This window comes from Mchenga conophoros, linkage group LG16 (genome assembly GCF_057382185.1).
Source record: "Mchenga conophoros isolate Kocher_MC1m ecotype Shallow Benthic linkage group LG16, M_conophoros_male_GT1.1, whole genome shotgun sequence".
Classification (NCBI taxonomy): Eukaryota; Metazoa; Chordata; class Actinopteri; order Cichliformes; family Cichlidae; genus Mchenga; species Mchenga conophoros.
Window position 1 is genome coordinate 18028219 of NC_140541.1, and position 61810 is coordinate 18090028.

Here is a 61810-nt window from a genome sequence, read left to right on the forward strand (position 1 = left end):
ACACCTCAAGATAGAAGTGGTATTGTCAGTTAGTCTAGAGAGAAATCTGTGACATTGCATGATGAACTTTCTTCTCGTTTATATCATGAGGACTAACCCTAACTGCCCTAACCCAGAACTGCAAACATTTATGTTAACTGGCAAGTCTGGCGAGTCTTTCAAATTGTTGTGGAAGAATTTTGCCCCACTCTTCTTTACAGAATTTGCAAATTGCATTGCAGTTTTCAAGCATAAATGGCTTGTTTAACTTCATGCCAAAACATGTCAATTGGACTCAGTTCAGACTTTTTTCACTCCAAAACCTACCGTTTGTTTTGTGAGCCATTCAGAGATGGACTTGCCTGTATGTTTCGGATCATTGTCCCACTGCATAAACCAAGTGAGCTTGAGCTTTAGGACACAAACTGGTGGAAATCCTCTTTTAGGATTTTCTGGTAGAAAACAGAACATTCATCAATTACGGCAAATTGTCCAGGTCCTGAAGTGGCAAAGCAGCCTCTGACCATCACACTATCACCAACATGTTTGATTGTTGCTTTAATGCTCTTTCTATGAAATGCTGTGTTAGTTTTATGTAAAATGTAACAGAACTTAAACTTTCCAAAAAGTCCAACTTTAGTCTTGTAGTCCACAGAATTTTTACCTAAAAGACTCTGTGTGTTTTTTTTGGTCAGGAGTGGTTTTCGCCAAGTCTCCAATGGATGCCATTTTTGCCCAGTTGCTTTCTTATTGTTGAATCATGAACTCCGACTTTAACTGAAATAAGTGAGGCCTGCAGTTCTTTTGATGTTTTTCTGGTTTCTTTTGTGGCCTCCTGGATGACTTGTGAGTGTACTTCTGGAGTGATTTTGGCAAGCTGGCCACTCTTGGGAAGGTTCACCACTGTTCCAAATTGTCTCTATTAGTGAATAATGGCTCTCACTGTGATTCACTGGAGTCCCAAAGCCTGGGAAATGGTTTTTAACCATTTCCAGACTGGTAGATGACTTTGTTTCTCATCTGTTCTTGAGTTGCTATGTGTGTGGCCAAATACAAAGTTCTACAGGCAGGATGGAGATGCAGCCCAGTGACTGCGTAGAGCTAGCGCCAACTTGTGGGTGGAGCATTTTGGTGAAGTTTTGATGAACTGTGACATACTATATTGCTGAAAATATTCACTCACCCATTGAAGTCAAGTCATTGAATTCAATCACTTCCATGGCTATGTGTGCAACTTGTCTGCTAGCTAGCTAATGTCCAGCTAACTTCACTCAGAGATGGAGAAAGAAAGACAGGTCAGGACAGGAATACCTAGTTAAAGGTAAGGACTGCTCAGTGGTATTTAATAAACTGGAAATATATGCAAGTTCTCAATTGTTAAATCAGATTTTGGATATGTATTTGATGTGAATTTATGTTATTCTAAATTGAGAGACATCCTGTAAAACAAACTACAGTGTGCTAACTCTACGGGAGGGGATTAGGGCCACTGGGGGGGAAAAAGGATTCTGAGATTGATGTCAGAATTCTAACTAGTCAGAATTCTAACTAGTTAGAATTCTGACTAGTTAGAATTCTGAGAGAAAAGTCAAAATTCTGAGATTAAAATAAGCATTCTGACATTTTCTCAGAATTCTGAGTCAGATTTCTAAACATTTTTTCAGAATTCTCTTTCTCAGAATTCTGACTTTTTTCTCAGAATTCTGAATCATAATTCTAACTTTAATCTCAGAATTCTGAGTCGGAATTCTGAGAAAATGTCAGAATGCTTATTTTAATCTCAGAATTCTGAATCAGAATTCTAACTTTAATTTCTGAGAAAAAAGTCAGAATGCTTATTTTAATCTCAGAATTCTGAGTGTGAATTCTAATTTTAATCTCAGAATTCTGAGTCAGAATTCTGACTTTTTTTTTCTTCAGAATTCTAACTTTAATCTCGGAATTTTGAGTCAGAATTCTGACTTTTTCTCAGAATTCTGGCTATAATCTCAGAATTCTAACTTTAATCTCGGAATTCTGAGTTAGAATTATAACTTTAATCTCAGAAATCTGAGTCAGAATGCTGACTTTAATCTCAGGATTCTGAGAAAAATGTCAGAATTCTTACTATAATCTCAGAATTCTGAGAAAAACGTGAGCATTCTGACTTTAATCTCAGAATTCTGACTCTGGATTCTGACTTCTTTTTTTTTTTTTTTTTTTTGTAGAATTCTGAGTTGGAATTCTGGCCTTAATATCAGAATCCTGAGTGAGAATTCTAACTTTAATCTCAGAATTCTGAGTCAGAAGTCTGAGTGTAATTTCAGAATTCTGAGTGAGAAATCTAACTCAGGATTCTGAGAAAAATGTCAGAATTCTTACTATAATCTCAGAACTCTGAGAAAAACGTGAGAATTCTGACTTTAGTCTCAGAATTCTGACTCTGGATTCTGACTTGTTTTTTTTTTTTTAGAATTCTGAGTCGGAATTCTGACCTTAATCTCAGAATTCTGAGTCAGAAGTCTGAGTGAGAAATCTAACTTTAATCTCAGAATTCTGAGTGAGAATTCTGACTTTTTTCTCAGAAATCTGACTATAATCTCAGAATTCTAATTTTAATCTCAGAATTCTGAGTCAGAATTCTGACTTTTTTTTTCTTCAGAATTATAACTTTAATCTGAGAATACTGAGTCTGAATTCTAACTTTAATCTCAGAATTTTGAGTCAGAATTCTGACTTTTTTCTCAATTCTGGCTATAATCTCAGAATTCTAACTTTAATCTCGGAATTCTGAGTTAGAATTATAACTTTTTTCTCAATTCTGGCTATAATCTCAGAATTCTAACTTTAATCTCGGAATTCTGAGTTAGAATTATAACTTTAATCTCAGAATTCTGAGTCAGAATGCTGACTTTAATCCCAGAATCCTGAGAAAAAAGTCAGAATTCTGACTAAAATCTCAGAATTCTGTGAAAAAAGTCAGAATTCTGACATTTTTCTCAGGATTCCGACTTTATTCTCAGAATACTGGATTCTGAGATACGATAGGGCCACTGGGGGGAAAAAAAGAATTCTGAGATTAAATTCAGAATTCTTACTAGTTAGTTTGTTAGTTTGCTGAAGTGTGATGGACAGTGTGCTGGGTGGAGCTGGGTTACATAAAGGATAGCAGAGATAAAAATGAATTTAGCTGAGTGGCATTCACTGAAATTAACCTTCATAGCTACTTTATACCATCTAGTATAAACAAAATATTGTCAGTGTATAAGATGGAAATCAGCCAAGACCATTCATGAAACATCTGCTTACATCTAGTTGAATTCAGTCGTGCAAATCCACACAGAGCAGTAAACCTAATAGTAGCAGCAGTAGGCCAGATCGGCTGATCACAGCCTATACACTAAGAAACCCCACTGGATCTCACAATAAAAATTTTCAGCTGTGATTCTTTACCCAATGCTGTGCTACTACGACCAATTTTAGGGTTCCCCCACCTGCCAAGTTTCACTTTAACACTCCCCTTTTTTCCATAACTGATTCAAGCAGTGTAGATTCATAAGGACTCATTAGACTGAAATAAAGTTTGCATTCCCATTTGTATTCCCACACTATGTTAATGTGATTTTAATTACATGAATATAACATAAGGTTCAACTAGCTTTCCACAGAAATAGCTGGTAGAAACATCTTCAAAAGAGCTACTTTGAGTACGTTTCAGAGCCCGTACTTTTTCACTTTTACTTGAGTAATGAAGTTGAATCAATACTTTAACTTTCATAAAATTTCTGTACTTTTGCTTCCTCTACAAAGCAGCTGCCATCCAAGCATTACATCAGCAAGTGCAACGCACTGAATGCAGTGGTGTAAAGCACACCACTACTGGACTCTAGAGGAGCGGAAACATGTCCTTTGGAGTGATGAATCACACTTCTCTGTCCGGCAATTCCCAGAACAGTGCTTGTGTGACTGCATTGTACCAAGTGTAAGTTGGGACAACTCCTCCCCCCCAAAAGTTAGGTGGAGGGGGAATTATGCTACAGGGCTGTTTTTCAGGAGTCGGGCTCGGCTCTTGCAGAAAGCCTTCCCAGATGAGTTGACGCTGTTGTAGCTACAAAGGCTGGGCCGACATGTTCAATCCTATCGATCAAGAATGAAATGTTACTCAGTTGCATCTACGTGTGATGGCAGATGAGCAAATACTTTTGGCGATATAGTTTATAACACAAACCATGGCAGGACAAGTGTTTTCACTCTTTATTACAAGCAGAATGACAATACAGTGCTTTGCCCTCATTTGCTACAGACAGGCTGGCAAAAAGTCAACAGGTGAACTTTTAAAATCTTTTATCCAAAACGGAAAAAAAGTAATTTCTCAAAACCTGTTTAGTAATACAAACAGTGCCGTACTAAAAAGGTATGATATGAAGTGTGCTGCTCAGAGCACAGAAGTCGACATATCAGACCTTTGCCAAGCTCAGGAGTGACAAGATGAGCACCTGCTGTTGTGCTGATGGACTTAGAAAAAAGCAGTTTGACATTCTGATCAGCAGTAGAAGGCTGGTGTGATAAATCCATTGCGACAGAGCTGACACATACAGACAGTTCATTCCTAGTCAAGTTATTTGGTCACTTCTTTTTTTCCCCTCCCCTTCTCACCCAATACAATCTTGTTAGAAAAATAACTTGTGAGGAAGAGTGAACCATAAACCCCAGCTGACAAGACAAGACCTGGTTTTGAATGGTCAAACAGATCTGTTGTAAAACAAAGTGCACTGTGTATAACTATTGGTAAATCTAATGAATCTTAGTTTTTTCCTCTCGTTTTGGTTACAAACTCGACCACATACTCTAGCATAGAGTTAAAATATAGTCTTCTCTCTGAGATACAAAAGTAGCAAAAAAAAAATATACACAATGGACAACACAAAAATTGACTAAGTGGTGAAAATTTGAAATGTGGAGGAATTTGCTACTAAACATGTCTGAATTACAACAAATGCTTCCCCGTCATATCACAAAAGTTACATTATTATTGTAGAATATGACATTTAGACTATGTCTCGATACGGTATGGCAACGGCACAGTGAGGTGGGACACTGTGTTACAAGCACCAAGTACGTTCCTTTTATCGCTGAGGTCGGGATGTTGAGCCCCTCCACACCTGTGGAGGCTTGTGGAGTGAAAACTGAAAGGAAGAGTCCAGATTAATGATTTTATACATATTGGCAAATGGTGATGTGTATGAAACTGTATAAATGTATAAAAAAAAAAAAAAGAAGAAGAAAATCTCACATTCATGACTTCCAGAGTCAGTAACTTGCTATGTAACCCAACAAAATTCAGATTTTTAGAAATGCAGAAAAAGAGGTTCACCGAAAATGAGCTACAATCTTCAGCTGGAGGACGTGATGGACAAATCACTTCAACATTCTCATTGATTTGATTGTGACATCGCCGATTCAAGTCTCCCACCTTCTTACAAGAAATGAAATCTATCCAACACCCCTTCTCACCACAATATAGATCAATATTGTTTTTTTAAATTTACATCCACACATCAATAGTGACTGACATCAATAATTTTCGAACAGTACAAAAAAAAAAAAAAAAAAAAAAAAAAAGCCTCATGGAATTATGTGACACAGAGACAGCCCCTTATAACGTGACAACATTAGCATTCTTACGTTAACTTTTGCATAACACGGAGCACAGCAGCAAACACACGAGCACAATGCAACAGGGAGGAGTAGCAAGTCATTTAGGACATCCACAAACACGCAAACAAGTCCCAGGCTGCTGCTGTTACCCTGCACAACCACGTGGTGGCAGGAGAGGGTGCAGTTTTGCTAACTGTTCAGGGAAAAGGAAAAAAAAAAACACAAGTGCCATGAAAGGTTTGGTGATGAATGATGTCTGGGACAAAGAGGGATGTGGAACAACTGAGAGAAGAATAAATCAGCATGCAGTGAGAGATCTGACATGCTACGCTGACAGATAAGGGAAACAAAGCTCGACACAATTGTGAGGGTAAAAGAAAGTAGGAGGAATAATAGACTCATTGTACTGTATATATTTATATCTATGCTCTTTGAACCTCCTTGTACTCTCACAAATGTGTTTAAAGTGACCACATATAATCAGTTTAAAAGGGAAAAAAAGGGCATCTATGAATTAAGGCAGGGTGGCTAAAATACTGCACATCCCTCTTCAGATTTCCCCCGCCTCTCTCCTTCAGCTGATGGTTGTGTGTAAGGCTTTGTAAAAACATCACTTATGCTTCTTTTTTTCCAGTTTTTCTAAATCTAAACACCTTTCTCCTTTGGCTCCTAGCCTGCTGCTGTGTTGTTACCTGTAAGGCAAAGGTGTGTCACATACAAACATACAATAAACAGGCAAAATTCATGCGTACTCACGCTCATGCACACGCACGCACACCTAAAGGGCTGAGCTTGAAGGCTATCCCCCTTACTTGGCCAGACCACAAAATGTACATAAATGTTTCCGACAAACATTTACAAAGAAGCGAAAAAAGGGGACGCAAAAGTGGAGGACCAGGCAAGAGTGTCAGACTGAAAATGAGACGAGGAAATACAAAAAGGTTCAACAGTTCAAACGGCACAGCTCCACAGTGCGAGAAGCATTTTCGCACATGGTTCTCCTTTTGCTCATAAACTTTTTCAAGTAAGAGTCTGAGCAGGGAATTTGCTGAATCAAACCAAAAAAAAAAAAGAAAAAAAAATGAGACAAGTATGTGAATTAGGAGTAAGGGCAATACTATCTAAAGGGTTTTTCACTCAGGTGTAGCCCAAAAATGCACATGGTGAACTTAGCATGGAGTGTCCATGCTTCAGATGTGTTTGAACATGTCTGCGTTGTGTAATTCACGGATCTCTGAGATGCAGAAGCTTCAGAGTCTGCATCTGTGTTCACACTGAGGTTTCCGGCCCAGGAGCGTAGTAGGCGAACCCTGCCCCAGAGAGACGGAGCATGTAAGGGCTGAGAGGACACAATTCTGTCCCTCGGCTCTCTGCCAAATGGGCCAGGAGTTTCTGGGGTAGAGGGTCAGACCTGCAGAGCGACAGTGACTCTGCGGTGCCAAGGTGGAGGTGAGAGGAGTCCGCGCTCGTGCCTTTGCAGGATCGACAGAAGGACAGTGGAGTCACGGCCGCCACGCTACCCGGCAACAGCTTCTGATGATCCTGCACAAAAACAGAGAATCCACCGTCATAAGACATTTCAAGCGATAGAAGAGGAAACTGGAGGAAAAGAAACATGCAGGTGAAATTATAGAATTTGCGAGAAAATCTGACACATGCACACGAAAGGCAGAATTATTTTCAGAAGGTTTAACATAGTTATTTGGTGGTCTGCATATTTATTTATTTATTTTTTAAATGTGAAAAGTAACCTTGACTCTACTTTAAATGCTGAAAAGAACATACTCAATAACAATAAACCTTCTGAAAACAACCCATCATGATTAGCAATCATGTTCGATTAAGCATGCTTGTGTAATGAAGACAAAACTCACTTGCAATTCTATGTTTCAGCACCAGATGGCGCCAGTGTACACTTATTACAGACACTGACGCACAACCTGGTTTGCCAAATTGCCAGAGACAAACTAAATGTCACCCCTGAGTTTAATTTGTAAACATGAGTGCTGGAAGTAACCTACTTGGGGCCTTTCCTAATAAAATATAGCCTTAGTTACAGACTGCACTTATCAAATCTGTATTAAACCTGTAGCCTCTCTGGGTGAAACTAGCGCTGCTGACTTAATTGGGGATTGTGATTCCTGAAAGTAGCTTTGGCAGAAGGAAATTCTTCATGAAGCAGCACTGCACCCCCGTCACTCTGAGCCACAGCACAATTGCATGCCGCATGCAGTGCAAAGCAGCAGGAAGCATCATGGCATCAGCATTAAGAGCCCAACACCCCACTATCCACGCCCTTTGTGTGCCGTTACCATGGTGACCCTAGCCCCCTTGTTGTGGGTACTCTAGGGTTTGCTGAGTAGGGTGCTGTGACTATGTGGTACCAAGGAGTCAGAGCTTCTAGCAGCTTTTTTTCCACTGTCTCCTTCACAGGTCCTCTCAGGGTGGAGTGGGTCCCTTTCACGGCCTCCACCTCCACCAGCAGAGCCAGGAGCTACGCTGTCCTCCAGAACCTGCACAGAACTTACCCTCTGTGGATGATGTTAAAGGACAGGGGTTGATGAAGGAATCTGCTCAACCTTTCGTCTTTTGTCTAGTAATGCTTCAATACTTTAAGCTGATTTAAAAGAAATATGGATATTTAATTTTGGGGTGAACGGTCCCTTTAACAGCTGTCCAATTCCCAGATGTGGTCTGGGATTGCAAATATTTTCCATAAATCAGATTTGTGCTATCATGTAAGGCTGCTATGGTTTGGTGATGTTTGAAAAACTCCAGGACTATTTGTCATTAAATATACAGCTACTCTTGGCTGCTCCCTTATTCACAAGGGGTGAACCACAGTGGATGGCTTTGCATATTTGATATGCAGATTTTTACACTGCATGCCCTTCCAGACCCCCCCCCAAACAGATTTGTGGATTTGTGTCTCCTCCTGGGATTGACCTGGGGATTTTTAGCTTGTTAGGCAAATGTATAAACTGCTACACTATTTGTCATTAAATTCAATTTTAGAATTGTTGGCCAAGGCAACAAACATCTAAAAATGGATCAAAAACAATTAAAAAAACCCCCAAGAATACTTGCTTAAAGTGACATGAAAGTTACTCATACTGGAGCAGCTAGAACCAAAGGTCGTTTTGAATTTTTAAACCGAACAGCTAATAATTGATTCACTTTTTGACTAATAAACCAGCTACAAATAAATAAGGAAAGCTAAACTGGTATTTTCTAGAGGAAACAGTGTGCAAATTTCTGTAAAATTCAACTGTTTCAGGTAAAACCTAATATGACAAAAGTCCTACCAACAACGACACATCATCATTTTAACAACATATAGATGAGACTGGCTGGAACGGTGACAACAAAATACATGTCAAACATACCAAGGGAAACTAAATGCAATGAAATATGTAATGAAAATGGCAGCAAAAGGATACTACAAATGCAACCTTACAAACCGGGTGCTGTGTCGTCATTAGCAGCTAGTAGTTAGTTTCACATTAGTAGAGATGGTGCTTTGTGGTTTATACAGGGGCATGCCACCATGCAAACAGAGATGAGGGCTTAAAAGAGAGGGTCACCTCCTCTTCCCGCTCCTCTCTCGTCTCTCTGGCCCAATCAGAAACTCATTCTGCTGGAGGACTGTGAAAGCATGAAGATGGTGGACGGTTCCACAGTAAGGCACGGGCGGGTGGACTGTAGTTACCATGAAAGAGCGCGTGAGTGAGTGGGGGGACAAAACAAAGGAGGGCGAGAGAGGAGACATTAATGAGGAGGGAGGAAGAAAAAAAGAATAAAGAGGAGGATGGAAGTAGTGAAGATAAGGCATAACAAGGCAAAAAGAAAGGAAAGGAGAGAAAGGCTCAATGAGAGGTGGTGTGGATTTTGATTACGGTGATCCATTAGGGTGCAGTGAGAAAGAAGAGAAGAGGAGGGGGAAAAAAGCACAAGAGGAAGAAATCTGTCAGACCTTTCACTCGCTTTTCCACTCACGGTGAAGCTTGTTTCACGGCAACGTAAGGCTAAGCCACAGGGAACGGGAAGTCAGTAAATCCAGCTGATATTCAAATAAACTAAGGATCTGAATGGCCTCCTTTCATAATACAGTCAACAGATTTATGGCACACCACTAGGGTACTGAGATGTGTAGTATGAGCTCAGATTTTGAGTAGTGAAAAGGGGGAAAGCGTTAATTAGTCATTGGTTAGCATTTAGTGAACACTATCAGAAATCACTACAGTGAAAAAATATCTACAGCCTAATTTCAGACACGAGACAATTCAAACCTCCAGCTTCATGTGGAGGTGGTGCCAACATTGTACCTGTGCGCGTTCAGTGGCTGTGGGACACATGGCCCTGCAGAGGACCTTCTTGATGACATCTGGCAGCAAGCTGACTGTAATGAGGAGGATGATGCTGAGCCAGGCCGGACCGCTGGACAGCATCTGCATGAACACGTAGTACATCCTCTGGTAGTTCAGGAAGGGCCTGAGCAGCGAAATAAAAGGCAGAAAGAAAAAAAAAATCAATGACTTTCCTGAAATACACTGATCAGCATAAACTTTACTGATTCAAGTAAAATCATAGCACATCTTACCAAATGATCCCACCCCAGAGAAGAGAGAAGATAACATAGAAAAGTAGCGACCCCCAGATGACAAAGTGATTAATCCAGGTCCAGTGGTGCGTGTCCAAGGCAAGCTGAAACAAACAGAACATAGACATAGTGAAAAGGAGCTAGCTGGGTACAAACTAAGATATCATTTATGTAAAGGTAGTTGATATTAGCTTTACTTAAATATTTTCCCCTCAGTGGATTTCCAAACACACCTTTAGTGTTACAGTGAACACCAGAACAGTAAAGATGAGAGTCCCAAACGTCCAGTTCCCAAACATCTGCAGGGATAAGAGAGGAAGAAGAGAGTTAGAGGCAACATCAATCGCACAAGCTGTTCTCCCTGCATCCACGGATTACTTAACACCCTACGATACCCGCCCGCCCCTCCAGCAAGTAAACCGAGGAGGGAACAGACACTCTTACATCATATCTGCTGTGATAAAAGGTGAGAGAAAGGGATATTGTGGGCACTGAACTGGAGGCTTTTTCACTTCATATCTCAGTGTGCAAATATTTCTACCTGATGAAATCCTAGAAAGGTTTAAGGAGACATCGGGGGTGAACAGATGGGATGAGAAGATGAAAGAGGGAGGATCGTGACAGGATAGGAAGATCAAGGCAAAGAAACCAGCTGTCTGTTGATACCAGTGTCCATTACTTCTTTCCTTTATAAACTGCAGAAATAGTACGGTCCCCCCCCCCCTTTATAAACCTCCCACATCAGTGAAATTACATGGACGTACAAATACACACAAATGCACAAACAAGGTCGACAGAAAACAAACAAAACAAACAGATGTTGGATCTCGAGCCACAGCGATACTAGTATTCATTTGTTTACTACCAGAAGGAAACACAAGGATAATGTGAGGAAGCATCTAAGATTTCTACCATGTCAGTTAAGATCAGGATACTGTGCAAGGATTCAGGGCTTTACATAGATTAGGGGAATAATGGAGCGCTAGAAAACTACACATTCAAACGGAAGTGCATGGATGGCGGTGACGTGAGAAAGGATGGAGCGGTATGAGACGGTCAAACTGAAGGCGTAAACAATACGACAGGAACGAAAAAGGGTATGAGAGACAGAGAGAGCTGACAGGGAGGGAGACAGGCTTACCATCTGTGTGTTGGTGGTCATAAGCTGAAGGAGGAGAGGGAGAAGAAGAAGAAGAAGAAGAAAGAGGAGCAAAATAAAGAGAGAGGAAGCAGGGAGAAGGAGGGGGAGGGGAGAAAAGAGAAAAGAATCAGGACAAAGGGCAAAATGAATTTCAGGATGTCTCAACTTAAAAAACAGGACCGATCAAAAACAGTTGACATGATACAAATTAACAATACAGAGAAAGATGCTATTGTCAATATGAATGGAGATCCAATGTAGCTGACCTATGGGGACCCAGGACAGACACGTTACTACTACAGATCCACAATGCCAGGACCGCAAAGTCAAACCGCTACACCTAAGCTCCTCTTTAACGAGACCCCATCGAGTGAGCGTTTATAATGAGAGCACTTACTTTACATCCATTTATTCCCTCTAATCCCCTAAAAGATGCCTCAAACACCACAAACACCCCTTAAGTCTTCAGTTTCCGCTCTGTTCGCGTACTGGCCGTTATCACCGCCTTTTGCCGACAGGGAGACAGAGGCTTACCTGGCCGTTGCTGGTGAAGGTGGTGTTGTCAAACAGGAAGTAGGCACCGAAGAAGAAGACAACAGCATCAAACACACCCAGGCATGTCCAGTAGAGAAAGACAGGCCAGCGGAGGAGGGAGTTCTTCGCAATGTCCCTGAGAAAAACACAGAGTGACAACGTACATTAGGAACAACAGCTATTACATGCACAAAGAGAATATTTGGGGATCTGATTTCTTCTGAGCTCACCTGTACAAGGAGGGCTCTCTCTTCAATGTGTCCATGCTGACGTGCTGCTCAACCAGGCTGTACAGCAGAATGGGGAGGGAGGTGAAGCTGATGTTGTAAAGCGTCAAATACGCCGTGTCGTACAGAGGCTGCAGAGGAAACAGACGGCATCAGTGATCTGAAACCATTTACATACTGACATATTTGACTTATTAGAGCTAGGAACGTTACTGTGGTTCTCTTAACGGTGTCCGTTGAAACACTTTAGGTGCACAAACAACTTTTACACCAACAAAACAAGCACAATGGCTAATGTGTGATGGCTTTTGATGAAGCGACATGAAACAACCCCTTCCCTCCTCACTCTGATGCTCAGTTTGAGTTCTTACAAGTCATCTTGAATACGCCTACATGCCTCAACGAACTGGGCTGCTGCCATGTTAACTGCATTAACAAGCTGTTAAACATGTGTACCTAATGAACTGGCCTGTGAGTGTATGTCTAATTTATTCTATCGGTTTTAAATTGGTCTCAACTGCTATATGCTTCGCTAAGTTTGCCAGACGATTAGTGACTTCATCTGCCATATAAATACTGTTGTGCATGTAATGTTGTTTTCTGTTACTATGGTTGATAGATCCCCAGAGCTGGAGAGAACACAGCACTGAGAGAAAATGTGGCGTCTATGGGTGCTTTTCATTATAATAACTTGTGAACTATCACTTCCTCTCCCCTCCATCTATAAATTATTCCTTGTCCAGCATTGCTGAAGTTCTTATAATCACTTCAATTCACTTCAAGACACCTCAAGAGAACCTTTTGGATAAGGATTAGGTCATGTCTCCTCTCTTGCCCCTCTCTCCTACATCAGTGGGAGGAGTTAAGAATCAAAGAAGAGATACAAGTGAGGGAAGAAGGATGACATGCCAGCACACGGCTTGAGCAAAACCTCTCTCATCATCAGTGATAGATACAGAAATAGTTACTATTTGAAGCTCCTGTGAGAATATGTGACCAATGCAAATATGACTGCGTGCTTCTCAATGATAACTCTGACACCGTATAAAGTACTTACCTGCTGGGAGAATCCACAGAAGAATTGATAGAGGAACTGAGGGAAGATGAAGCATACATTCTAGAAAGATTTAAGAGGGGGGGGGGGGGGGGGGGGGGGGGGGAGAAGAAAAAAAACAACACAACAAGCAAAGAAAGTGATAAGCTTGTGACAAGTACGAATGAAAAAAATTAAAGACTCTAAAAATGCTACTATCTACACATTTCTGTTTATGCAGAAATTGTGTGCTATAAGCTCACTGAGTGGGCCGTAAGCAGCTGGCCTGCCAAAAAGGGAAAAAAAATGAATCAGTTGGCAGGGCACTGTTTGCTGTGGAAGCCGCCCACACTGATCATCATGGGCATGAATCCGGGAATAGGTTGCACCACGGATTCATGAATCCAGTAATCTGTCAGAGTAGCTGCAAAATCTGGTTCATTGTGGCTGTGTTTCACTGGGAATTACGATAAAGTGATTAAAACGTATGAGCCACTTGAGCGCATGAGGCGCCCGTCTAGTACCTTGTAGAAGAAGTACTGAACGAGCTCAGCAATTCGGATGTAGTAGTAATGGCCATGGACCAGAAGCATCTTCTTCAGGTGTTTGAACTTCGGGATGGCGTAGTCACTATTTCTTGCTGCTTGTCTACCTTCTTTACCCATGATGCCTAAAGAAATGAAAAGAGGGTTAAATGCAGCCTGATCACGAGTCTAATCGCATGTTTATTGCTGCAGTTACTGCCTTTAGCATTTTACTTGCAAATATCCTGCAATTACTACAATTATGCCACATGTGATCACCTAAATTGATAGATTATTGTCAAAAACAAAGGTTTACTTTAGGTTAACCTAAAGCTCTGCTATCAAATATCATGATCAGCATTGGGTTAAATATTAAATGGATGATTTAGCAAATTAGCTGATAATTATGGTGCTTAAATGCACTCACCAATTCCCACATGTGCTTCCAAGATCATGCTGACATCGTTGGCTCCATCGCCAATAGCGAGGGTTATGGGGTGCTCCTTGGAGGCTTTAATCAGCTTCACAATCTGCGAAAAGCCCATCCCATTCCAATCAGTACCACTGTGAATGTGCCACTTTGGAGGTGGCATATTTACTTCACGCATACTTCCTTTACCTGTGCTTTTTGCAGAGGTGCCATGCGACAGCAGAGTACGGCGCTACAGTTACGACAGATCTCTAGAAAGATCTCTCTGTAGTTGCCGTGGCCTGCACCCTCCTGGTTGGGCTTCAATACTGCAGAAAGAGTGGCCCCGTCGATAATGAGGCCAAAGTCGAGGCAGTCTACGGACAAGCTGAGAAAAAAAACAAAAAAAACAATGCGTCACAGACTAATCAACAGGGAAATCCATGTACACATCAGAAGGACTAAAAGATCTACTGATTTGACCAAGAGGCAGTTGCACACATAACGCAGATTGCCCACATGAGCATATACCCAGAGATGGAGCGCTGTCTGAGAACAGTCCTGTTGAGTTCAAACAACACATCGTGAAGGCTCTGCTCTTCCGTGCGTTTCTTGGTGAGCTCCAGGATTTGGGTGGTGCGACGGAACAGCTTGCTGGCGTAGCAAGTAGCCGCCGCCGTCTCCATCTTGTCCCCGGTCAGGACCCAAACTTTCATCCCAGCCTTGTGCAGTGACTCAATAGTGTCTGCTGCTTTCTCCTGGAGCCTGCGCATCGATAAGTCAATAAGTGATGCAGCCTCCACTCAGCTATGCAGAACTAAAGCATTCATCAAAGCTTCAATCAATCCATTACAGACTGGTGATAACTTATCAATGCATGGCCACCCCTGTCCCTGCCCATCAGCAGCTTATCTGTTAGGAAATTAAACTGTCGTGCTTGCGATCAATCAAGTTGGGGTCAATGCTGTGGTCTGCTATTTCCGAGCGTAAAAACATCTTGCATATTTATTCTCTCAGTGGAAAAGAAACAGCAGTATTAATAGTAAGTCACCTATCAGAGCTCTGACACAATATTCTTCTTGCACTCATGAGTCATGAGAACGCTCTGAAGACAATCCTTTAAGGGCGGCTTAATGATTCATTAATCTTCCCTTCTGTCCTTCTGCCCCCCCGCTGCTGCACTGTTTTTAAATCTCTCCGTTCCCCTCTTTCTGACCAACCTGTCCTCCACTGCTGTGGCACCCAGAAGAACAAAGTCTCTCTCGATGATGTCATAGGCCTGAGCCAGCCTCTGCTCCCTGTCCTGCAGGGCCAGTTTGGCTTCCATCAGGTGATGACACGCCTCCTGGTATTCAGACTGTGAGAGCCTTCGATAGGCGACGCACAGAGTTCGCAGCCCTTCCTGGTGTTACAGCGAAGTGAGCGATGGAGAAAAATGAACAAATTCAAATGCTGATCGCAAGTGTTCCAATCTCATCCACATTAGAGCCATACGTGCTTTAGAATAAAATGTGTTTTCATTCACATCTAGCAGAGTTATAAGTGCACTAGCATTTATTTGTAGTTACATTTGTATCTGTCATTTCAAGGTAGGTGCAATCTTCACTTTTTAGCTGGGCTCCAAAAACCCCCCCTGAGGGAAATATATGGCTCTTTAACTGCTACACGCTCAACTATCCTGTCTAAGTAGTTGCTAACTTTGTCTTCTAATAATTTGAGTGCTGGATCGGTACCATTTAGAGATTTTTTTGTTGGCTGGAACAGTGGACTGCTTTAGCTAAAAGTAAGACTCATTAAGGTGCAAGGCGTCAAAGAAGGGCAGTAAAAAAACAACAACAACAACAACAAAAAACACACACACAAAAAACTAGTATGCTAAAAGATGAAAAAATAAAAATGCCACACAGAGGTACTCTTTTCATGTTTTTAAAGGAAATATTAATTTTCTTTAAACCTCTTGTTCAAATGTAACATTAAAATTTAAGTTTATAGCATGAAGCTATGAAAGATTTCTGAATGATATCTAAAACTGACCTGATGCAGTGTATCATCAATCCCCTTATATAACCAGTGCTGGTTAAACTGTCCACTTACCACTGCATTTTGTTCCACCCGGGCTTTAACTTGTTCCACCTTTCCCGAGACCACTCGTGGAAAAATGGATGAGTCAGCACCCTTACAGAACAGCAGGTAGTCTCCTGGGAGCACGCAAAACAAATATCCGTAAAGCCAACTGCAAGAACTGCATCCGATAAACAGCCCCGTGTTAGACGATATCTTACCTGAGCTCGACTTGACTATAACGCTCATTCGCCTCCTGACAGAGTCAAAGTTCAGCACATGGAGCAATTCAAACCTGATGGAGAGATGGCATTGGCAAAGACGCAGTTATTGTTTTGTTAATTTTCTTATTTGCAAAGATATTTGTTTGTGGCTTTTTTTTCCCCAGAGTGCTGCATATTATCTACAAATTGTCCAACACTCAACAGTTCTGATAAGTGCACACACTCATTTTTGCATTTTTTTCCTCCATTCAATTTAGTTTCCAATAATTTGTAAGATAAACAACTCACATTATCCCCTCTTACAGTTTCATTACATCCTTTAACTTCCTGATTAGCAAGCTGTAAAACAGACCACAATGCAGATTGATGGCCGAGGCTTAAATTAATTCTATTTTTGGCTCGAGTGGTCTTGGATCCCTTAAAAAGGGTAAAAGCACAAAATGCAAGAAAGCTGTAAAACCTTTTTCTTTCACATTGCCGCTAAAGTCTTCACCGCTGCCCACTGCACCACCCTCCCTTCCTGAGCTCCCCTGCTTCCTTAAAATAGCTCACTATTGACAGGCCACTGCAGAGAGTGATAGCGAGGGAAAGCGGTTACACAAACACATCCCACGGATCAAAACATTAAACACTTGCCACAAAACCACTCTCTAATGGAAACTCGTTCGGCTTCTGTTTTTTCTGATCAGCTGGAACGTTTTGATTCGATTGAGTAGTTCCGTAAAAAGCAACCCTCTGCCTGCTCTTTGGTGGTTGTAGTTTTTTGTAACCTCGGGTGAACATGAGACACAAGCTGAGGGCTGTTGTATGACGGCTTATGTGTGACCACAACTCCATCAAGTGAATTAATCTCATTTTATCTCCTGTGGAGTAACCGCACCAGTCTCTTAGCACACCGACCTTTCAATCTCGTCATCTTTGTTGAGGATCTCCATGTAGTTGTCCTTCAGTCTTAGATATGTGTAACCGAGCCTAGCAACAAGAGTGAAAGGAAAAAGATGCATTAAAGCCCAACAAAAAGCAACCATGTACACCAATACTCGCTTATGCCCCACTTGGAAAGGCTAAAGGTGCTCTGACGCATTCTGCGTAACCTGAGTTCACACATACGCCGAAGACAGAGCACATCTGTGAAAGCTATATAAGACAGCAGCATTCCCTGATGGTGCATGGTTGACGTGTCCTACACTATACTATTAAAATAGCACACACACAAAAAATGAAAAGGTTCTCTGTGTTGGCGTGGACTTGGTGCTTCTTGGGGTCCAGTTTGAGTAATTCAACAGTAATCAGACAGTAAAACACAGCACAAGTTAATCAAGGATAATACAAGTCTGAAAACTTCACAGCAGCCTGTCTGCATCATCCTCTGTGCCATCAAGGCTTTAAATTGTTCTTGACCGACCAACAATTTGCACTGCCAGATAGTACTTCAGGAAAAATTGAGCCAAGACCATTTTGTTGGAGGGGGTGACCCTGCACCCTCCCTCTGCCAACATAGTGGACTCACTGCAAGTGGTAAGGAGGATATGTCTTTGAAAACAAGCTGTTACTACAATCAACTGTACAGGAAGTTATCACAGTTATAATATTTTTCAGACAATTTTATTAAAATGTCCCAAAAGCTGCCACAAACATAATCTAGAGGAGCTCAGAGTCATAACTTAACAGAAGGGACAGCGAGCAGACTGTATCAGCACCTACGTGTCACACATTACTTTAAATTATAATACAAATTAAATCATCATGAAGGAGGCAATTCACCATGAAAACCTAAACTGTTTATTTGGGCTCTAACAGGGAGACAGCCTCAAGTGGTCATTTGTGGAACTGCAGTTTTTGGTACTTGCGGTACAAAGAAGGTCAAATATTTAAAAAAAAGAACATTGATCTCCTTTACTTTACTTCAGTGAAACACAGTAATGAAAGAAAAGATGACTAAAAAGGTGTGAAGGAGAATTTCCAAAGACTGATTATACTTACATTAGACTAGTAACTGTCTGCCATACTGAAACTACAAAATCCAGAGGATGGATTCCAAAATGCACCAATGTGTTCTCACCATGTCGTTTCATACAGGCCAGATTAAATAAAAATAAAATACTGGTGCAACATATTCATTAAAAGGTTGAGATTTTAAATAATACAAACAGCCTATAAAATAAAACAAACTGTAATATCTTATTTTATCCTGTGTATCCTCTGCTACAGGAGGTAACAAAGGAACCAAGGAAGCACTTTCCCTTAATATTTAGAGAATTGAACCAGCTCCTGTTATGGCTACCACACAGACACTTCCAGGTCAGGTTTCCCTTACTGAAGCCTTTCTAGATAAAACTGATGAATCGGCCAAACCCCTAATCCGTTGTGAAATAAACAGCAGATTCCTGTTTACTGGCTGAGTCCGTGTTGGAAGAGCAGCCTGAAGGCAAAAGTAAAAGTTCTGGACGGTAATTGACCGAAATACATTTTCAACCAAAATATAAAATACGCACTAATAAAGTTTAATGTAACTTGAACCTATAAAGATTTTAGGGGACTTTGTGTGGTTTTAGCGCATTTACCTTTTCATTCCCTCGACCAAAGCTACCTCATCTGGTGAGGAAGAGATGTAGAAGGAGGTGGGCCTGCCCTGGTGGATGCCCCTCTTGATGCCATCCACCGTCTCCTCCTCCTTCACCTGCACCGTGTGGCACAGACACAGCGCCCGAAAAAACAAATCCTCGTATTCCTGCAGCGACAGACAAAAGGCACAGCTACATATCGTAATCATTTCTTATGGAGGCAACAGGCCGAGTTAGAAGGTGCATAATTACAACAAGAGTGAAGAACGAATCCTCTTTTTGTTTTTTACACAATCGATTCTGTTTAGTCGATAGCGTGACATTTCTGTGCTATATATAAACCCCCCCCTCCCCCAGCAATAAAGCAGGAAATCTTTTCAGCACTTTTTGGCAGTGAGCACCCTTCGTCCTCTCTCTCGCACGCTCTAGTCATCTGTGGCAGCTACTGCTGCTTATGCTGACTACACAAGTTTTCTTTTATTAAATCTAAACTAATCTTTGTTGCCACTACCATAAGTGCAATGCTCATCACTTTTCCGTGTACCAGAGGACTTTTTTTTCACCCCCAATATAAGACAAAGTATACACTATACAACGAAAGTGTTAAAATTTATATGTATTGGGTATAGGATATATCAAAATCCTCCAGCCTTATAACTGAGGTTAGCTTCCCCTTGTTTGTTTAGCAAAACACACTTACTCTCCTGTAGCCACCAGGTGAGGAATCAATCATGTCTATACTTGACGCAGCGCTGAGGATTTGGCCGTTGCAGATCGCGTGTGGGATATAGACGTTCCCATCAACGCAGCATTCGATAAACTCCATGTTGTTCTCAGTTAGAGTGCCCGTCTTATCAGTAAACACATATTCCACCTAGGAGGGAGAAAGGAGAAGGGTACAGTAGAGGCATGCCTCAACAGAGTTTAGATTGCATCCGACAGTCCGCATCTGGGCGTGCGCGTGTACCTGTCCCAGCTCTTCATTCAGGTCCGAGGTGTTCACCTGAGCGCCTTCTCCCAGCTCCTCGTCAAACATCTCCTCGTCCCAGCTGATGAAATAGGAGCCAAGAAATTTCTGCATCTCCACCGTTACATACATGGACACGGGGATGATGTAATTAAACAAAACCATGAAGGCCAGGAAGTCTGTGAAGGCTCGGATCACCTGAGTTGGGGGAGGGAGACAAACAGCTATGAAGTTTTAAGTGACACCAGACGCTTGGTTTAAGTGGTTACTTTTAAAAACGTAGAGGACTTATGAACGGACCACATGGCGCTGACGCTCGTGCTCAGTCCTGTGGTTGTACCAGGGCTCATCCCGATCGGGCGACCACTGCCAAGCGTACTTCAGAACAGTGTTGATCACCGCTTTACTGATCAAGATGCACAAGTACACTATGAGGAAGGCATTCATCGACCTGCAGAAGGAGAAGGAGAGAGAGTATGCATAAAGAAGGGTGCATTTCAATTAACCAGTTCAAAGAACGACTTTCAATCATGCAGTGAAATGAGCTGGGAGATTCATCATACTTTTCCACAGCAGAGCGCTTCTGAGATTTAGACTGGTAATTAAGTGCCATCTTGGTCTCCATGCCAGTGTAGACTGCAACAGCTGAAGGTACAGACAACAGTGAGTTACAAATGCAGAAATGATACCAGCATTTCTTCAACTGTTGTAAAACATTCAGGAGTCATTAAGCAAAGTGAATCCACATCAATACCGTAAATATGCTGTGTGTTCTTCAGCGTGGCTCCTCTAAGGAGCAAATTCTCAGCTCCAAGTGGTCTGAAACAATACAATTAAGATGCTGGTGTTATTACAGAGAAAACAATTGAAGGCCGTTGGCATTAAACCCTTGAAACACACTCACACACTGAACACAAACCTCGCCACAGGCTCTTCTTTGTCCTTGTAAATATTGATACGTCCCACAAATCTGTAAAGAAGTCAGTGCGATGTCAAAACAAGACCCACACAGTGACGAGGACGTATCTTGTAACAGGTTTGCATATAAAGCTACATCAGTGAGCATGCTTCCCACTCACTTGTAGAGGTCAGGCTGCGGTTGTTCACATTCAATAGTGGCATGTAGCGAATCCACCTCCTGCTCTGTTCTAAAGGCCATGGTATCTGGTATAGCATAATAGGTCTGAGACAGAAAAGGTGCCGGAGAGGGGGATGAAGAAGACAGCAAGAGGAAAATGTCACCCACAGTCGCTAATGAGAAGAGCCTCAGCCGGTTCACTAAATGACTGAGGGGGGAAAAAAAAAAAGGCAGCAAGATGAGTCGGGCGCTCTTGGGGTCACCAGGGGACAGCATGCTGGGATGGTGAACACATCAGAGGGCTGCCCCGAGGGCATGTATGAGGAAGATGAGTTCAGTAGTCTGTTCTATACTGTGGGTAATACGTGTGTGTGTGTGTTTGTGTATGCATATGATCATCCATGCATAAGATCATGTGAGTGACACCAGTGATCACCTATGCAGGTGGGCCAGTGTGTCACCTCGATCATTATGAATTTATGAGTAGGTGCATGCTGCCTGAAAAGTGCAGGGCTGCAGCCAGTTAATGTTCTGATTATTGAGTAAATCTGCTGATTATCTTTTGTGAATAATCACTGACAGAAAACATGAGAAAGTAGAATAAATGGAAACCTCACACTCCCGTTAAACCTTAAGGGTGCCTTCTTAAACTGCTCCGTTTTTCAGACCAACCAAAAAGATATTTGTCCTATTATTATTCGTTGCTATTATTAGCAACAAATATGTACATTAGACAACTGGATTTTTACCCTAAAGTGGCACGTGAATCAATTAAATTCATCGTTACATGGTCGCTACTTGCAGAATGTATGAAATGACAATAAATCATTAATACAATCATACTTCATTCATCTGAATGTTCGCTGCTGTGTTCCAGTGGCAGTGTCATCCAATGAAAGGTCATTATGGCATTTCTGTTTTTCCTTCGTTTACACTGGCGTTCATAATAAACACGGGCATAATTTTATCCCTGTGAGCCAAAACCTCAGACTTGGGACTGCTCCAAACACTTCAACCTTTTCTTTTTTAAACGTTTAGATCTTCATGATGTCAAAAAGAGAAGATATCCTTAATATGTTCCTCTCGGCCACACAGCTCTGCCTGTGAGCATAGCAGGCCCGCCCACCTGTTGTTCAAATCTTCTATTTGTGGGGTCAGAGGAAAGTTAAAAGTTTAACTCCCCCTAAGTTAAGAGAAGGGAGCCAAATGATTGGCACAGTTTAAAATAAATGAATCTTTTAAATACTGGCAGAGTCAGGGAGCTGGAAAATAGCGTAATAAATATGTAATAAATTAACCTTTAGTCAAACAGCTGAAAAGCAGGGTTGTAAAGCAGCTTGCACGAGCCCAGCAACTGTGAGCAGGGTCAAGCAGCTTAAATAGTGCACTGCAGCAGATAACTAGTAATAATTACAGGCAATATTCACACAATTTAAAATCTGTAACACATAAGACTTTTCATACTCCAGGTAATTAAAAACTCCCAAATTATAAACCATAAGGTTTATAGATTTACAGTAAAACACTGCAGAATAGTGTTGAGATTACATATTTACTAGAATGATGAACATGGTTGCGTTAGCTTCCTGCATTTTTTCTTAATCAATATTATAATAATCAATAGTCCTGACAATGCAAACTACCCTCACCTATGGCCCCGAGCTGTGGGTAGTGACTGAAAGAACGTGATTGCGGATACAAGCAGCAGAAATGAGCTTCCTCCGAAGGGTGGCTGGCCTCTCCCTTAGAGATAGGGTGAGAAATTCGGCCATCAGGGAGGGGCTCAGAGTAGAGCCGCTGCTCCTTCACATCGAAAGGAGCCAGCTGAGGTGGTTCGGGCATCTGACAAGGATGCCTCCTGGGCGCCTCCTGGGCGCCTCCTTGGCGCCTCCTGGGGTTGGTGTTCCGGGCACGTCCCACCAGGAGGAGGCCCCGGGGCAGACCCAGGACACGCTGGAGAGATTATATCTCTCGGCTGGCCTGGGAACGCCTTGGTGTTCCCCCGAATAAACTGGAGGAGGTGGCTGGGAAGAGGGAGGTCTGGGCTTCTCTGCTTAAGCTGCTGCCCCCGCGACCCGGCCCCAGATAAAGCGGATGAAGATGGATGGATGGCTATAAAGACAAGTTGAGAACAGACTGATTCAAACAGTTTCACTAGTTGTGGCACCTTGTGACTAGACTCCCCGTCCAAGCTGGTGGTGGTGACGTAGCAGGTCCCATCAGAGCGACTAGAGGAGAGAAGAATGAGGTCACAGGGGAACGTCTCATCTTCCTTCACCACAACGATGTCCCCCACCTGGAAGAGGACAAAAAGTGGTTTCGATATCATTAATAATAAATACATAAACACAGAATTAGTGACAGGGACTGACAAACCTGTTAGAAATCCTTTACCATCTCTCTTTAAAAAAATTAAAAAAATAAAATCAGAAATTGCATAACGGATTATGCGAGCAGAGCAGCTTAAACTCTGATAAATCCCATCTCCACGGTGACCATACACATGACACACGCTCTCTGATTTTGCATGATTAATGTATTCATCATTATTCCTGCTCCCAATTCACACTTTAATCCTCTCTGATCTATGGAAGGAAGAAACCTTAGCACTAAAGAAAAAACAATCCCCAGAAGACAGACACAGACAGCTAGAGAGAGGCAGAAAGACAGGAAAGAGACAGTGACAGATAAAGCCAGGCAGGAAACATAAAAAAAAGAAAAGAAAAAAAAAGTATATTTGTGCATTTGGGCTTTCACTTGGTAGATTTGTGCAAACTATATACTGAGGTTCCCACATAGTCTGCATTAACTCTACTTTAAGAGCAGCAGACACGACATGTAACCAGCACCAAGTACATATTATGAAAAAACAATGCTTCAAAACGAGAATGAATGTGTCGTTATTTATGAGTCCATAATAAATTCGCAATGCAGTTTAAAAATGATCTCATTTTATTGTCTCAACAAGTTGTCGATTGCTCATTTATGTTCTACCCTACTCAGATCAGCTGGTTGCTGTGTATGTGGCGGTCCAAACACATAAACAATAATGGAAAAAGGACTGGTTCTTATACAGGGATTTTCTACTTGAGCAGGCAAAGCACTTTATACAACATGCCACATTCACCCATTCATACAAACACTGTTTTTATGCTTCTTCTAAGTGTTTTCTATAGTCTGATGAACGCTTTAGAGAGCAACTGGTGGTTCAGCATCTCACTGATGGAGACTGGAGCAGCCTGTCTACCTCGTGACCTACAGGCACTCCTGTGTCGCCAACAGGTACGTTTTAGAGTTGTAACACCCATTACACGGTTGAAGCGTGTTTCTCTGCTCTCTTCTTTCCTGTTTTTCTAGCAGATAAATTAAAAATTTATCGGCTGCTATAACTGCCAATGCAGATTCATCAGCAGACTGATATTAGCACACACATAATATCGGTCAGGCTCTATTCTATGCATCTACATTTTAGGTGATGGGCTAGTATTAAGCAGTCTGATGTTTTCATTCATACTTGGATGATACAGGCCAGATTACTGCAGAGCAGCATGCCAGCTGAGTGACACTAGTTTATATTTTTCACAGAAATATTGGCATTCGCCCCTGCATTTGGTACCACGAGCAGCACTGCTGTAAATAAAGCCACACTAATAAATGCAAATTAATGAGCCTTATTTCCAGTGTGTTTTCATACAGAAAGAGGTGTAATGGCTCTATAAAAAGAAGAAGAGTTCACTTGTGCATTAAAGTGAACAGAATCGGATAGTGGGCTGAGAAGATAATACTGGAATAACGTGAAATCCTACGTGAGCTGAGATGGAAAAGATGGAAAAAAAAACTACCAGTTCGATCAAAGATGGGATGTGAAATTATGAAAATCATTTGCAATCATGGCAAACTGAATTACACCACCAAACAGAGATTTACTGTTGCATCAGAATGACAGAAGAGAACATCAGAGGATGATGACAGGAATATCCTAAATCGTGAAATACATCAGTCGTCTTCGTCCTCCGAGGGACTCGCGTGCTACACCGGGGGACAATCTATCACAGCTTCGGGGAAATTAATTGGTGGGAAAGTGAAGAGAGAGCAAAAGCAGCAGTAAAGAAAGTTCGAGAGGACTGCAGAGAGGAAGAGAAAGGGGTGGGCTGGTGAGAGCGACAGTTACAGGGAAAAAAAAGTGAGCTATGCAGCAGAACAGCAGTGTTGCTTTGTGGCCTCAGGTGCTATGCTGCTCTAATGAGGCCATTCTTACCCGTAGCTTGTGACTCTGTGTCCTCACCACCTTCCCCTGCTGCACCACGTCCACCGGACACTCGTTTATAGAGCAGTCAGCTTTGTGTCTGAGCCAATCCTCGTAGCCCTGAGAGAGATGCAGCAAGTGGGTTGCAGCAAGGGATAGAAAACGAGATTGTAAGGGGAGGTGGAAAAAAAAAGGAGGAAATAAATATATGTGTGTGTGTGTGTGTGTGTGTGTGTGTGTTGGCAGTGGGGAAACAAAGAATATAGACTGTTGTACAAGCAGAATCGGGGCCAGCACCAGATCAAGAGAGAGGAGAGCACGAGGTCAAAGTCATACATAGTAATTAATTAGCATCGCACTTTCTGAGCTTGGTGACCCGTTTCCTGGATTTGTAGCCAATGTGTCATGTTTTAGATTTATGTCCTAGTAAAGCTCTGGCTTCCTGAGCGAGAATAGCTCTATCTATCACTGATAGTACCCCATCCCTCAGTACTGGGACGGAACGGAGAGGATGCATCGCCCAGAGTCACGGGATCCTCAGCTCGAGTGATTAACAGAGGAGACCATTCATGATCATATTTCTCACATCAGCAGACAGATTCAATGGCATGCCCCTTTGCTGGGAGTGGAATGTGTATATACAGATAATAGAGCAACGGAGAACGGAGAGTGCGTGGGTATTTGAGGCCAGCAGTTGATGCGTATAGAGGATAATCACGGGCAATTTTTCTTGGACATATAAGCATATTTGTGTGCATCCTACCTGTTTGATGGCGGTGACCGTGATAACAAAGAAGAGGGGCAGGCCACTAGTGACTGGGCTGGTGGGGGTGTCGATGATGAGCTGCAAGGGAAAGAAACAGGAGGAGGAAGACGTAGAGTGGGGGGGGGGGGGGGGGGGGGGGGTGAAGAAGTGGCCACAAATAGAAGATAGGATGTCAAGTAAACAGCACTGTTCAATGTGCATCAGTGAAGAGCTTTTAAAACTTCAAGCTTGGGATCAAATTTGATCTTTTCCTTTAGGATTAACCTCCTGGGATAGCATATACACCCCTACAGTTTCAGAGACACATTAAATGCAGCAAGCAATGTCATTATTTCAGTTTAAAAAATGTTATAAATTACAAACACATCCTCAGCACGCCCCATCATCAATAAATGCATGCACCCAGTCTGTGGCCATGTTTCAAACTCCTCTATCAAGGCAACTGCTGGAAGAGAAATTGCCTTAATAGACCGGAACTATTAACTATCTGACTATTATCACTAGTCCATCCTTGCATTGTTATTCAGCCACTATATTTGATACAATGTGGCAGTTCAGAAGAAGAAGAAAAGCTTCTGAGGTACAGAGAGAGCACTACAACAATCCATTCGAGAATGTTGACTTTGCAAATTTGCATTAGCCTCAGATGAGTGAGTGCTCTTATTTTGAAATATGTGAACGATAAGGGAGTGTCTAAACAGCTTTCAGCACTCATATGATTAAACAGTGCACACAGCCACATAATGAGACAGCACCACTGTGACTTCTGGCAATTATGAATCAATTCCAGACAAATGTAAAATCAGCAGATTCTAAAACAACCAGAGATCCATATTAAGGGTGGAAATCAAAGAGTGACACAGAACACTATTACTGTTTCCAAAGAACTTGTGAAGCTGTGTTTAAAAAAAAAGAAACCAACCCCCCCTCCAAAAAAAAATAAAAATTGGAAAAAAATGATTTGCTAATTCTACAAGGACAGAAATCTGGCATAAACATACAGTATATTCTACAGAGAGTGCACAAACATGCAGTGCCTGCAGTGCTCGCACAGTAGGCAGATTAAAGAGAAAAATAATTGTCATTAATAAAGCCGAAATCTCACCTGAACCAAAAATATGACCAAAAAGTAAAAGTTAGCGATTCTTCTGAACTGCTCAAACAGGTTCTTGGGAATGAAGTTCCAGAAGGTGTACTGTGGAAGAGAGTAACAGCAAACATTTAGAAGAAAGGCATTTAGAAGAAAAGAAAAGCAAACATCATAACAGTTCCTGTGCCAAAAAACAATGATAAAGACAAAAAAAGTAAAGCATCCTTTAAAAATAAAAGAAACACAGCTACAAAACAGGATTACTTGGTTGCCTGAGTATAAAACTAACATTGCGTGATGATAAAAAGTGTTACAGCAGTGACTTGTGGGCTGAGGACCGCTCACCTTGGAGGACACAATGCGGTTGTCGGGATAACGCTGAGGGATGTACGCCTCAGCTCCTGGAGGGGGTTCTTTATGCCCGATATACACCGTCCGACTGTCCACCCAGATCTCCTCCCCGACACACTGCAGAAGAAAGAAATAACATGCAGATATAAATAGCAATAGAAGGTGGGGACAAGAAACTGGGTTATAGGGCTGTGCGATATGACCAAAATCTCATATCCCGATATTAAGACATCTATGTCCGATAACGATATAAATCACAAAAATTTAACATTTTCTATAAATTCTGTAAATCTCGGGCAGTTCGACTTGCGTGAAGTGTTTCCAGCTGGGCGTCGTGTACCTGGAGTTGAGTGTTTTAACTGATGCATGAAACTATACATTTTTAGACATAAGTTGTAACGGCGCCGTTTTCTTTGTAAGTATTTATTACACGGCGTGCTGCGGGGAAAAGCCTATTCTAACGTTTGAGTCTAAAGTTGTTGTTTTTTTAGCACCTGGCGGCTCTTTTTTTTTACTTCTCATCCGTAAATAATCTGCTCTTTCACGTGATTCAGTTTATTTTGAAAAGTCTCAACAGGCTCTTGAGCTTTATTGTGAAAGGTTTATGTGGAACAAGCGGACACGCGGTGGTTTTACCATCGTTGTTGCTAAGGACAACACATAAAAACAAACGCTTGTCTGTCTGTAGTGTGGTTCTATTAAATATAAGAGAAAGTGAGAACTTTAAGAAATTAATATAGCCACTACAGTGACCATCAAAATAATGAAAAAAATATTGCCGTAAACAGTTTATTTTGCAACACCACGAAGCAAACGATAGCGTAAAATGAAACAATAGATGCTTTTATATCTTCATCCGATATATATCGTTATGTCGAACAGCCCTACTGGGTTATATCACAAAGTGTCCGATTACAATTAATGACCTCCTTGCTATTATCTGGCTTACATCAATTGAAACGATGCAGCTGAATAACACCAACATTTTACCAGCACCTCCTTAAAACATGACTTCACAGCGTGGAAGCATAGTTTACCGGTATATGAGCAGCCAGTATACATTATTGTAGATAATATACAACTAATCAAAAAATACTTGCAAACAGTATTTATACATTTTTTTGATTAGAATCAAGAAAAACAGAGTCCTAGATGAAAAACTGCAACAGAATGTTACACAAGACTGTGTTACACGACTTCTGTGACTTCTTTTAACAAACAACTTTACAGACAAGACAAGCCAAATTGAAGGATGTGTTAATGTTTGTGATGCGTGTAGGTGGGTTCGGCTCTGAGTCACGGTAGAGTGGATTTGTCATTTATCTTTTTCTTCCTGCAGAACAGTCAGGATATTCTGCAGTCAGCCCTCTGCTCTCTTCCATCTGCACAGGTCCAAAACACAGCTATGTTGTTGCTCTTACAATTTTCAACTGATTCAGTGGCTTGACTTTAAAAAATTAAATACACATCAGTTCCCGTGCATGCAAACCATCCCCAGGGCTTAACAGAATGCACTGTGGGACTTCACCGCAGCACATTTTTTCTCAGAGATGTCCCACATTAAAAGCTACTGCAGTAACAGAGCTCTCCGAGACAAAACAAGAATCACGAGACCAGGATTTGGCTGTTTGTGTCTACACGAGTCCTAATGTTTTGGCCTGAGTGGGCACCGTTAGTGTAGACTTTGGCAAAGCGGCCGACCTGACACAGCTCAAAGCAGAAGTGTTGACCATTAGCAGAAAAGTTCTGGAACAAGCACTTTAGAGGAAGTAGCGCTTCACTGCTTCAAACGTCCTCAACATTTTGGCAGAGACGTAGCTCATTATTGTCAGTGAGAAAACACCCCCCCCAACTTCTAATACATTTGTGCTCAGTCCACAGCACGTACATGTCCCAAATGTGTTTCCTGTCAACTTAATCCACAAGTTTTAACAAGTTTAAGATCAAATGAAGGTTAATGCAGCATCACAGTGAATTCAACGCAAGATGAGACACCCAAATAGCTAACTGCAAAACTTAAAAGCAAAGAGACCCAGATCCTGGCATCAGATGCTTGGCAGTGAGATAAAAATAGACACAGATCCAACAGTGTCAGCCGACTGGAGACCCCTCCAAACTATTACGGGGTGGGGGAGCAGCATGACCCAGACAAACACTGAAAATGGAAAGAAACCGAAAGAAACTCAAAGTAAGGCAGAAACCGAAAGCAGCAAAAGCAGAGAACAGGAAGAAATCAGCAACAACAGATTTCTACAGAAGAAAAAGGGTAACAAGGACAAAGAAAAGGATGTATAGGGAGAGTAACGGGGAGAGAAGGTGGGGCTGAGGGCAAAAATAGAAGCAGTTGTCACTGACATGATGCAGCATGTGCGAGTAATCTTTCATTTATTTATTTTTTGTAAAGGGAACTGACCAAATCAAACAGCTGTCCTGGTAATATTAAGCCACCTAACCTTGAGCCTTAGTTGTTTACTTTAAACGTCTTATAAATACCCGACATAACCACGATGTGCAAAGGAATTTCATGTTCATGTTAATACCAAAACAACAACAACAACAACAACAACAAAAAAAAAAAACTTGGTTACAATCAAACTCTCTGACCATACAGTACATTTGATGGTTTAATATTAAGAGCAGTGTATTGGACCAAGGACGGCTTTGTACAATTTGTTATAGTGCTTGCATCAAATCAAGCTAAGGATGTGATCCATTCAAAGGACAAACCGGGGATCTAAATGGGAGGCTGGAGAATAGAAAGCACTGTCAACTAAAAGGGCAAATTCCAAATACTTCTAATTTGGCATTGCAGGTTTTTCCTGCTATAGAAAGGGCCTTTGGTGGGAGGTTCACTTTATTTGACAAGAGGAAGCTACTTTCAGCTGGTCCCTTGTCACATGGGGTAGTTCCACATATTTGATTTGACAGAGTTTGGCTTTTTGAACCAGTGACCTTTCAGTGGCCAAGTAAATGCATAAACCATATGTATTTTTCACCTTAATTGACAGCAATAAAGACACCAAGCAGGACAAAACATAAACTACAGGAGTAGATAAAAGTCTGAGCCTGGGTCACCTGATCCAGCCCCAACTATAGGTTTGATCGAAAAGGAAGTCTAATCATGTATGAGGGTGGTTATCTTCCAAATCTAAACTGAGAGCTGATAACACACATGAGAGGAGGCTGATAGTTGAAGGTTCTGGCTCCCCTTCTACTTTTGGTAACTCACAAAGTGCTCAGTTGTGGATAATATGGTGATATGAAATCTTTACGACGTGACTGACCCTGATCGCTCAGGCCTTTAAATGTGAGGAGAAGGACTTTAAATTCAATTCTGGATTTAACAAAGAACCAGCGAAGAGAAGTCAGTAAGAGAGAAATGTGATCTGTCTTCCTGTTAGTGCTCTTGCAGCAGCATTTTGGTTCAACTGGAGACTTTCCATAAAGCTATCAGGAAAACCCGACTATAAGGAATTACAATAATCTAGCTTCAGATTCGTTATGCATTAGTGGGAGTTCAGGTTAAAGTTTTGCACTGTAATCAGGACAAATGTGGAAAATGGTCATTGCTATTCCAATGAAATTGCTCGCTTACATCTTAAACATTCTAAATATTTACTTCTGTCTATTTCTACATTAGTTCAACCATTCTTCAAATCCACAGCTCTCTGAATTCACCATCCATCTCCCCCATATTTCTATCTGCAGTGTTTTCTCCCTTTGTTCCTATCATCTCCTGGCAGCGAGTGTCACATTATGACAGCGTGACTGTGGGAGAGGGATGGAGGAAGACGCAGAGAGATTGCATTGTGGTGTGCAGTTATCTGATCATTAATCCTCACTGATCCGTATCAACCCGTGTCCCACAGCTCCCTCTTCACTCTGCTGCTCCAACAGACAAAGTGGCTTGGTGGCTGGTAGCAGGACATGGAGGCTTTGTCTTTATTAACAACCCCAACCAGCAGAGCGACGGGTCTTACATCACCATCAATCATCAACAATGACAGGATATACTTTATTACAGCAAAGAATAAAAAATTAAATTAAAGAAACCACCACTACAACTTTCCCTTTTATGTTTCTGCACTGTGTGAAGCACTCCTATTAGGTAGGTGCTTTGCCATTTGTTTATAATTCGAAATGCTGCTTTAGAAAGCCATGAGAGTATTTCCAGATCTAGCATTGTGTAATAATGTGCCTACCATTCACACAGGCTTTGCTCCATAAGCACTTAATGGCACCATGAATGCATACATTTTCATTACGAAAACGCCAACTCGACCCCAGCAGTGCCATCTATGCCACCTCTGTGATGCGGTGCCTTTCTACTAGAGAGGGGCAATAAAAGACATACGCCATTAACTGGCTTGATTATATGGTCATGTCTCATACTTCCTCCACTGCCGAGTCATGCTGTGCTGCACGCAGCATGTTTAGCAGTGATCCTTCATTAACCGACAGATCAAATTCCTCTGAGCGAGCCTTACCTTAATGAACTCCTCATGCTAACATAGAATGGACAACGTACACAACTCCAGAGCAGGACGTGATGCTGTTTAGCTTTATTCAAAACAGAAGCTAGCGACCATATTATTAAGCAATTTTAGCTCGTTTTAAAATATATATTGCTACAGAGCCTCAGAAATGTTATCTTTGAGTATTATGTGGATGCTACAGTGACTCCATGCATAACTGTCTCTCATCACCTGGTGCATTTCTTTAGTTTAATTGGCACGATTCAACTTTTAATTTTACTGCTGCTGTAACCCATCGATATTAGCCATCTAATGGACTCTGTTGCACTCTAATGAGCAAAGCAAGTAATTCTGTGTAAATTTGGGGTGGTAACACTAAAACAAATGCAATAACCTATTAACAGAGGCTTTGAAGTCTGTTGTCGCACTGAACACGGATAAGAAAAAGGAGCCTGAGGATCTTGATCAAAAAAAAAAGACACTCATTAGTCACTGATCGCCACAGCAATACAGTACGCAGAGACTTCTACAGCATGTCTGCAGGTTCATTAGGCAAAGAGACAGATCACAGAGGCTTCATTATAATGGCTGCTGATCGAACATGTAAGATTTTTTCCTCAATTTAATGCTCTGATACAACATTAGTCAAGTGATTATGAGACTGGATTAGTGTCCCAGAAAATATCCACAGTATCCTCTTGGTGTTTTTTTATTTGGTTTAATGAGACTTATTAGACTCTGTTGTTTATCAAATTTATTTTTGGGGGGTATAAAGTGAAATGAAAAAGGAAGTGGTAAAATAGGGAGAGAACATGGCTCCTAAGGACAATATGGGCATTTAGGGATTCTAATCATTCATTAAAAATTGTGTTTGGGACAAATAATTATACAGGCGCAAACAAACAAGCAAAAAAGGGAATGGTGACCCTTCAGCCCGCGCACAGCATTTCAAAAGCATTAAAGAGCCACCGGATACCTCATAACACAAACACCGGCAACATTATCAAAGGATAAATATGAGCTGATTACTTTAACATGACAACATTTGTATTCCGCTGTTGTCCCAGCTTCCTCTCCCACTTCAGCTCGCTGTGATCCAACAGTTACATAAGTCTTTAATCCAGCTGTGCTACTTCTCCTCTCCCTCTCCTCTCTCCTTTTCCTCCTGCCACCCTAATCTGCATCCCAAAAAAAAAAAAAAAAACCCCTCTCATTTTGTCTGCGTTTAACACTGAGACGATAATACAGGCTGGAAATGGTGTGTCATAAAGAAAACGTTGTCTTCGGGTCATGCTGCGAGAATCAAAATTTTTTTTAAAAAAATCAGTCTTATTTGCCAGCACAAAAGATGTGTGACTGCTTCCTCTGATATGCACACAGATCAGCGGGCAACGCTCAACCCCAAACACAAATCCTGTGTGTTTTTGTCACCTACAGCTGCCATTGCTCCACCAGTGCCCCGTCTCCAAAGGGTGCAGCAGACAGGAATAGACTGCCCTTAACTGTTTGTAGCAGTGATGTGGCAAACAGTAATCTAGCAGGCTGTGTTCCGCCTTTCAACACCAGTCAGGACTCAAAGGGCTGTAAAGTTGCTTGAAACCCTTCTTAAGCCCTTCAGCGCGCACGGTGCGGCTGGCACCTTTTTAATCAAAAGGGAAACATCGCTGGCCTTTCTCTTTTTATCTGCTGATTTTGTGAGAGGTCTCAGCATGAATAACAGTTTACATTTAGAGATAAGATAGAAGAGGGTTAGGATAGCAGGGGGGCAAGGGTAAATTACAGCTATATACAGCACAGTGGCAATAAAGCAGATACGGTTTCAAATATTGAGACCCTGATAGATTGTTGTGGAAGTTAAAAGCATGAGGACATAATTATGCTATTACATGGCATCAGCTATTTCTAATAAGTCCAGCCCCATACACACAAGCACTATCTTATACAGATTATGACCTCATGCAGTTCTCACAGTTTGCAACAGTCTAAGGCATCACTCCATCTCTATTATTACCAGATGAGAAAAGGGCGCTGAAGAGGAAGGGGAGCGGAGATCGAGAACACACATAACACACACACTCAGAGCACAGGTGGTCCTTTTACAGATAAATTTAATTATAATAAAATCTCTTCCTGCAACGACTGCTAACATACCAGAAGAAGTCTGTGTGCACACTCATGCACCTATCAGCCTCTATATCTCAATGCATGAGGGCTCAGCCATTCTTTTATGCAAAAAAAAAAAAAAAAGTTTAACAGACTTAAGTTGTTACGCAACAAAAATGTCCCATTTAAACGTCACGCACCACAAAATCTCATGACACCACAGTTTTCTTTCCCGATATTGTTTGCCATGGTGCACAGGCTCAATTCATCCGCAATTTTTCAGCCAGGGAAGAGGTGAACGAGCATGGCTGAATGCAGTGCATTCCGAGTTTTCATCTAATTATAAAGGCGTATGCAACAGATCTGAACTATTAAAGCAATGAGCAATATTGTTTTGAGGCATCTACAATACTTTGTAGCATCACTGACCAACTGCCAACATGTTTCAGTGATTTTATAGTTTTTAATGAATCTCTGTTGAAACAAAGACACCTGAAACAACAATGAAAATTTGTATTTATTTATTTTTAATCTCTAACAAAACTAGGTTACACATATATGGCATTGCAATGCTGTCCAGAAAAACCAGGAAGCTCAAAGAGCAGAGTAGCAGAAATGCTTCAAGCAAGAAATCCTGAATTGATGACAGTAAAAATAAGGAAACTAGTTGCAAAAGCAATGGCTCAAAAACCTGCCCTGTGGATTAAAGTGGGCTAAATCAAATTTGCATCCTCTAACGGCCAAAGAACATGCACAGTCTTTCTTTAAACAACACTGATAAATAATTAGAGGGCCGGCTACATTTGGGCAGCAACCTCAACTTGGGTGTACTTGGCTCCATCTGGACTAAATAAAAAAGGTTTGGACCCTGTCCTCATCTCATGTAAGGATGTAAGGTTTGTTCTACTACGCACCCTCATTACCCGAGCATCTGTTATAATACGGCAGGGTTAATAGAAGGTGATACACAACTAATAGGTGCCAAGGCAGTCATCATCCATCCCTCCAGTTGCAAATCAATATGCAGAGGATTTAATTTGTGATTAATTGCGTGTCTATTTAATATTGCAGGATGCAATTGGAAAAAAGAGCGAGGGATCGTAATGATGATGACCTCCCTCCCAGATCTGATTTCCCCTGATATTAGCCCTGCTGAAACATCAGTCAAGCTCCACGCACACTGTCGCTGGCCTGCTTCGCACACATGTGCACACACATAGACACCAAGGGGTACGAAACAGGTTTGAATGATGAGAAAGATAACTCGATACACGTCACTGCACCTGAGCCAGATTTAAGGTCACGGGAAAGGGCCACAGACGGTAGCAGATTTACCAATGCTCTATACGTACACAGTCTGATGAGCATCACTGGGCCTGTCAAAACAGGTTCCTAATAGTCATTTTTTTTCTCCTCTAATTCAGGCTCCCACCGACCAGCTGCCTCATGTCCGGATAGATAATCAGTGGCTGTTGATGACAGAGACTGAGACCAGGCTAACCAGTAATATTATTACAGCTTGCAATCATTACTGTGTGGATATTTCCTGCTCACAAGCAGACCTGATTGCTCATTAGAGATAAATGTTGAAGCTTTGATGGCCTCGCCTTTCTTAGAACCTCATTAACTTAACCTGAGCAACTTCTATCAAGCTAGAGGTGTAAGGCACGGCCTCTCACTTCTTTTGAGTCCCAGCCACGAGGAAGTTTAGTATGCATGCATGCATTTTTTTTCTTTAATTCTACACATTCACCAGTCATCACTGCATCTGTAGCTACTGGAACATTCTCCATTCAGCTCCACAAAAACATCGCAAAGCCCACAGCCACCGGCCTGTGCCAAAAAAACAAAACAAAATAAAACAGCTAGAGTCAAATGTGTATTATTGCAGGAAGTTATTTATCACTCTCACACAAACCCTCTGAGCAAATGTACAAGCAACACGGTTTTAGGTGCAAAAACCAAACGTGTATCAGAGCACTTCCAGTCACCGAGCTACACTTGTGTGACAGTGTTGACAGACACACTGGGGGCCTTACGTATCTGCTGATGATATTCCGGAGCAGGCTGAAATCCATCCTTTACACGGCTACACTGCGCGACAGAGACGTTCAGCTCTCCCTGGATGGATCTTCGTAAGCGCTACCTCGTGTAGATCTTTCCACGAGGATCCATCGCTCACCTCCTCCACCGTCGCCGCCGGGTGTCTGCGATAACGAGGAGCAGCGGTCTCTCAGTCACTCGGCTGCTCTGATTTTCATGGCATCCCTGGGAAGAGCCATGCAGCCCCCGAGAAATTACAACGACCCCTCACCAGCGCTGCTGGCTACATTTTACACTGAATTTTCAGCGCTTGCAAACCTCCAAACCCGCGGGTGTTCTTGCAGGGTGCTCTCCGTGTGACGAGTTCTTTTATTCTTGCAGGAGACGGTCCCTCGTGGAGTCTGTGTCCTGCTCTGTGTTCCCAGCGGTGGCCCTCGATGTAGCGGTGCTGCGAAACGTCCAAAGCGCTCATCTGTCAGATGACTACGCTGCGCGTGCGCAATGGCATGTCTGGCGTCTCCCGGGATGTTATATTGAATGCTGCACCGAACGAGCGATATCCACATGCAGAAGCACGAGAGGGAAGAAAACGAGCACAGGTCCAACATCATAAACCCCACGTCCTGAGATCACAGCACGATTAAGCCTGTTAGACCTGGACAACTTTAGGTCAGTCTGTTTTAAAGATGGACCATTCAGGTGGAAAGAAATGCTTACTTAAATAAATAAGTAAATAGGCATAATCAAAATTAGAAAATATTCTACTAAAATTCATACATTCAAACTGCAATCACGTAAAAATGTACATATAAAATAAGCAGCTGCTCCTCTCCATTAGTAGACTGTTATGCAGGAAAATGGAATTTACTTATGGCATATTTCAAGTGCTTATTACAGAGTGCTGTGCAAACTTTTTGACATGCACAAATGTGCAAACATTAATGGAAATGTAGTATATAAGGCAATAACAGATTTTGTACAAATGTAATGAGCTTGAAGGTCAGTATTTTGTATCACCATCGTAATTCTTTAACACAGCCTGAAATCTTAGACAGGCTTTCTTGTAATTTCTCAAAGTAGTCTTCTGGAATAGTTGACATGAACGACATTCAAAGCCCTTCTTTGGACACTGCCTTTTGTTCTGTTCTCTTGACAGAGAACAGAACAAAATTCTTCCATACTGTTAAAGTGCAGGCTCTGGGGAGCATAATCAGTGACTGATAGTGTTGCATTGTATGATTTGTCTGTCTGGGTATGCTTTTACTGCTCTGGCAGCATACACTTTCCAGATGTTATATCACAGTGGATCAAAATCTGGTGGTACTTTTCCATCAGGCTTGACAAGATACCCAACACTAATGGCTGCAACGCCTCTCCAAACCAGGACAGAGCCTCCACTGTGTTCTACAGATGGGTGTAGATGGTCACAGCTGTACCTCTCCAGACCTCCTCTGCACATATTTACAATGATTTGAATTAAAAATTTGGATACATCACTCCATAAGGCCTGTTGCCACTGTCAGCATATCTCCATTCCACAGCTTTTTTTAACGATAGATATGCCAGGTTGTCAGATGATAGCTTTTTGGGAATCACCTTGTTGCTGCAGTATTTTATGCCTCTCAAACTATGTTAACTTTAGATTCATCAAAAAATGGGAACAATTATGTGTTTTTGCAATAGGCTGCTGGTAACAAAGTTCGTAAACATACCATTTAAAATTGGTTCTTTGCTAGGTTGTCTGTTATGTGTAGAGCATTCATCTGAAAATGCTCAGGTACAAGGACTAGACAGAAAATGAATGAAAAAGCAGCCAATGCCCATAGAAAAAGTTGGCTGACTATTGCTTTTAAAATTTGAATCTGCAATTATCTCAGAGTTACAGCTATTTCAAGTACAGCAATTAAGCTTAAGTTCAGAAAAAGACCATTTAATTCAGATGTGCCAAACATACAGCAAAGCCAGGTCTGCGAAATTATCCAGTCCTGAACACTGGATACAGAAATTAAACGTTTCAGAGAAGCATTTTTTTTCACTGTTTTTCTTTGCGAATGGATCATGTCATACAAGCTCAATTTCATCCAGTATCGTCACTTTTACCATCCTCTTATTGACAACAGTAAGACATTGCTCATTGACCAGCCATTCCACACAAAGGTAAGATGGATGAGTTGTAAGTGGAGTTGTGACCACTTACTTTTTTATCTGTTCACAAGAGGATGTGTTTATATGTATGGACAGAAAATCTTCAGAAAAATGAGTCATGAAGGAAGAAGACCCAAATGTTGTCCAGAATCCAAATCTTTCCTCCAGAAGGATACCATTCAGTGGGGCAAACAATCTAATTGAGGAGTAGGCAAACAACACAAAACAAGTCCACAAATCAGTCCAGAGGCCACACACAAGAACAAACGAGAGGAACCCTGGAAAGCAGGTAAGAAAACTGCAGGTATACAGACGAGGCTGATGACTGCTGTGGCAGACAAAACACAAGCGACACTAACAAGGGTGATCTGAACAATCACACAAGGAAAATGAACAAAAACAGCAAATAAAACTCACAGGAATGCCCAAAGACCAGCGATAACAAAATAAATCAGGAAACGACTCGATGGGAGAACAACCTTGCTATGTTTATGCAATGGTTTTACTGGTCGAGCCGGTGGTCTGAGCCACACGTGGCCTGTGATCTAAAAGGATGTCAGCAACCCTGACCTAACTTTCCAGAAATAATTGCTCAAATGTGCCAGAGGGAACAGTGTTCATACTTCATGTTTTTAATAGCTCAATAACAAATAAATCAGAAGTACACTAGAACACACACAAATACAAAGTCTGCAGACAACCCAGCAGAAATCAGCCAGCTCTAAAGCACACAAACCTACAGGTGTATGCAGAAATAATATGATGAAGTAGAAACCTAAAATCTAAAATTAGCTCCACATCCATCTGAGGGCATAAATCTGGCAGCAGGGCAGAAACACATGATGTCTTCCCCAGATGCTTTTATTTGTGGAATTATGACTTTCAATTAGCACTGACGCTATTAATAATGCAGGGATCCAGCACTTTCATGTCTGACCTGCTAATGTTTAATGTGGCTGTTTATGTCCCTCAGGGCACTTAATGGCTGATGACGAGCCCACCTCGGCATGCAAATTACACAGTCTTCTGTCTTTATCGGCTGTGACAATTATATGCATGTGTAACGCCATTGTTATGTGATTGAAGTATTCCTTCTTGCCTCTTTTCACCTTTGTTTTCCCACAAAAACCTCATTGATAACAAGGGTTTAAGCTAGCTTATGAATGTCCCCACGGGAGGTATAAAATACTGTAGTGTATGCACTGTAATGTGTGCTATAAGGCTAACAGAGGGATTCCTGACTGATAAAACAATGTTTTCATGTTCACACACTATACCCTTGTTATAACAGGAGGAATGAATGAAAACCAAAAATCATTCTCCGAATAGCACATCTGGCTGGATCTGCTGTTTTTGTTTGTAACTGGCCTTAATTTCTAAAGTAAATGGGCCAAAAAATGTACCAAAATTAGCAGCATATGATAATATTTCTGCTGTTGTTGCTGATATCATCACATAGTTCACTGGCTGTAACTGTTCCATCTGAGAGGAAGAACTAGGTCATTGTTCATTTCTTCCTTCTGTCTTCTGTGTGGGTGAAAGACAGCAGCATATGGGGCAGTGGGTTACTTCTCTGTTGCCATCAGGCTGTTGTGGGCAGAAACTCTTTAACAATTAACTTTCCCTACAGGCTCAAGAGCTCAGATTGCTCAGTATAAGGCATGCTTGTATCATATAGCAATCTTTACACTATAGTACATTCAGTAGTTGCCATGTCAGTATCTTTTTATCATGTTCTAATACTAATTAATCATGAAGTATGATGATATGATCCATAGTCACATTGATTGATTCATTTGAATTACAGCAGGTTTGCCAGGAATCTTTTTCTGCTAAAGTAAAAATATTTGTTGGTCTTGTAATAGCAGCTAATCTTGTGAGTCCTTCTAGCAGAAGGTTCTAGTATCAGTATCAGTAGTTCATGAAGTGATAACTGTTTACTGTTTTCAAATTACAGAGGATCTAATTATTCCAGTACACGAGCTCTGGTCGAATTCTTGTTGTCTGATCTCATTACAAAGTTTCAGTGTGTACTTTCGTGTTTTTAATCGCCATAATAACAAAGTTATTATGTATTGACATATAGACCATATGGACAAAATTACTGGCAGCCTAAATTATACACCTATGAGCTGCTCAGCCACTGAAACCATGCCAGAAGCTCCCAGTACACTGTTTGTGTGCTGATGTTAATGCAATAGGAGGTTTTGGAGTGCTGGAGTTATTGAGGCGACTTTTACACACTTTGTGTGATCTACCACTTTGTGACTGAGTTGCTGTGGTTTCCTTACATTCACCTTGCATGAAAACTGCTTCCAGTTGATCGTGTAGTATGTAAGAAGGAAAACATTTTATCGTATTATAGTAAGAAGTCTAAATCAAGCCAAAATTTGGTGAGCTCTTTAGTGCAACCGATTTTTTCACAAATATTTGTAAATGTTAAATGCATGACTAGGTGCTTGATTTTACACACGTGGCATTGGGAGTGCAAACACCTGAATTCAAAGATAAAGAAATGTGGCCCAGTACTTTTGTACACGTAGTGCATCGTTTACAAAGTTGATAAATGCTATGAAAACACTAAGATGGGTGTGATTAAAGGCTTTGTGGTTTAAAGGTGTTTCATAAGTGCTTCTAACTGAAGATAGCTGGCTAAATATTCAAAAAATACTGTAAGTCATCGAGTTTCCATATGCTGACATGCAGTAGGGTAGCCAAACTACTAAAATATTTATAGAAAACATTTTTACATAACTTTTTTATGTGTGTTGTTTGATCATTGGTGCTCTTGTTACATTACAAGCAGCTGACAATGCACTGTTGTCAGCACTGGATACTATTATGCTGTAGATGTGAATTTGTTCTATTGGTTTGCTGACACTGGACATTAAACAATCTGTGAGAAATGGCTGGATCTTGTCTGAGACATAAGTCTCTTCTCAAAAGCGATGCAAGGATAAGTATTTTAATTAGAACAACAATAATACATTATTTTAGGTATGCAGGCCTTAAACTTATAATGTTGATTGCAATTCTGTGATTCGTTTAAATAAATATAAAAAGTGTTTGTAAAGCTTCAGTTGTAAGTATCTAATTTGTTTTCAACACAAAATATGACATTCATAAGGGAATGAAGACTGGATTAAGATCAGTTTATGTCGGTGCATTATGAGCTTTGACAGTGAATGTTTACCACAGATCCACTATGGTTATTTGGGAAAATCAAACGCTTAATAGATGGCTGGTGAAGGTTAGCTGGAGAGCTTCAGCATGAGCACTCAGGAAACGCTGGTATATGGTGCCATCTAGGGGTCGCCGTGCAAAAGCACATTAGATGCCTCAACGTGCAACACGCTTATATCTGCCCCACGGCGCTGCTGGTGCAGATTCAGGTAATTTGGTAGCTAATTAATTGCTTTGATTAGCTGTAATTGGAGGGCCGTTGAAGCACGAGTTAACCCTGTATCATGGGAGAGCAAATTAACAGAAGGTAACAATTAGGTCTATAGTCTTTTGTCAGCCGTTCGTTCATTCATGAAGCTTCCACGGTGTCAGCAACATCAGGCTGATGTGCATTGACTTGACTGAATGAGTTTTAGAGTGTGTTTGGTGTGCGAGTGATTGCTCGGGTGAGTCGGTAAATGAAGAAGTGAATCAGCTTTCGGGTTTCTGTGTGACCTCTCGACTCGTGTCAGAGGTTAATGAATGTGGTTAATGCGGCTTGCGACACTGAGATCGTGTCAGTGCGCACGGTGCGCGCCGCAGGACGCCAGTGCCCCTCTGAGCAAAACAAAATAATAGGTGTGTTTGTGTCTCTGGCGGTGCTGATGCGCGTCACATGCCTTCTCTCCATGCCCGGTCTGGGTGCCAAGAGAGGGGCTTAAACCTGCGTCTGGAGATGGGAGCTGTGAGATCCCAGGGAACGGATGCTTGGCACCGTGAAATAGGATTTGGGAAGGACCGAAGCAATGAAGCGAGAGGGAGAAAAGCCACTGCCAAGTCCTCTCTACGGAATTGGTGCCCCCCTCCTCACCCCTTAAACACATTTAGTTTGCACACACACACACACACACACACACACACACACACACACACACACACGTGGATATATGAAGAGCAGAAAGAGGGGGTTGTGAATGGAAAGAGAAGAAAATAGAGAGTTTAAGAAGACGAACAGCGTTTGGAGCAATATCATACAGTCAGTGAGACATTGACCTCAACATGTGTTCCTCATCGTAACCAACTCTTACAACTCTCTAATCCTGCCACGGTGTTGCCAGGTGCTTCCTGTTTGCTTATTCGTGGGTGTAAATGTCCGCAGAGGCATATGGCATAGGTGTGTGCGTAGACTATTCCCTATAAGAGGCTGACAAGACACGGAGAAAAATGGGAGGGAGGGATAGCAACATAAGGGGGTGGGGCTCCCCACTTGGCTGTCAAATACTGTGATTGATTTCCCACCCCGTGTTATCAAGGCCAGCAGCCACAAGGATCCTAATACACACAAGCTATGAGCAGCCTCAATGCACTGAAAATAGGTCTATCAAGTCTCTCGCTCGCTCCCGCTCACGTGGTCATAACAAATATCTAATCAGCATAATTGGCTCTGCGTGCATCGAGCAAAGAGAGCAGAAGAAAGAGAAAACATAGTTTGCTCAGAGTGTCTCCAGTCTTGACAGCGTACGAGACAGAGAGAGAGAGAAAAAAATCAGTTAGGAACCTGAGCACAGACGACTGAGGATGTGTGGAGTCACATTTCTACTTCATCTCACACGTTTATTTATCTCACTCGGCGTGATCAGATCTGATCTGAGGAAAGCAGCTGAACTCGATAAGCCTCGCAGTCTAAGACAGACGGATGTTGTTCAAAGTGGGGACATCAGTAAAGAGTGAAAGAAAACTGGAGGCAAAAAAAGTTAAACCCCTGTCTTCGTCACACTTTCTTATTCTCTTTCTGCTTCCACCTGTCTTTCCTTTTCTTACTTCTTGCCCCCCCCGAATGATTTCTCTCTCATTCTTCCCCCCACACCTCCAATTTTCTACAAAAGGACTTGTGCAATTTTGCCATTACTCATATTATTGCTGGTGGCTGCAAACCGAGTCTTGGCTCCATTCCTCAGGGGTAATTGGAAACTGCAGGTGTGAGAGGGCACATTAGCATACACAAGCCTTGCACAGCATACTGCTTCAACCCTAATGGCAGCATGAAAAATACATCTATCACGCTAATGCCGAAGAGACTGATGTGTTCTGTAGTTACACCACTGAGACCAGTCATAAAAATGCGATATCCTGTGGCGTTAGAGAGCCGGTGCACACTTTTTCCCAAAGTATGTCCGTTTGTGCTTTTACCCGCCACGCAAAGATAGAAAGAGGAGAAGGGGAGCGCACAACTTGTAGTATGTTAATTTAAAGACATTGACAGGTGTATTTTTCAAATATCTTAAATATGTCACAAGTTATATGAACTGTGGCTGAAAACATGCTGCTTTATGCAGCAAAAAAGGGGCTACTCTACGCACGGTGCCAAAATATGTCTCAGTATGCTGGCACAGGGGGCTTCAACCAGCAAACAAACAGCATTTACTGAACAATAAGTAACATTTAATGTGCAAAGTCTCAGTTGAACAGCAGCTACGGGTTCCAGATGATTGAGGTGACAAGAAGAAGAATACCAGCCAGTGAAAATGATCAACCTTAAACTGAGCTGGTATTTAATGAAACAGGCAATAACCCAAAAAGGCTGTTTGGAAATTTCAGCATTTTAGAGACAATGTGATTGAAAAAGAAGCAGCTGAATACCTTACAGGCCATTCACTGAGCATAAACTATGAAACTTTGTCAACAATAAAAGCCTTTCTTGAAGCTGAGAAATGGTAGTATCATCTTAAATCAATCAGAGTGGCCAAATAACATCTCTTCAGATCTAATTTTGCCTTGAATATAAACAACAAAAATGCATTTAAAAATTGCAACAATCTTTTCTCTTGAAGGTGTTTCACGAAATGACAGTAAGAGGGGAGAAGACTGCAGTTTTGCAAATGTATTTCTGCTATAGTTTAGCATTCAAAAATCCAACTTAAATTTATTAACTATATATCAAAATCACCTTAATCACAATTTAGTTGCAAGAGCATGTGCCAAAACCTTATTTCTAGCCAGGTGAAACTTAAAGGGGACCTTTAAGTGTCATTTCTAGCTCACTAACAGTAACATATACATGACAGAGAATGGCTAAAAGCATAATAGGTGTAATTAAGAGTCATTTTCTGTGGTAAAAGCTCCCCAAAGCCTGCGTGACATGGCAACAGTTTGATCAGTAAAATGAGCTGTAACATCTGGTAAGGCTATATGATTACATGAAACATGTAATCTGTGTGTTTATGTTTTTTTTACTGGTGACATATGCTTGGCTGGATTGTTGTCCTTGTTCATCAGTGCCTCCTTCAAATCATTATTACCAAGTGTTATTTAGGCCAAAAGCTTTCTTGCCACTTTGGCATTATTGGTGCCATCTGTTGCTCAGTTACATGATTTGTAAAAAAAAATGTAATAAATAAATAAAGGAGGGCTTTGGCATTATATACAATCATAATCATGACTCGTTTTTAAATCAGTTCTTCAAATAACATAAAAAAAATAGAATACATGTTGATCACTTCGGTTAATAGTCAATGTTTTGAGATGAGACCTGCGGTGAAAACTGGCAAAGGAAAAAAAAATCTGTTTCAGACAGTGATGGCAACCCTTCTGGATATAATTAAATGTGAGTTCTTTGAGTAATATTTGTTCAGAAATTATGATCTGGTGGATTATTGAGAAGCAGAGCTGACTCTAAACTAATCACTAATTCCGCTTTTGAATCGGGAGACATTTGTTTGATTGTCATGAACTAAATGAGGAGAAAAAGTACAAGGAGAAAAACAGTAAGGACTCACACCATTGTAGGACATATTTTGCATATTTCTGCCATCAATCAGCTTTACTGCCGAATCTGTTTGTGTAATAACTTGTTGAAACCCTAAAAGAAACCTTGTACTTACAAGAAGCTGTTAAATTAATTTTAAAAACTTATGGAAATCATGCCCACATGGTTGTCAGCAATAAAAGAATTTAAAATTCACTAGAAATCCATATTGTCAAATGTAATTGTAGGATATTTTCTATATCTGGATGTCCAGTGAGTCACCGAGGTACACCTTGCCATCAAAAAGGAGAAATTTAAAGCAGAACAACCAATTTCTTCTAAGGATGTGAAATAATGACCCATTTGGACCCCCTGCTGTGTGTGCATAGGGTGTGTGCCCATTCAACTTGCTATGTTAGCAAATTAAAGGGGACACACAAGTCTGTATGTGTTATTACCATAACCGCACACACATACGCTGACTTGCAGAGACTTTCTTTGTCCTGTCTTCAGTTTTTCCTGTCTATAGGACAGTGCTGTAACAGCTTGTTAAACAGTGACATGCATTGACTTCCAGACGCCCTGCTGTGCACATCTCACTGCAGTCAGGGCTTCAAGAACACGAATAAGCCATCACTCCACTTCTTCAAGGCTGTGGTTACTTCACAGTGACTGACTTGAGCAACCTCACAGAACATGCATGTACTCTGTGACTATACAGAGGGAATATACAGAAAAACACAGGAAACCTGCCAAAAATGCAAAAAGAAGAACAGGAGAGATAGGGAGGTAGGACGGAGACGAGGCAATGAAAAATTTCAGAGCTGATCCTTCATGTATTCAAATTTTAATATTTCGTGTCAGCTCTGAAAAAATGTTTCTTTGGTTTAAAACATCATCTTTTCATCCTTTGTGTCACAAAAAAATGCAGCACAAAAATAAAAAAAGTATTTAGTCAGCCACCGATTGTGCAAGTTCCCCCACTTAAAATGATGACAGGGGTCAGTAATTTGCACCAGAGGTACACTTCAACTGTGAGAGACCGAATGTGAAAAAAAAAATCCATGAATCCACATGGTAGGATTTGTAAAGAATTTATTCGTAAATCAGGGTGGAAAATAAGTATTTGGTCACCTCAAACAAGGAAAATCTCTGGCTCTCACAGACCTGTAACGTCTTCTGTAAGAAGCTTTTCTGTCCCCCACTCGTTACCTGTATGAATGGCACCTGTTTGAACTCATCATCTGTATAAAAGACACCTGTCCACAGCCTCAAACAGTCAGACTCCAAACTCCGCCATGGCCAAGACCAAAGAGCTTTCGAAGGACACCAGGAAAAGTATTGTAGACCTGCACCAGACTGGGAAGAGTGAATCTACAATAGGCAAGCAGCTTGGTGTGAAAAAATCAACTGTGGGAGCAATCATCAGAAAATGGAAGACATACAAGACCACTGATAATCTCCCTCGATCTGGGGCTCCACGCAAGATCTCATCCCGTGGGGTCAAAATGATCATGAGAACGGTGAGCAAAGATCCCAGAACCACACGGGGGGACCTGGTGAATGACCTGCAGAGAGCTGGGACCAAAGTAACAAAGCTCACCATCAGTAACACACTACAACGGCAGGGAATCAAATCCCGCAGTGCCAGACGTGTTCCGCTGCTGAAGCCAGTGCACGTCCAGGCCCGTCTGAAGTTTGCCAGAGAGCACATGGATGATACAGCAGAGGATTGGGAGAATGTCATGTGGTCAGATGAAACCAAAGTAGAACTTTTTGGTATAAACTCAACTCGTCGTGTTTGGAGGAAGACGAATACTGAGTTGCATCCCAAGAACACCATACCTACTGTGAAGCATGGGGGTGGAAACATCATGCTATGGGGCTGTTTTTGTGCCAAGGGGACAGGATGACTGATCTGTGTTAAGGACAGAATGAATGGGGCCATGTATCGTGAGATTTTGAGCCAAAACCTCCTTCCATCAGTGAGAACTTTGAAGATGAAACGAGGCTGGGTCTTCCAACATGACAATGATCCAAAACACACCGCCCGGGCAACAAAGGAGTGGCTCCGTAAGAAGCATTTGAAAGTCCTGGAGTGGCCTAGCCAGTCTCCAGACCTCAACCCCATAGAAAATCTGTGGCGGGAGTTGAAAGTCCGTGTTGCTCGGCGACAGCCCCAAAACATCACTGCTCTCGAGAAGATCTGCATGGAGGAATGGGCCAAAATACCAGCTACTGTGTGTGCAAACCTGGTAAAGACCTATAGTAAACGTTTGACCTCTGTTATTGCCAACAAAGGTTATGTTACAAAGTATTGAGTTGTATTTTTGTTATTGACCAAATACTTATTTTCCACCCTGATTTACGAATAAATTCTTTACAAATCCTACCATGTGAATTCATGGATTTTTTTTTCACATTCTGTCTCTCACAGTTGAAGTGTACCTCTGGTGCAAATTACTGACCTCTGTCATCATTTTCGGTGGGGGAACTTGCACAATCGGTGGCTGACTAAATACTTTTTTGCCCCACTGTATTTGTCGCTTTGGTGGCAGCCTTATGCGCCATAACAGCTAGGTGATCTCAACAAGAAAACACACGAAGCTATACCAGTTATTATGATAATTAATGTTTGTCAAACATCGAAGCACACAGAAAGTTCAAAGGTAGCCTATTCCTGCCTTTTTAAGCCTTTATTTTACCAGTTCATTACCCCAAGTGTGCCAGGATCACACAAGGCTGATAGGCCTTCTGTAGTTAGTCGTTTAATTTACATATATGTTGAAATTACACAGATCAGTTTTAAAGGGGAGTTTAAGAGGGCAGTGCATGAAATCTTGAACGGACACATAGGAAATGACTTAATCTAAAAAACAGAATAGATAAAAGAAAGAGCTAAGTGAGCTCAGTGGACTGGTTACAGGCAGGATCTCACATGTTTTGGGATGTCAGTACTTTCCCGTATCATCTGATGCTGTTGCGGTCAGGTTCTGCTGGTCCACACATTAGCAGTTATGAGTTATGGATGCATTGTAAATATATGCAAAATGACTTACAAATAACCTTGACCGGCATAGCTATCTGTGCAAAAGAAAACTGAGACCTTTCTCTATGGAGTTTCTCCCTGTGCATGTGTTAGTTCCCTCTGGGTATTGTGCTTTCTGCTCCAAAGATGTGGTGACTTTAAATTTGTAACAGGTATGAGGTAGATAAAGTGCTTGAAGTGTGTAGAATACAACACTATATGAATATATTGTTAAAATCTGACTTGGTAAGTGGACTGGTTCTTATGTAGCACTTTTCTAGTCTACTTGAGCGCTCAAAGTGCTTCACACAACATGGCTCATTCATACAAGCACTTTTTCCCTTACACCTAAGTACTTTCTATCTAAAGCTCAGATGAATGAATCAACTTGGGGTTCAGCATCTTGCCCCAGGATACTTCAGCATGCAAACAGAAGCCAGGGATTGAACCACTAACCTTCTGATTAGTACATGACCAGCTCTACCTCCTGAGCTACACCCACCCCAAGAAGCTTGCAGCAAGTACTACCTAAGGCCAACCTTACTTAGCTTCAAGGACCAGACTATTTTGAGAAGTGCTCAGGGTGGTATGGCCATAAGCTAGTAAACTTGGTTTTTTAAGCACTTTGAGTTGCCTGTAAGAATAGAAAAGCTAGTGATACACTAGAATCACTTACCAAACGGTCAGCTGTTAAGTTTGATAGCGTGTAATGTAAGCTGCCAGATTTTGATAAGGAATAACTCTGGTTCTGCTTTTGATACTGAAAACAAAAGTTTGTTTTAATCTGTGAAAATGTGCAGCTATTACCAGGCTGTAGCTATGTTCTACGTAAACTGTGCAGCAGTGTATCTGACTTCTTTTCAAACCTCACAGCAAATACAAATAATAGATTCTGTATTTCACAATGGGACGCAGCAGGTGAATGTCTGTTTCAAAGATGGGTCATAGCCTAGCCTAACGTATAGTGCTCGTATTAGTGCCCACATGGGATTTTAGCCAAAAACGCTATGAGAAAAAAAGAGCAGTGAGGTGTTGTATCTGCGGCTTGTGGCAGATGGAGTTCATCAGTGAAACTGCAAATATTACAAAATAATGTCGCCAGGAGTTCATGTAGGTCTATTGTTTTCATTAAAATCTGTAAGTGTTGCTGGATGTGTGTGCCTGTGCTCTCCTTGCAGGAGGTCAGTATACTCCTGCGCTGACTGACTGAGGGGGATTATTATGGGATTAGGGGTGTCTCGGTTACCGGGGTGAGATGATAATCACAGTGGCTGTCCTCTGATCTCGACGGGGATAGGAGTGTCAATCAAACTGGAAACACTCAGAGATGAGAGGTACCACTGCTGTGAGCGTGAACACGTGCGCAATGTGCTCTCTGAGCTGGGTGTTACATGTTTGATCACATGTGTGAATGTTTTGTGTGAATCAGCTGTCAGGTAAAGGGAAGTGGGGAAAAGAGGAGTTAGTGTTTTTTTTTCTTTTTTTTTTCATCTCGCTAGAAGATGAGTGAATTTATGTTTTATGGAAATAAAATATGGCCCACACCTCCCTCCCTGCCTCCAGATGGTCCCTGTGGAGAGAGGGTGATTATCTGGCCCATCTGAGCAAGGGAACCTGAGAGTGTTGATGTTGGGTGGGCAGTGCGGTGCCACGCCAAGCCTCCTGTCCCCAGGAGCCTGAATACGATCCCCTTTACCTGCCCCTTGTCTCTGGTCCTCTCCCTCCCTCCTCCACCCCATCACCGGCTAGGCTTACTGCAACTCCCCCACCTCCTCCTATCCTCCCGCTGTCTACGCCCCAGGATAGACTTTCTTCCACCTGACAAGGCTTGGCCTGGATTACTGGAATACCTGGACAGGTAAGTCAACTGATGAAGGTGTCAAGTGCATCTATGTGTTTTTATGTTAGTTTGTAATGCTTAGCAACCCATCAGGAACAAAGCAGTAAACATCCACAAAAGAGGGTTGCTAAGAACTCTGCAGAGCACTTTGTTCCAAAGTCCACTTTAGTAATCCTATGAATAAATAACCAAGGGCCACCAGCTCGGTTAATAAACTCTTCCTCATTTTGATTTTCAACCTTTTACTCCCTCCTTTCTCTCCCTCTCCTCTCTCCATCCTACTCGTCCTGCCTGCTAATTAGGCCAGGTCTTCGGTTTCCCTGCCATGGGTGATATGAGTTTATCAGAGCTGCCTGTCAGGCTGCAGGGGTCAGAGAACGGTGTTGTTGGACCAGACTGCAGCTTGAGCCGTGGCACTAGCTCAGCCATGAGACAGAGAAAAGAAGCTAACGGATCAGAACTAAAAGAGATCCTATCTGATGCATTTTGTTTTCAAGCTCAGAGATCCCGCTAAAGGCCTCAGCAGAAGACAAAAAAATCATGATGGGACTTCTAAATGATATCGCAGCTACTGCCTGTATGTAACTGTTTCCTTATTATCACTGATATAACACTGAACTATAAGCACTAGACCAAACTTAACTAAATAAACCTACAGGTCATCTCATGCTTCATTAATGTGTGTAAATAAAAACACAGGTGTACATAGAGGTGTTTTGAGCACTTTTTGAGCTCGAGCACCAGTTTTCAAAAGCTAAGAGCTGTTTTTCCTCTTAGCTGATTCTCATACATCCTATAAAAAAACTATGATTTTTTTTGCAACACTTGCTATTAAATTTGGCGTATGATTTGCAACAAACAGTGATTAAAGTCTTGATATGTCTTTTGCTGGTATTTAAGCAAGATAAGACAAAGATGAAAGGCTGATTAGCACTTCAGCTTCACTTTCTTTCTCCTTTGGTTAGTAATTAGTAGGTTTAATTTGACAGTTTTAGAAAGACTTTTATAAATAGATACTTGAGAGGTTGGCCTCTCTCACTGAACTCAAAACACAAGATCTTCTTAACCATTTTCTTCTTTCTTAATGTGATAGTACATTTTTAAGCACTTATTATTTGAGTAATGCAAACATTTAATCATCCATAGTCCTAATATATTAAAAGTGGACTGAGTTGACATCAGTATAATCACTGATATTATTACACAAGAGTTTTTGCTGTTTTATTAAATAAAGATGTGCATAAGAAAAAAAAACATTAAAATTAATGAGATATGTTTTAATTCATGAGATTCATTATGTTACATTTGTTATGGGTTTGTTAACGTATTAGAAAAAGAAACAGGTAATCCATTACTTTTGACTTGACATGAGATTGTGCTGTAGGTGAGAAGTTTAACAAAACAAATAATGATATATTACTTACCGATTTAGTCACCTTGTATCAGGCTGTGCCACATGAGCTGTTCTACTCTTTTTAAAGGGACATCCTTTATGTGAGATGTTGAACTATTAATTATACATCTGTATTTCTTTATCTTTCCCTCCTGCTGCAGATTACGAGGGTACACTGCAGTGCATTCAAAAGAGGGCAGTGTAACCACACATGCAGGGCTTCCTTGACGCTTGCCCCTATTTCCGCATCTCTCATATAAACAATATTAAAGCGTTAGAATACACCTGTACATGTAGTATTTTATATAAACGTTTGCATCTTTGCAAATAAAAGCTTTCCAACAGCAACTTGGTTTTTTTTTGTTTCAGTTTAATAGCCTATTTGTCAGGGGCACAACGTGGGAGAGAGAGAGAGAGAGAGAGAGAGAGAGAGAGAGAGAGAGAGAGAGAGAGAGAGAGAGAGAGAGAGAGAGAGAGAGAGAGAAAATGAAGTATGACTAATGTAATTTGAACAGACATTTCAACAGTCAGAGTGAAAAACCCAGTGGTCAAGCTGTGAGGAAAAAGCTGCACCTGGTAATTGCTGCAACACCCACTGACCCCTGTGTAATGTGCATCAGCATAACCCTTCACAACATGTAAGAAAATTGCTTCATAGTTAGTGCATTATTGTTTCAGTGATGGCAGAGAGGTTGCTTTGCTTGGCCCTGGGTGGCATCATTAACACAGGCTGGAGCAACGCGTTTAAATCAGATGGCATTGTCACAGGTGTAACTACTGCTGTTCATGCATGTGATTAATGTCCCCTTTTTTGATTAATTTCCTACGTTGGCTGAGAAGCCCTCGCATTTGTGATTAATGAACCTGCAGCCTAATATAATGTAATAGTGGCTTATTTTTTATTTTTTTTGTATGTGCATATGCATGTGTGCTCTCACTGGTTCCTGTGTGTGGTATCCCAGTTCAGTCAATAGTGGCAAGCGAAAGGTCGGGGTGGAAGAAATCATGCACAAAACCTGAAATTTTCTTAACAGAAGAGTCTGTCTCACTTGGAGCTGTGATAAGGGTAATATGCCAGGGTGCTACAATAAATCAGTTTTAAAAAGACAAGGGGAAAGATATAGAGAGCCTAGCATACAGCTAGATGAAAAGTTAGTGGGAGGCTGATACATAAATCCGCATACAATGATGCAACTCTGGTCTTAAGCTTCTGTGTCTGCCTGAGGGCTATGATGGGTGTGACCAAGATGCTGCAAACCAGATCCTCACACTCTTCTCTTTTCAAGAGGAAAAAAAACAATATACTGCTTGGTTATCCTCACTGTTGACCTTTTGATGTCTAAGTCAATATTGTGTCTTTTTTTTTTCACCACCACTCTCAGGCTTCTTCCCTCTCCTGCCCACCTTCCCCATATCCCCGGTGGTGACAGAGACGGAGGACACAGGGGTCTGTAATTAGTTGGTTGACCCCGGGGTTGGGTTGTGTGACCCCGGCAGCCGTGAAGCGCAGATCCAGCCTGATCAGATGAGTAGTTCTGAGGGATCAGTGGTTGAAAGACAGCCGCCTCCGTACCTCGGCCAACCCAGTCACACTAGCCAGCGCAGCAGCGTCGGGCACAGTTACAGGAGCCCGGCCAACGAGCCCAAACAGAGTCACAAACACCTGTATGGGGTAGACTACAAACATACAGACACATGCTTTTCAACATCCACAGACACCGATGGGGCTGCAAAACAGACTACCTGCCACCATTCAAGGAAAGGAAGGGAGGAGGGGGGCTGACGGGTAACCCGACCCAGGTAGGGGAAGGATAGGGAGGGAGGGGACGGGAGGTGAGGGAGGAGTAGTGCTGGCCCTTGGTCAAGTGCCTTGTATTCCACAAACAGGCCGCATCCAGTTACACTTTACCTGAGAAGCTGAGCCTGAGGAGAGGATTCAAAGAAAAGCTTGTGGACCTCCCTCTCTTTGGTGTACTTTCTTTGGCGAAGAACTACATTCTGATTTCTTCTGAGTGTAAAACCAGGGATTTAGTGAAAACAAAGGCCAGTTCACATGTGTAAGTGCTGCACAAACATTATAATAGCTGCGTTACTGTACGTACGAGCAAGACTGAGGATTGGTAAATGTGGCTCAGCTGCCTGCACTGCCTCCGCAGCTCACCACACTAATTAGAAGCGGCGAGATGGGAGAAAGGGAGAGAGTGTCATCAAGGACACACTGGGAGACGTTCACCTGAGACAGCTCAGTCACTGATGCTCCGGGCAAATCAGTATGACCTGAACACCGGCACTGTTTGAAGTTGTGACAGAGAGAACGAGAGACAAAAGCGTCTGGATCTAACTGTAGGCCTTGGGGGAATAAAGAGATGGGAAGAAACAGAGAGGAGGGAACACAGAGTGAGGAGAAGGAAATTCGCTGGAGAAAAATAGGCAAAGAGGACAGGGAAGAAAAGCAAAGGGAGAGCACTTCCCCACTTTCCTGTGTGAAAATTGAGGCCTGCTCTTTAGGACACTTATTATTTAGTCTCACTTTCTGTTACTTATCCCTCATTTGTTTCTACCTCTTTACCTCTCTCAAGTCATCATGTTTACACAAGCTGTTACTGCCATTTCCCCGTTGTCTAACCCTCTGCTGTTTTTCCTCTTTTTTTTCTCTCCCCCCTCTTTCTTTGTCTTTTCACTACTGGTTGGAAATCTGGAAGGCTTGCTCATCGGCGCCAGCCTCTGTTAATCCCCTCCCAAAGCACCTTAGCAACGCTAGGAATTTAGAGATGCTAAAAAAAAACCACACGACGACAACGACAACAACTGTTCTTAACACTGGGCTCATATTGGCAAGAGTGGCCACATCTTGAGATGTGTGTGTGTTTTCCATAAGTAGTTCAGAACAATCTGGATGGGTGTGATAACCAAGGATCTCTCAAGAGTGTGTGTTTGTGTGTGTGCAAGTGCAGAACGTGTGGGTTTGAACGTGTGCACAGAGTGGGACTGCGTGTCTATGTAATATAGTTCCTATATAACAACCAGCAACCTGGTAATCACAGCATGTAGTCACCTGAGATACTTATTATCTAGTCTCTTTACATGTTCCCTCTTTGTCTGTACCACGGCACAAGCTGCACGCTGCTGGATGAGCGTTTGTCTTTGTGTGGCGGGCTGCACACACCTGAACAAGTCAATGAGAGGCTGAAAACGAGTGAAAGAAATATATAAATTATTACAGACTACAGTGAACAATTTATGTTATTATGGGCCCAACTTTGATGCTAGCAAAATGCATTGATGAAAAAAAATCAATAAAGCAAGGTTACAACACTCACAGCAATTACGACGTCAGTTATTTTTCATTTATTGGCTTTGTGATTTTCACACATCAACACAGATCACCCCAGCACCTTTCGCTTTCTCTACCCAAAATCAATTACTTAGGGGCAATGGTAAAATAATTGAGGGCGCATTTAGGCCTTGAAATTAATACATAGTTTAAATGTTAAAACTTTTCTGTAACTCCTCACTTTGAAGTATAAATTTACCTCTCAAATTGAATATGAAAATAAATGACGGAAAGCACAGTATTTTTTTTATTCTCAGGCTGTAATAAGATGCAAGAGTTTATTTGGTATGTACTCTTTATTCCCCCCCCCCTCCCCAGCCATGGGTGGCTGTGTAAGCTAACAGAAAAAACAAACTGCAAAATGCAAGTGCATAGCACACGTCTATCTCATAAGATGACTTTTAATCCATCAAAAGACAAAACAAAACACACGGAAAAACCTGATAATAATAATAACAGTAGTTACTTTTCTAAAGCAAAAAATATGTATATTACATGGCGTATACACTCATGCACAAGAAAGATGTTAATAAGAAATTAACAGCATATCCAAACAATACATGTTTATTGTAGGGGATTGTGTTCAAATGAAAATGACCTGTTTCATCTGATCCTCTGTTCCTATAGTGGCAGATCTTTACAAGGTTTCTTTTGGGCTGGTCAAACAGCACGTTAAATACACTTGAGGCTGTAGAAAGATTCATTACAGGCATTTTGACGGATTTTACAAATCTGAAAATGCAGCGGGTTCTTGGACAACATGCCAGCTGAGGGACTAAGAGTATTAAGACAGTGAAACTGGCTCCAGTGAAAACCACGAGGGAAGGAGAGCTGCTGCAGTCAATGCAGTTTCCTTTTGTGTGTGTGAGTGTGCATGTGTGTGTTTGTTTTTGCTCAGATGGGCAAAAATATGGGGCTAGGATTGTTTTGTTATCCACAATTTTAAGCTAAAAAAAAGCCACACGATCTGAAGTCATACACTTTACTTGGATACAAAACATTGGGTGACAGGAGAAAGGGGTTATGTAATTAAGGGGTTTCAAGAAGGTAGCATCACAGAGGAAAGAACGAGTTAATGGAAGAAATTTGGGGTTCTGACAGTTGCTGACATTTTCTGAGAGGTCTTTTCGCCCGCACCACCTATCTCCCAGTGCTCATGGTAAAGATGGCCTGCCAGTAAAAGGGATGAGAAGCTATCTGTAAATCACAGTCTCCCCACAGTGATCCAGTTCAGCTGGTCATAGACTTGATGGCCATTGTCCTGGAAGACAGATAGAAGCACAAAAACAACAGATATATGTTACTAATTTGTAGAGGATATCAAAAGTCAGTAAAAGTAAAGTTATTAGCAAAAACACATAAGTATGTGTATGTATATATATATATATATATATATATATATATATATATATATATATATATATATATATATATATATATATTATAAGCAGACAGAAACACATAGAGTACATGTACATTGTCTAATCTGAGGAATGGTTAAATGCATAGAATATATATTTGCAGAGAAATTAATCAAATTTATCCCACACCTTAAACAGTCTGATGGGTGACAACAATCTAATGGCTGCGGAAACAAATTGAATAGGGTTATAACCATTAGGAGCAATTTATCTGTACCTCTCTGACATTTTCCGGTGACATACACATCCTTCACTTGTTCCAATCTGACCTATCTAAACGACCCAGTGTTTTGATCACTTGACCCAGCAGAGTTCAAAGGGCAGCCGGTTCAAACGGCTATCAGTGCGCTGCAGGTTGCAGTGAGCATCATAAAACTGCTGTTTCTTATCTGAACTCTTTGACCCCTCATTAACCCCTCTCTACTGCTTTGAGAATTATCGCCTGCTGCACATTTGTCGAGGCGGTGAGAGTCACTGAGAGTTTGTGAAACACCGAGCTAGTTGTAACATTTATAAGAGCAAGCATCTTTAGCTTCACTTTGGCAACGCAAGGGTTTTACCGAAATGGAAACAATAGCATTGTAAGATGCTCGCGGCGCTAACATATCTATGCTGCACTGAGGTCATGTGGGAAGGGAAAAAAAAAGATTTCCTTAATACCAACTTGTGAGTTTTGACATCTTCAAGAAAGCTGTGCGAATAATAAAATACTGTGAAGTGAAGAAATATGACAAAGTTTTGATGTGCGGCAACCTTATTTGCATGATTTAAAGGATCATATTAAAGTTAAACAGCGGAACTTTCCCTGTTATAATTCAAGCCTGGATATTCACAGGCACCCAGAAACTTTTAGTGACAACGCATGAATGTGGCATAATGTAAGCGGTGGTAATACTCACTGACTTCAGAATCACAGTTTCAGCTGAGGCTGATGGGAATGCCGTTATTTAGCGTTAAATACATAATTTGGTCTGTTAATGGCACATGATGAAAAGGGAGGGGATTATTTGATTTATTTGATGGGAAATATTGCATATGAGCCACATGACTTATCAGCCTCACTGAAGGAAAACTCAGTACATCAACAAAGTCCTCAAGATACACTGGACTACATGGGCAACCTACAGATTATACCTACAGCAACTACTAAGCCATGGAAACCCATGTCACAAAGCTCCCTGTGCACAGTTTTTGTGCTGATGTTAATGTCAGAGGAGGGTTGGAGCGCTGCAGTTATCGAGTCAGTAGAGCACTGGTGATTTTTATGCACTATACGCCTTAGCACTCAGCAACTCCGCTCTGTGGTCTGCCACTTCATGGCTGAGTTGCTGTGGTTTCTAAATGCTTCCACTTTGCCATAATACCACTTACAGTTGATTGTGGAGTATCTAGGAGGGAAGAAATTTCACAAACTGACTTGTCGCAATGGCGGCATTCATTTACAGCACCAAGCTTGAATTCAGTGAGCACTTTAAAATGACCCATTTTTTCCACAAATGTTTGTAAAGGTTGACTGCATGGCAAGGGGCTCGATTTTATATTCCTATGGCAATGGAACTAAAAACACCGGAACAGAGATGTGGCACAATACTTTTGTCTATATAGCATACATTGTCTGAGAACCATGCATCATGGCATTTTGTTTTGCAGATGAAAATATGTTATTGGACAGCTAAAGTCTCTGACCTGCTGGTGCACTAGAGGAAAAGTCAGCAGAAAGCAACAAAAAGACTATGGAGAACATGAATTTTTTCTCAAAATTTCACCTCACTGCTTTTGTTAGACGGTGTCTGAACACCACCTGACATCGTCTACTATGTAAAGAGCATTGAGCATAGAGCATCTCTATGTGTGTCCAAAGCTTCAAAGTTTGTCTCATTGCTTTGTGGGGACCAGCTGGGAAAGAAGAAGCAGTGCTTCTGCATGTACATGCTTTTATTTTTAAATAAGACTTCAATCAACCTCCTGAAATTATAAGGTTCTGTTTAAAAAGAAAAAAAGGTGTTCAAATGGGAGAGAAGAAAAAACAAGATAATAAGTAGGCTAGAAATAAAACAATATTATTGTACTCAAAAGTACCATTACTTTTGTATTAAAAAGAACTTATTAGAGTCAAAATGCTTTCGAGAGTTTTATAGTTTCCAAATGCTCTCTTAGTTTATTCCCCCACCCCCCAAAAAGACTCAAGGTTATTGCATATATTTAGTGAGGGACAGGAAGCCACTTACCGTGCTTTTATTAACATTCATTCTAAAATCCCCTTTTCTCTCTGGAGCACATGTAATAGTCTGACTGTTGCTGCCAAACAACACTAAGTTTGCTTGTCTTGAAGAGTCCATGAAAGAAACTCTTTGTGGAAGCACTTCTGCTGAGAGAGGGGGAAAAAAAATCTAACAGTAAACGATTCTTCCTTCAAGAGCGCAAACAGGAGTATTTCAGAGGACACTTAAAACTTATCATGTGGCCTTTCCTTGTTGTTGTGTTTGGAACAAATAGGTACTGAGGTATTTTCTTATTTGAGCAAAGCAACACAATGCTTTTGCCTGAGAAAATGAGATTAACTTTTAAAATATCTGGGGGTTTTTTCATTTAAAGAACAAGATTATTTATTTTTAGCAGCAAATAGCTGATTTTATTCATGTTAAGGAACAATTTCTTCATTTCAGAGCCTTAAAAACTTCCCTCTACATCTGTTCACCCATTGATGGATTATGGATTTATGTCAGGTAACAAGGAAGTCTCCAAGAGAAATAATTTCCTTGCACGGTCATAGTAAGTATGACAGGACCAATATGGCAAATGGGTAAAGTTGGGCTTAAATTCTTAAAGGGCTGTACTTTAATACAAATGATATTTTCTTAAACCCAAACAAGTTGTTTTATTATCTAAACCTAACCGAAGTGCTAGAAAACACGAACTAATGAGGAAAAAAGATATTGTTGTTATTGAACTGCAAAGTCCACATAGGGTGGAGGTCAGGGTTAGTGGATGGGTCAACAAAACACTTTTTTATTTCAAAATGCTCTTGTTTTTTTAACTATGTTCCTTAATCTTAACATGTTTAATATAATAAGCTTGATGAACAAGGTCCTCTGCATTACCATAATCCTAACTAAGTTGTTTCGTGTCTCGGCCTTTGCAAACATAGGCAGAAAACAGATGAACCATATTGTGCTCTAATGGGTTGTGTTCAAAGGGGTTAAGCTGGAGGACCTGTCACTGTGCTCGCCAAAGTAATTGCTTACATCTCCTTATGCTGCTGTAATCACTAAACAACTCTGACAGGGCAAGAGTCAAACAGTCAGGGAGACTGTAGAGCAAGCCAGCTCTTACTTTTATCCATTTTAGTTGTGGTAAAAGTCACAAAGTCACATCTGTGAGGTGAGAAAAAATTAAAGAAATATCGCTCTGTATAATGCAATTTAATTAAACAGAGACACAGTGTGAATGATTAAAAATGACCATACAGTTGAATTGACACTTCTTTAAAAGAGTTAAAAAAAAATTATATGAACACTATATTCTTCAAGAAGATGGGAATTTATTGACTGTATCTGACTTTTTAAGCAAAGTCGAAAGAATAAAATGCCTCCTGAAAGGACAATCTGATGAATGCCTGTAAAGGTTATACAAGTTTTTCTTTGGTCTTTATTTTTGTCCTAATATAGCTTCAACCTAGGGGGTTTACTTAGAAGTTGTCTGTTGTCTGGCAGATTTTGTTTGGGCCTGACTTTTGTGCCACTTTATGATCGTTCGGCAGTTATTTGATTAATTATCAGAGCACTGCATGCACAGGTGCTTGTGAACTAGGCCTTTACCCCAACGCTGAAATCTAACATAAAAGATAGGATAATTAATTTTTAAACTCTAAACCAATCACATTACTTCACTCCTACCACTAAAAAAGTTGTGCCAGTCAGAGTGGCTCGCCACATTAAAAGATTCCTTTTAAGTGCTGTGTGCACGGTGGAGAACTTCGAGCCCAGAAAGCATGGCACAACAAATCTACAGTCAAAGTGTTTGTGGAAAAGGTGAAAGCTCAGTCATGTCATGTTATTTAAGTATGTTGACACTTATTCTTTGCAACACAGTAATCCAAAAATATACAGAACAGTCAGTATACTGTATGTAGTTTTGAATTTGTTGCAGGTATTAGTAACATGACATCAATCCAATATTTCTAGAAATAATTCTGCATCATATTTTAGCGTGATTAAAATTGTATTTAATAATAAAGCATGAAACACTGCTTTTGCCAGAAAAGTTGAAAAAAGGGTTATGATGCACAGGATTAATGATCTCTGAGTCCCCCTTCACAAACTGGCAGGTTACTGAATATTAATCCAACAGTATGATGTGTTTGAAGCTTCAGTCTGGTCTCATTTCCAAGTTTGTTTAATTAAAGGTAAACACAGTAGATCATTGTGAATGATGACAGTTCTCAAACCAGAAGCTGTATGTTTATCATTGATGATAATTCCCTGCTGCCATCAGAGGGCAACAGGACAGGTCGTTTATTATATTATTTAAGTAACCCAAGGCGGTTTTTCACAAGTACTGACTGCTCTACCGTACTTCTGCAATGCATATTTAAATTTTACACAGTAGGAATGTTTTTTTATGTGTCTTGCATTTCTTATTTTGGACTTCCTATTTTGCTTGCCCCTGTTTAAAGAACCTGCTGAGAAACCCGGTTTCTACCAAAAATATCAGTGAATAGCTTCGCTTCATTTAGATGTAATGCCCACTTGTTTGCAAGTCTCCCACCTGCATGCCATGTACCAACTCTGAATTTAACAGAAACAGATGGAAAAAGCAGGTGTTATGTTAGTTCTGCTGCTAAAATAAAGTGCCAGTACCTGTGCAACCTAAATTAAATACAGCAACTGCCTGTGTCCTTGGATTTAAACTTATTCCTAACAACTTTAATACAGTTTGCTCCTGAATTTCTGCCATTAGGATTTTTTTTCCAGTGCGCGAAGTATCAAATTTCTACATGGCAGATAAGTCTCAGGTAGGATGATGGGGTGGCTGGTTTGGTCTTTAATATAAAAGCCTTTGACACACAGAATCTATAAATCATTTAACTCTATTATGGGAAACTGTTGTTAATTACACATCTCCTACTAATTGTATATGTTGGTATCTTTTACCCATTGCTATGAATCTTTGCCAGTCTTGACTAAATCATGCTAGCCACCTATACTGTGGCCACAGTGGAACATGATGGAAACACAATATCAATATTGAAATGTTGATATGGTGAACAATAGGAAAATGAAATTCACTGGTTGACAGTTTGGTCTGCTGCTGTCGTGGTGACAGAAACTGTTGACAAAAATGTAAGTCATTAAGACATTATTTTTTGTAGAAAGTGATCAAATGTATTGGTGTGATTAAAGAAATTTTTAACACAAGACATTTCAAGAGTTTTTTTTCCACAGGCAAGGCTGGAGGAGGCTGAGATTGTGTCTTTTGTAACATTTTGTAACATTCTTTCAAAGTTGGATTCATGAAACTTTTTTCAGATGGCATTGGTGAAGATGTAAAATTAAAAAAAAAAAAAAAAAAGAATACGCAGAAGAGGTAACGGTGTAGCCCAGATGGGAGGGTCGAATAAGCTTTAAAGATTTTAACTTAAAATTTGCAGTAGTTTCATAAATGTCACTCCGTGTTAGACTATTTTTATT

The 61810-nt window shown here is 41.2% G+C and overlaps 2 protein-coding genes across 9 annotated transcripts in view; both read right to left on the reverse strand.

Moving 5' to 3' along the window:
- Positions 1-4195: 4195 nt before the first annotated feature.
- On the reverse strand, positions 4196-36553 carry LOC146556552 (phospholipid-transporting ATPase IH-like). Of its 7 annotated transcripts, none has more exons than XM_085249059.1 (31): positions 36371-36552; positions 36049-36277; positions 27426-27548; positions 27096-27185; positions 25988-26068; positions 25237-25344; positions 23146-23274; positions 20980-21083; positions 20820-20870; positions 20655-20719; positions 20464-20545; positions 20201-20351; positions 19901-20098; positions 19634-19807; positions 18934-19100; positions 17270-17341; positions 16367-16440; positions 16179-16282; positions 15305-15486; positions 14616-14849; positions 14295-14472; positions 14103-14205; positions 13676-13821; positions 13176-13235; positions 12122-12249; positions 11892-12027; positions 11358-11381; positions 10450-10515; positions 10217-10320; positions 9942-10107; positions 4196-7158 (listed from the first exon to the last, which is right to left on the reverse strand). In XM_085249059.1, exons 2-31 carry the CDS (start codon positions 36085-36087, stop codon positions 6886-6888), a joined length of 3612 nt encoding a protein of 1203 aa, XP_085105185.1. In that variant the 5' UTR covers positions 36088-36277; positions 36371-36552; the 3' UTR covers positions 4196-6885. The 7 variants fall into 7 exon arrangements, with proteins under 7 accessions (XP_085105185.1, XP_085105183.1, XP_085105186.1 ...); XM_085249061.1 differs by adding an exon at positions 7929-8147 and having other exon boundaries at positions 7021-7158; positions 36049-36553; XM_085249062.1 differs by adding an exon at positions 9201-9315 and having other exon boundaries at positions 7034-7158; positions 36049-36552.
- An 18510-nt stretch (positions 36554-55063) lies between these two features.
- Positions 55064-61810, reverse strand: part of sox1a (SRY-box transcription factor 1a) — a 12710-nt gene continuing 5963 nt past the window's right edge. For both annotated transcript variants that reach the window (XM_085249066.1, XM_085249067.1), the window contains one exon: positions 55064-55960. In XM_085249066.1, coding sequence (XP_085105192.1) covers positions 55904-55960 — 57 coding nt within the window. In that variant the 3' untranslated portion in view covers positions 55064-55903. The remainder of the gene's footprint in view (positions 55961-61810) is intronic.

Excerpts from the sequence above, each read along its gene's own strand:
- LOC146556552 (XM_085249059.1), bottom strand. The coding sequence starts at position 36,087 with ATGGATTTCAGCCTGCTCCGGAATATCATCAGCAGATAC. Across the intron at positions 20,352-20,463 it reads AAGCGCTCTGCTGTGGAAAA|GTCGATGAATGCCTTCCTCA; the intron begins GTATGATGAATC and ends CTCCTTCTGCAG. Across the intron at positions 10,516-11,357 it reads TGACCACCAACACACAGATG|ATGTTTGGGAACTGGACGTT; the intron begins GTAAGCCTGTCT and ends TTATCCCTGCAG.